We start from the raw sequence: 72,089 nt of genomic DNA on the forward strand, positions 1-72,089 counted from the left end.
AAGGGTTTTTAAACGTTTGTGTAAATTTCGCGCGTAAAGTACTCAAACTTGGTTTTGATGCGAAACCGGGGCTGATTAAGGCCTTGGTTATGCAATGATTAATGTTGTGCGTAAGCTTTGATTAATGACACAGTCAAAAACTACAAATGATCATGAAAAGAACACGAAACAACCACAAACACTTAAACAAAATTCTGATCTAGCAAACTGTCGAGCAGCCCTCCTTCAGCTCAGCTTCTAGGAGTCCACGGGGATTGTTAGAATGGTTTTAGGACCTTGATAGCTAGATCCAAGTACCAAGATTCAATTTCCACTTTAGCCTAGGTCCTGGATGCATAGGTTTGGTCTCCACGTGTCGTGCAAGGTGGTCTGGTCACTAGTTTGCTGCTGTGTCAATTTCGCGCGTAAAGTAGGTCAAACATGGTTTGTTATGAAAGAAACTTGGCAAACAACACTATTTGGCATAAATTATTGTTTTGAAATGGTTAAAATTGAAAATAATAGTCATATGCTATTAATTAGAAGTTAAGTTGCGATTTTAAGGGTTTTTAAGCGTTTTTGTGAATTTCGCGCGTAAAGTAGGTCAAACATGGTTTGTTATGCACGAAACATGGCACACAACACTATTTGACATATATTATTGTGTTGAAATGGTTAGAATCTAAAATAATAGTCATATGCTAGAAATTAGGTGTTAAGTTGTGATATTAAGGGTTTTTAAGCGTTTTTGTCAATTTCGCGCGTAAAGTAGCTCAAACTTTGTTTGTTTTGCACGAAACTTGTCACACAACACTATTTGGTATATATTATTGTGTAGAAGTTGTTAGAATTTAAAATCATATTCATATTCTACAATTTACGTGTTAAGTTGCGATTTTATGCATTTTTAACCGTTTTTGACACAAACATCTATTTTCTCTTAGTGCTTTCAACAACCTTCTTCTTCCGTTGACTGCGGCTACTACGCGCTAAAGTTTATAGACGATATTATTATTTCCGTGAAGGACTTTGGTGTCGAAAATATAGATGCCGTAAGTATTTGTTACGTTCTTAATTAAATATATTATTGGTATAACCTAATGTTAATATTAATCTTTTATTTTAATATTATATATAGGTTTGAAACAACATTCCGAGGGAAACACGCCCTTTGAGAAGTGAAGAGATGCGCGAATTAAAAGACAATATTGCCGTGCATCTTGCTAATATTTGTCCTTGATAAATTGTAATTATAGTAGATTATTTTTTATACTTTAATGTATATATATATATATATATATATATATATATATATATATATATATATATATATATATATATATATATATATATATATATATATATATATATATATATATATATATATATATATATATATATATATATATATATATATATATATATATATATGTACGTAATATTATATTATATACGAGCGAGAGTTTATTATTACTATTGCATTATTATAATGTTGATTAATGTGATTATCATTGGATTAATCACTGTTATTACAATGTATTATTATTGCATTATTATAAAGATAAAACAGAAAAAGAAAAAACAAAAAAAAGAGGTAGTTGATGCGGTTTTTGCCCATGACTGCAGCAAATAAAGAGTGTTATTTGTTGCGGTTTTGGCCCTTGACCGCAGCAAATAACACTCTTTATTTGCTGCGGTTTTTGCCCATGACCGCAGCAATTAAAGTACGACATTTGCCGCTATCACAATTGCTGGGGGCCAAAACCGCAGCAAATAATGGCAAAAAAACCGCAGCAAATGATGTTTTTTCACTAGTGTGTGTGTGTGTGTATATATATATATATATATATATATATATATATATATATATATATATATATATATATGTATATGTATATATATATGTATATGTATATATATATGTATATGTATATGTATATATATATGTATATGTATATGTATATATATATGTATATATATATATATATATATATATATATATATATATATATATATATATATATATATATATATATATATATATATATATATATATATGTATATATATATGTATATATATATGTATATGTATATATATATGTATATGTATATATATATGTATATATATATATATATATATATATATATATATATATATATATATATATATATATATATATATATATATATATATATATATATATATATATATATATATATATATATATATATATATATATATAGTATTTTTATTGGTAAAATCTAATGTTTATTAATTATAATCTTTTAATTTAATATTATGTTCTAGGTATTATACGACATTCCGAGGGAAACGCGCCCTTTGAGAAATGGAGAGATGCGCGAATTAAAAGACAAGATTGCAGCGTATCTTGCTAATTTTTGTCTTTGATAAATTGTAATTATGTATATATTTTTTAGGACTTTAATGTATATTAAATATATGTACGTACATAATATTATATTATATATACGATCGAGAGTTTATTATTACAAAGAGATTATTGATGATTATTTGTGATTATCATTGGATTATTGGATTAATCATTGTTTATTACATTGTGCATTATTATTGGATTATTATTAGTAGTAAACGAAAAAAGAAAAAAAATACCAACTATTTGCTGCGGTCCACCTATAACCGCAGCAAATAAAGAGGAGTATTTGCTGCAGTCAGCCTCAAAATCGTAGCAAATAGTATTAACTATTTGCTGCTGTTTTGAGGTTGACCGCAACAAATACTCCTCTTTATTTGCTGCGCTTATGGGTTGACCGCAACAAATAATGCCCTTTTTTGTTGCGGTTTTAAACCGCAGCATTTAAAATAGGCTGATTTGCTGTTATCACTATTGTTTGGGGCCAAAACCGCAGCAAATATGGCCAAAAAACCGCAGCAAATGAGGTTTTTTCAACTCGTGAAACACAATTATTTTTTCCGAGTTTATATACAATGTGAAACTTTATTTTGGGTTACATTCACCTAAGTTCATCAGGGTTTCAATAATGGGTTTGATGCTATGCCTAATTGAAATCACAATATACATGGAAGCAAAGTCTATGAAAAATCATCTATATTAATTAATAAAATTATTGGAAGATGATAAATGTGATCGTTATTACAATCATACATATTAATAAAGATGTTGGAAATAATGAAAGTCATGCTTAGGGAGCCTTGACAAATGGAATAATTTTAGTAGATGATGCTTAATTCCATTACAATAATTACCTATTTTAAATTTGATATTTTTAAAATTGAAGATTGTTAAAGTAAGTGCCAATAATTTTAATGATGACGTTAACTTTAAGCATATAATTGAACATGCTTTGTCTCTTACTTTAGAGAGGGTCGATAAAGATGTGTCGTATGTGAATGGTTTGAAGTTTGGAACGATTGATGAGAGTTGCTTGATCAAAGCTGCAAGAAAAGAAGCAAACTGTGAGTGGCTCAACCAGTCGCTCGATCGAGCAGTGCTTAGCTCGACCGATCGAGCGGTGTTGGCTCGATCAAGCAAAATGTCCAGAACAATTCAGTTGCTTTACTGGAAGCTCGCTCGAACGAGCGAGGTAGTAGCTCAATGAAGCGATAGTCGAACAAACTACCTTGGATCCATTTTTTGGTCTGAATTTTTAGTGATTATGCAATAATGTGGTGCATTACTCTATTGTTTATTGTCATGTTTATTGACATAATTAATTAAGGTGTTACATTTGGGTTTATGGTGATTTATAAGGGAATACTAAGAGTAATGAATACCATCCTTATAAATAGGATTCATCACTCATAGGAACAACCACCACAAACACACATATTGTTGAGAGGGCTTTTACATTATTAGAAACTTGAGAGTGTTCTTACTTTGCTTTAGTATTTGTAATCTTGAGAGGTTGTTCTCATGATAAGAGGAGGTTTATTACATTGTAATTGTTTAAGTTCAATATAATAAAACTATATTTGAGGAGGAGGTATCCAAGATACTCATAAACACTTGTGTTCATCTTTACATTATATTTTTTTATTTGTTTTTCATTTTTGAACCTCTTAGAGGCTTTCATTACAATTGGTATCAGAGCGGGAGTGCGTCTTGGGCTATTTGGGGTGTGAAAGTGAGGTTAAAAGAACAAGAAAAACACACGGAGTGATGGGGGAAAATCAACTGTATTCAACTGTTTGATGGAAAAATCAACTTTGCTATATGGAAAAGCTCTGTGGAAGATTGTTTGGTGCAACAAGGCATCGATGATGCGCTATTGAAGGAAAGACCAAATAATGTAGAAGACGCAAAACGGACACAAATGAGAAAGAAGGCGGTAAGCACAATCCGACTTGCCATTGCATCCAAAATCAAGTATCACTACTTGAAAGAGACCGATCCCGGTGAGTTGTTGGAACAATTACAAACGATGTATGCTTCCAAATCCCTAACCAATAAAGTTTGCTTGAGGTGGGAGTTGTATCAACTCATGAAAGATGAGGATACAACAATGCAAGACCACATTAACACATTTAACAAGTTGGTGTGCCAATTGTTAAATGCCGATGAAAAGTTGACCGACAAGCTTTACTACTTTTGGCTTCACTTCTCAAGGACTATAGAAATATAGTCCAAACATTGCTCATAGGTAGAGATTCTATCACTCTTGATCAAGCATTGGTGGCGTTGAGAGAGAATGATAGGTTCATGGTGAGAAGAGAGGGGGAAGAAAAGGAGAGTGTTGGGGATGGCTTGTTTAATGAGAGTTCTAATAAGGGAAGAACCAATGACAAGGGATATCAAGGAAGGGGTAAGTCTTATGGGAGGGGTGACCTTAGTGACAAAGTGTTACTATTGTAAGAAAAAAGGAGCATATACAAATGATGTGCAAGGAATTTAAGGAAGACCTTAAGAGAATGAAAAATGAAGACTCAACTCTCTTAAGTGATGATAATTCAAAACACACATTGATTAAACAAATAAATTAAGTAATTACATTTAGTTGTTTAAGTTAGTCCAAAATCATATTGGATATAAACTGAGTATTTGATATATATGTTTAAATTCAAAGATAATGGAATACGTTTAAAGAACTTAAGTTTATCTTAAAGTTGATTTTAAAGTCTTGAAATACGCTTCAAAGTCTTGAAGATAATTACGCTTATAATCAAGTTAATTTCGTAATTATATTTGAAATATTTTAATAGGTCAAGGTTCATTAAAACTAACTTTGATATTATTTGAAATTAAGTTTGAATATTTTATTACGCGTTTTATTATTAAACGTTCAAATGTTTTATATTTAAACTTGAATTTAAATATGTGCTTAAATTAATTTGATGATTAAATATAGCACAAGGTACACATGTTTTGTTAATTATAGTACACGGCTATATTTAATGTTAAATTAGTTGTTACACAAATTATAGAGTTTTCTATAAATAAGATGATATTTGAATTAGCACTAAAAATAGAAAATGACTATTTGAATTAATACTAAAAAATAGGAATTAATTTGAATGATTATTTAAACGTTGATAAATCTGGTTTGTGTTTAGTTTTCAATATCTTGTATGAGTACTAACGTGGCAGCTTAGCATTGGATATTAAAGACAAATTACAACACACAATGACAAAATTATTTTTGCTGTCAATACAAGTCAGTTTGAAGTTAAGCTCAACATCTTGAGGACAGGTGCAGAATGACCAGGTCAACAGAAAATAAGGAAAGGAGCCTTTTGGTTTTTTCAAAATGTGTTGAGGCGTAATACTATATATATGAGGCTTCATTTCAGAATTAAGGATACATCTCTATGCACTTCTTTCTCTCTTGAGTTAAGATTTAGAAATTAGAAATTCTCTAAGTGTTTAAAGAGTTGTAATTCTTAGTTCATCTAACTCTTACATTTTGTAATAGGCTTAAGAGTTTAAAAAGAGTTAGATTAAGTTTAATGCGCCTAACCAAGAATACTTTTCAAAGTGTTCAACTTGTGAATCTCTATTGTGAGATTTGCGATTTGCTTTTATTAAAGGGACTTGTAATACGGTTCTTCAAGGGGAAGAACGTGGTGTGAGGAGATAGTGAGATCTTCTTGTTTGTATTAAAGTCGGATTAATAAAAGGCGTTGAAATCTTACGGGTTGAAAGAGAACCCATAGGCGGGGAGTAGGTTGGTTAGAACCGAACCTCGTTAACATATCGTGTGTTATACTTTAAAGTTTATTTTCCGCACATACATTATTGTTTACGAATTGACTCAAAACTGTTCCAGAAAAAATTTTTGACAGACTCCTCAAACTCTTGAGACAAGTTTTCAGACAAAATTTTAAATAGCCCGAACTCTCTATTCACCCCCCCCCCCCCCCCCCCCTAGAGATTATTCAACCTCCTATTAACTTTCAAAAGACTTAAGGGATAGTGGGAGAAATGAGAATGAGAGTAGCAGGAGTGCTGCTCTAGGCTTTGTTGGAGATGATGACAATGATGGGGCTCTATTAGTTGATTAGAGAGTGGTTCATAGTAAGGGATGGGTAATATACTCTGTTTGCTCACTCCACATTTGTTGTGAAAAAGAAATATTTACTAAGCTTAGTTATGGTGATAATGGCCTTGTTACTTTACCAAATGATGAAAAGGTGAAAGTAGAAGTATTGGTGAGGTTATAATTGAGACACATGAAGATGTCAAAAGAAAATTTGGTGATGTAAGGAATGTACCTAAGTTTGAGAGGAACCTTATATCATCGGGTAGACTTCAGAGCAACGGATGCACTTTCAAAGCAAGTGGAGGGGTTTTGGAAGTCATTAGCATGGTGCTCATGAATGGAGTAAGGAGTAAGAGGAACTTGTATGAGTTACAACTTGTTTGTGGTAGCCTAGGCCACAAAGGTGTTGATGATAGTGTGTTTGGGTCAAAGAGAGTTACTTTTGAGGATGGTAAGAGTATTGGCCTTGAGGGGGAGGTTGTTAAAGCAAGTGTCAATAATCTTAATTGAGACGTTAACTTTAAACATATAATCGAACATGCTTTGTCTTGTACTTTAGAGAGGGTCGATAAAGATGTGTCGTATGTGAATGGTTTGAAGTTTGGAACGATTAATGAGAGTTGCTTGATCAAAGCAACAAGAAAAAAAAGCAAACTGTGAGTGGCTCGACCGGTCACTCGATCGAGCAGTGCTTAGCTCGACCGGTCGAGCGGTGTTGGCTCGGTCGAGCAGAATGTCCAGAACAAGTCAGTAGCTTTACTGCAAGCTCGCTCGACCAAGCGAGGTAGTGGCTCGATCGAACGGTAGTCGAACAGACTACATTGGATCCTGTTTTTGGTCAGAATTTGTAGTGATTATGCAATAATGTGGTGCATTACTTTATTGTTTATTGTCATGTTTATTGACATAGTTAATTGAGGTCTTACATGTGGGTTTATGGTGATTTATGAGGGAATACTAAGAGTGATGAATACCTTTCCTATAAATATGATTCATCACTCATAGTAACAACCACCACAAACACACATATTGTTGAGAGGGCTATTTCATTGTTAGAAACTTGAGAGTGTGCTTACTTTGCTTTAGTATTTGTGATCTTGAGAGGTTGTTCTCAAGATAAGGGGAGGTTTATTACATTGTAATTGTTGAATTTTAATATAATAAAACTATATTTGAGGGGGAGGTATCCAAGATACCTTTTAAACACTTGTGTTTTTTAAATTAAAGTTGGGATAATCATATATTATCCTATAGTAGAGATTATTTTGAAAAACGGTTATAGTTGAGGTAATTCCAATCTATTTAGAGGGTACAAACGCTTAAAATCGAGATAATTAATGATTAATCTATAATTATAACTTTGAAAACATTCATTATTGAAAAAGATATGTCCCATCTTCATAGTATTTTTAGAAAAATGTATGAATGGATCATTACTATTGTTACATTATAGTGCATCAATAGAGTGGTTATTGAAATTATCAAAAAGTTAGAAAAACTTTTTACCTTTTTCTAGAAAACAAAGAAATAGCTAGTATGATAACAAGTTCTCCATATTTCCGATTGAAAAAATGAAGTAGAGCAGCTGGCATTAGATGCACCATCCTATAAGCCAAAGGTATGCCCGGACATATTCTTCTTCCATTGGATATTTTGGCCTTTGATATCGATTTCCTTATCCAAAAATCTTTCAGGCATAAATAAAAGAGGATTTGACCATACATTCGAATCTCGACCAATAGACCATGCATTCACCCATATTTGTGTATCTTTGAGCACAGAATAACCACCTAGCTCAACATTCTTTTCTGCCTTGTCAAGTAAAATTGGTACTGGAGGATGCAATCTCAATGTTTCTTTAATTATTGCTTCAAGGTATGGAATCCTGCAAATTTTGAATTCCATTTAATGAAGTTATTACATAAACTTTTAAGTCTAAACATTAGTCCTATATAACAATTTACATAAATTATAATTTTAATAAATGAAGTTAAGAAATCAAATAGGAGTTGTACATAAAGTAGATTAAGGACTTTTAACTAATAATAGGTGGCCCTATCAAATTATCATTTGCTTGCTCATGGGGTATAAGTCTAAACATTCACTACGAATCACCCCTTTATTGACTTCCTCAAATGTTCGAAAATCAATCGATATTGGCCTATACTTATTAATTTTCAACTTTTTTAAACAGTCAAAATAAATATAGTCGATATTAAGGTTTAGAAATCAATCGAAATTTTCTGACTAATATCTAACAATTAAAAAATTAATTACACGTTCTAACAAACAAATTATTAAGATTTTAGAAGGGAATTTATGACTATTTATTAGGTTAAAATAGCCGAAAAGCATTTTTTCTAAATTTCATTCCAAAATGACAAAAAGCTTTTTGAATTTTTTGATATTTTTATTATCAATTTTCGACTAAAATGTTCGTTTGAAAAAAATATTTATCATGTGACAGAGATTAGATTAAATTGAAACTCTGGCACATACAGCACATCTTGTAGAACAATATCAGTATTGAGTTTAACTTGACCAACATGTGTAATCAAAACTCTTTTGCCATTAGGAATGGTGATAAAATTGTCTTTAGTAGGCAATAATTTGTAAGAGGAAAACATACTCAAATTATAACAAAAGTGATCTGTGGCGCCACTGTCAATAATCCAACTAGTAGTATAGTGAGAAGATAAGCAAAGTTTACCTGCAAAGAAAGCATTATGAGAGGAGCTTTCTGCAGGACCTTGAGTGTCAGGTTCAATCATCTTTGGCTTGTCAAGGAGTTTTAGGATTTGTGTGTACTGTTCTTTGGTGAAGCTGGTATGAACCATATCATCTGTAGGAGCTTGAGTATCTGGTGTGGTGTAGTCTCCTAGTTGAGTGCAGTGAGCAAATTTCTTCTGAGGAGGATATTTTTGATTCTTAGGATAACCGTGAAGTTTGTAACACTTATCTATGGTGTGACCAACATAATGACAGTGATCATAGTGATCACTATGGCTTTCCTCTGAGAGTATTTGTAACTATTTCTATCTTGATTATTTCTTGAATATTGAGAATCATGTAATCATTTTCTATCTGCAATGAAAGCCATAGTCTCGGAGCTACTGGTTTTGACATCACTGATTTGTTTGTGTTTTTGCTCTTGAAGAACAATTTTGTAGGCTTGTGAAATTGGAGGTAAAGGATGCATCATAATGATGTTACTCCTTGTTTGTCTATACTCATCTTTTAGTTTCATGAGGAATTGAATAAGCCTTTGATCTTGTAGAATCTTTAGGAATTTTGCAATAAGGTTACAAGCACACTTGTTACACTTACATATAGGCAAAGGACAGACATCATCGAGTTCATCCCACAGAACCTTTATTTTTGAGTAAAACTCAGCCACATTGTCATCCTCCTGTTGAATGTTGGCTATTTCCTCTTGTGTAGCGAATATTTGAGTAGAGGAAGTTTGTCCATATCTTTCCTCTAAATCTTGCCACATTCCACTTGCAGTCTTGAAAAAGAAAATACTCTTAGCTTGAACTGGTCCCAAGGACTTGAGAATCCAGCCAATAACCATCTCATTGCATCTGACCCATGCCTTATAGGTAGGATCAGTTTCTGCTGGTTTAGGAAGAGAGCCATCGACAAAACACATTTTATTTTTTGTAGCCAAGCCTATTATCATAGATCTCTTCCATGTTATGTAATTTTCTCCTTCAAACTTCTCACTGACAAAAGATTGTGTTGTATTGTCTGATGGATGAATAAAGAAAACGGTACTAGGATCAGAAGTGAACTCTAGAATATGAGTATTAGGAGTATGAGTTGTGTGAGTAGATTCTTCAGTCATTGAGAAGGTGTTGTGAAAAAGAAAGAAAAAGGTAATATTGATATGAGAGGACAAAGAAAAAGAAAAACAGAAGACCAGAAAAAAAATGCAATCAAGAAGAAAGGTAATAAGGTGAAAAACTGGAGAACAAAATGTAATCTAGGTGACAATTATCAGCAAAAGTAATCAATTAGATCAAATACCTGAGCGGAAAACAGATAAAAAAGAAGGAATTGTTGATAGTTTCTGTTTTACCCTAATGTGCGAAATCAGGAGACAGATATGAAGATTTGATGTTTCTTGAAGATTTGAGGATCGAGTACCTTAGCAATCTGATACCATGACAGAATTTGGAGGAAGGTTTCCAGCACATGCAAGATTGATCGCAATACAGAATTCATGTAATGGAGTAATCCATTAAAATAGCTTTGAAAAAGTGATCTTAATCTTCATTAAAAACAGAATAATACAAAAGGAAAGAGAGAAGGAAGAGAGAGAGCCAAGTTGAGAGAGAAAGAAAAAAATAAGACTAAAATTATATGGAAAACAGAAAAATTGAGCCTATTTAAATACATCAAAGAGGAGTTTTTATATCCTCATGAGGTGGACTAAATTATGAAGCACTAATATCTTCAACATCATGAAAGTTCATCATGAAAGTTCCATCAATCCGTATCTAAAATACGTTTTCAGAACTCAAATCCAAAACATCCACACATGAAACTAACAAAGTATAACTATTTACCAAATTAAGAGTTTTTTTTTTTTTTCTTAATTCTATGATCAAACCAATATAGGTAAAATACACAAGCCAACCAAACAAAGAAAAAAAATAATCATGTAGCTTATGAAAGTTGTTATACTTACAAAGAGCAAATGCTTAACGTCATCAAGGCTCAATTCTCCATCCTGAACAAGCTTAAGTAGAGTACTTAAGACATCATCTTTCACAAGCATTGAATTATCTTCCAACCTTGCATCAATAATTTCTTCCAAAATTTCAAAAATCTTTTTAAAGTAGATGTTACTCCTTTTCAGCACTCCTTGAAAATCTGTGTTTCATTATGGGGAAAATATCTGAAAATATTAGGCTTTCCCCCTTCTTCACTTATTTTACCTACAAGATTCTTGAATTCTTGTGAATATAAAGAAGTATTAACTATCCAAATTCTTCGAGAAAAACGTGTTGGACAACAAATTTAGCGATGTATAAATGCAACCTTACTAATATCAACATGTACACGTCTTACAACACTCGTGTACGTATTCAACTAATTCTTTCACCTTATTCTCCCTTAAAATTTGGCTAGTTTTGAGTCGTTGGGCAGTAAATAATTGAATTGTCGCAATTTTTCTAGGGACACACCATTTAGGGCATACGGGGAGCCAAATTATGGAGAATTTGTGATGGTTGCCTGCTTTTCCGGCCTGAGGGACAACTCTACTTGAAATGGCTAAATCATGTGTTAGATACAAATCTTGAGCCACTTTTGAGGATGAAATTACTATTGTTGTTACACTTCCTAATTTAAGCGTCATAATTGGTCTGTAAATTTTTGAAAGCTCGGTAACAGAGCGATGAGGCTTGTTACCGAGCTGATGGATGTTGCGTATGATAGGCCATGGTTTCAGACCCGGTAGAAGTTTGGATTTTGTCGTCCATTTTTTTAAAAAGGATAGTGAAGATAATTGGGATGATAAATAGTAATGAAAGGGTAGTGAAGAGTTCCATAGATATCTTGTAGTATTTCATGACCATATTTTTGCATTGTTGTAGATGAGCAAAAGTTAAACTGAATTTGTTTCATTATTATACAAGTTACATAATATCTTATGCCTTTGCATTGTGTGGTTCTTCTAATTTGAGGAATTTTTGTAACATTTATTTTGGTTAGATTTAGTCCAAGTCACTTGCACCTTACAACTTATATTTATAGGAAAGGGACTTAAGTCACTTTTTATTTTCCATTATTAAAAGGTATTAGACTGATTTTCAACAGTTATTAAATGGGTGGTTCAAGTTAGTGCCGCTATTAGTATTGTGTAGCCTTGGAAAAAAATCAAATAAATAACTTTTTTTTTCGCCAATATACCGTGACTTTTCAAAAAATATAAATAATTTAACCTTTACATATATTTATTGCGGACAAACCTTTGTTGTAAAAACTTATTACAATCGGCCTAATTAATAGAGATGAACCCCTACACCTACAAAGCCCATACCAACAAATTCTTTCTTGTGTGCATCTTTTAGGCAAATCATCTGTACCTACAAACTCCCAACTAAATTGCTCGTTGGGAAATTAATATTTTTTTTTACTGATGAACATGTCATATACTTCTTAAATTGAAAAAAAACTATAAATTACAATTTTTTTTTAAGGTGCGTATTTCATTAATAAGAATTTTTTTTATAATATCATGATAAACAAAATATCATGTAATGTCAAATTAGTCAATGATTTATGCTTAATGTACATGATCACCCTAAAATGAATGCTTATACTATTCTTATTTTAATAATATTTATTTTGTGAATGTCTTATATATTCCTTGCATTGATTTAACAAATATTGTATAGAGTAAAGTATATATAGATATATAGTCACTCAATAATAATATTTTTAATTTACACAATAAAATAAGTAAAATTTAAAAGGTTTGAGGGATATATGTAACCTAAACTTTTTGAGGAGTAGTAAGTAAATTTTAAATTGTAATTTCGGAAATTTTAATGATAATTTTTGAACAAATTTGAAGGTGGTGATAGGCCCATATGAAGGGTGACCTTGAAAGTTAATTAACAAAATAGAAGGGAAAAAAAGGGTCACCTTGTCTGAGACCTCGTTTAGGTTCAAAAACCTCTAATGGGCATCCATAGATCAATAAAGAGTACTTGATTGAATAGATGCAGACCTTAATAATCATGATGAAATGAGGGAGAAAATTCAGTGCTATCAATATGTCATGGATAAAATTCCAATCCATAATATCATAGGCCTTTTTTAAGTCAATCTTGATGTATATCTCCCTCAACAAAAGCCCCTTGTATTTGATTAACCAATCTCTCAAGAACACATTTTAGCATAGAACATATAAGTTTGGAGATACATTTGTACAAATAGGGCAGCGAGAAATAGGCCTAAAATTCCCAGGCTGAGAGGGACAGGGGACTTTAGGGACAAGGGTGATCGTTGCTATGTTTTATGATGGTAAAAGTTTCCCATTTTGGAAGAAAGATTGGATGACAGTTATCACATCAGAACCAACTACACACTGCTTTATAGAATTTACTTAAAGCCATCAAGCCCTGAAGCTTTGGATTATAGGCATAATAATTCGCCTTCTATTCTCCAGTTTGCTACACAAAAAATCTGATTCTTTCGTCGCTGCTTGATGTTGTTGTAAGCTTGGTTATTATTATTATTATTATTATTATTATTATTATCATTATTATTATTATTTGATTATCTCATGAAGTTTTTAGTATATATTTCAAATTTTGTAACATTTTTTAAAATACGCATTTTACTTATTTTGGTAAAATGAGCAGACAATTTTAAAAAAACTAATGATCAAGATAAATTTTTAAAGTCACATCATATTATATTGTGAATTACTTAAACATCTTATTCAATTAGTTTTTTTTAATAAAAAAATTTAATGTTTTTATAACAATATTACAATATGAATGGAACAAATATAAGATAAAATTAAAAAAATTATTTTTTAAAAAAGTACACAATAAAGCAAATAAACAACTAAACAATTGAGTTATAATTTCTAATAAAATAAAGTATATATGTATGCATAATATTATCTGTTAAACATTAACATAAAATAAAAATACAAATGTCAATAATAATTCATTTGATATACCAAACAATCAATGGCGGATTTAGAAAAAAAATCAATTTTTATCAGCAATTTATATAAAAATAAAAATTTAATTTAACGTTTTATTAAAATAATTATCATGTTTGAGTTTTTATATTTAAAAGTGGCACACAATGTTATATTTACAAATGTTTAAATAAATCACTTTTAAAATAACACATTCAAAATAAGTTAAAAACTATTGAGTACTACTTAGAGTAATTTGTGAATTTTCAAATTTAGAAATAGATGTAAAAAGTTATTTAAAAACTACTTTTTTTTAAATAGTAATTAATTTTAAACCGTAAAAATAAATAATAATCGTTAATCCACTATGAATTTCAACCTAATATACTCTTGAACCCATAAATTTCAACCTATAAACTCATAAACCCATAAATTTTAACTTAATTTCAAAAACTCGTCTTATTTCGATCCAAATTCAAAAACTACCAAATAGAACCATGAAATATGTAATTCACATAATTTTAAAAAATAACAATCACCTAACAAATGAAGTCACAGAACCATAAATTTAAACCTAATTTCAAAATGAACAAAAAAGATACAAAATAAAAAAAAAATTTATATATATAAAAAATGTGCAAAATCATCACCAAAAAAATAATTAATTTATTAAAATATTAAAAATTATCACAAAACATTAAACCTAATTTCAATCCTAAAAAACTAAAAAAAAATTAATTATACACATTTACTTGTACAGTCAAAACAAAAAAATATATTTTAATAAAAGTGTTTCATCTGTTTGTTGCATATCTTACAATGTTTAGTTTGTACTATTTCAAAAATATTTTGTTAGAATTTGAATATGTATATAGTTGAATTTAAATAGAATTTTATAACAATTTTTTAATCTACGTAACAGATATATATGATTAAACAATAATAATAGTGACTATTTGAAATTTGATTTAGAATATCTCTAAAACATTTTGATATTTATTATTTTAGATTATATCTTCTATTAATTTCAAAATATTTTTTTTTTTGATTTAGCTAATTATAAAAAATTTGAATCGGATTATTGGTAAAATCAAGTCAAAGAAAGAAAGAGTTCTTATTTGTTAAGGAATAGTGTTTTAATTAGTTAATATTGTAAAAGTTCGTTGCAAACTCATTTATTATATTTATTGTGTACAAGTTTTAAATTTTGGCAAAATGTTAAAAAACACCTAGTATATACCCCATTTTGCAAAAAACTACCTTAAATAAAATTTTTTGCAAAAAACTACCTTATATAATACAATTGTTTGCAAAACACTACCTTATAACGGATTGTGGCCTTTGACCGCTATCTTTAACCGTTGACCCGCATGTGAGACGCACGTGATGCATTACTGTATTTAATTTTTATTATTTTTTTTTTAATTTTTGTTTTTATTATTATTATTATTTTTTTTTTTTTTTTTTTTTTAATTTTTATTTTTATTTTTATTTTTATTTTTTTTAAAAAAATAATAATACTCCCTCCGTTCCTTTTTGATCTTCCACATTACTATAACGGGTAGTTTCAAAAGTTCTTCCACTCTAGAATACTTTCTATTTTTAGAAAGTTTTTATCTCACTTTTACCCCTTAAAATCCCCCTTTTCTTTTAATGTACCCATTTTCTTTTATTTATAATTATTTTCTCTCTCATACTTCCAATACAATCATTACTTCACACTACTATTTAATTAAAATAATACCCACTACAACCTTATACTTCCAATATAATCATTACTTCCCACTATTATATAATTAAAATAATACCCACTACCACCAAAGATTCTCTTTTTCTTAATCTTTGTGAAATACCCAAATAGGAAGAACAAATAGGAACGGAGGGAGTAATAAAAATTTAAAATAAAATAAAAATAAAAACAAAGTAAAAAAATTAATAATAATAATAATAATAATAATAATAATAATAATAATAATAAAAATAAAAAAATTTAAAAAAATTAATAATAAAAATTAAATACAGTAATGCATCACGTGCGTCTCACATGCGGGTCAACGGTTAAAGATAGCGGTCAAAGGCCACAATCTGTTATAAGGTAGTGTTTTGCAAACAATTGTATTATATAAGGTAGTTTTTTGCAAAATTTTTTATTTAAGGTAGTTGTTTGTAAAATGGGGTATATACTAGGTAGTTTTTTAACATTTTGCCTTAAATTTTATCCTTTTTGTTTGCTACCCACCTAATTACATTTTCTAAGACTCTAACTAATTAACATTTGTAAAATTAATTTGGTACACACTAATATATGTAGAGTAAATTTAAATAAAACCTACATATAATTATTAAGAATGTCGTTATTTTTTTTTTCTTTATTAGAAAATACTTTGACAATAACATTAGATTTTCACTTATATAAATACTATTATCATATCAATATTTATTAATCATCCATCAATCTATACACAATATAATATTTATTATTCTCAATTATATTTTTCAATTAAAATTTTTCTACTATTATTCTTCCCTAACATAAGTAGGCGGAAGAATAGGGCAACGCAAAAGAATAATACTAAAAAGAAAAGAATAAAAAGGAAAATAATAAGCGGAATAGTAAATAATTAATATTAATTACGGTATAAAGATTTCTAACAAACAATTTTTTTGTTATAATTAAATTTGTTTTTTTTGAATTATGTTTATTGTTTTTATTTTTTAATTTTTATTTTACCGAAAATAAAAAATTAATTTGCGAAATAAACAAAACTATTTCACAATATATTTTTAGAAATTTTTGATTAACCTAATTTTTCAATTTTTTTAAAAAATTTATTTTATAAGTAAGATGCGCTTTTATTTTATTTTTAAACTTTTTATTTTTTTATTTTTTTAATTATATAACACTATTTTCATTAACTTTTTCTACTTAGTTACATTTCCAACCAAAATTATTTATTTTTACATTAAATTGTTACTTATATTTGTTTTGGAATCGTTTTCTCATTTAACTTAAATTAAAAATAAATATTTTTATACTAAATTTCATAAATATTTTTTGGTTTATTATGAATTTTTTTTTTAATATTTTTGAGTTAATTTAAATCATTACTAGAATCGAAATTAGTTACAATCGTAAATATAATCGTTAGGATCATATACATTCATGTATTAGCAACTAAATTTGATCGGGACTTTACGTCCTTCAATAGTAATACCGCTAGTGCACGATGTAGCGTAGTACGTTGGCAAGTACGGGTCGAATCCACAAGGAGTGGGGGTAAGTTAATAGTTTCTCGATCAATTAGTGTGTTCAAAAACGTATAATATGATGTTTAGAGATAGAAATAATTAAAACAAGAAATTAAAAGTACTGAATGAAAATAAAGTATAAAAGTAAATAAGGATACAATGAACTAAAAGTAAGGATAGAATGATTAATAAGCTAAGAGGCATAGACTAGGCTTTCTCACCCAAGTAGTATTTACTAAACATCAACCTAAAGTTATGGATATTTTATTATGGGGAAGAATGTATCATAAGTACTAATGTTCTCTTTTGAGCAAAAAAAGCTTCTTAAACATACTCAACTACCTATTCTCATGGAGTTAAGCATAATTTAAGACATGAAGCACACATTCAACATTTCCAATCAAAACATTTACCTATACTCATGGAGATGTCTTAACTTTTAAGCATAGATTATCGTTAAAAATTGACTCTCACCCTCAATTCAACGATACTACAACATGATAACTAAATCCATCTTAAACCATAAACAACACAACCAAGCCAAAGGTAAAGAAACCATTTCAAACTACATACATGGTGATGATGCCTAGCCGAAGCCAAAACAAACTACTCACTCATACTCATATTGAAATTGTAGAGTGCAAACAAGCCAAGAATCATAGATGAATAAATTAAACTAGAGTATCGTAAAGAGATGAGTGCAATATAAGTTGAAGAACTACAAGCATGAATATATGAAACTAAGGCAAATAATCAAAGATGACTAAATGACATGAATTGAAAACAATATAAGCAAAGATAGAATTTTGCTCTTTTAGGTTCAATCTAAGGATGAACAACATGATTTGATGATTTAAAGTAATACCTTCCAAAGCATCAATAATAATACATCGATGGTTGAAGAATCCAAGTTGCAGAATATTACAATAAAGGATGAAGTTAAGATTGTATTTGGAAATTAAAAGAACTTGATTGCATTGAAAAGGGAATTATGCTAAACACTAATTCCTAATTGAAATGAAAGCAAAGCTATGAAGAATACATAGAGATTACTCAAAAGGAAAGGTGAAAACTGAGATGATAGCTCCCTCTTTCTCTTCTCTATTTATAGACTTCAAAAACAAGTGGCGGGTGGTGGTTTCATGATTGCTCCACCACCCCTAAGTTGTAGGAGGGGGGGTGCCACCCCTAATAGATAGGGAAGGGTGGCTGGCAGTCTTGGCAACAACAATTAAAAGAAAAAAATGTAATTGGACCTCGAATGATGCTTAAAAAGATTGCATATGCTGCTGCCGCCCATTTCGCTTGACCCGAGTGAATCCCGCTCGACCAGTCGAGCCACCATCAGGTCCAACATCAGAAACTTCAAAAATTGGACAGAATGTGAAATTTCGCTCAGCTCGACCAGTCGAACGGATGTATTGTACACCTGGATTGAATATTGCTGATTATGAGAAGCTCTGGAAGTTTGAATGCACTTCGCTTGACCTGAGCCAACTTTGCTCGACCGGTCGAGTGAGCTTCAGATATGTAATAATCAGCTTCTCGCTCGAGCCTATTCTGGTCGAGTGGATCTATTTTAACTTCTTTTTGGCTTGTTCTTGTGGCTTAGCTCATGATGTTTCACTTCTTTGACCCCTCGGTGTTTAGGTGAGCAATGTATGCAACCAAAGGGGCTAATTTGTGCTCGGTGTTGATGATTATATATCCTGAAATGAAATAAAATACCAAAGCAACAAAACAAGCGTAAAATCCAATAAACCAATGCGATAACATGTAGTTTCCTCACGCTAAACAAGCCACTTATAGGGGTAAAAAATAAAGATAAAATGTAGCTAACAAACTCCCCCAAGCCAGACCCTTACTATCCTAAAATAGAATGAGGTTTCCCCAAAGTCATCTTGTGTTATGGTTAAGGAACTTAAAAAATCGAGGACTAACTCAGGGTATGTTTCTCTATGCATATTGAACATAAAACCCATGCCTATTCCTCTAAAAAAATGCATAGCATACTCAAACAATCCTAGGTTTCTAAGCACATTAGCACAAATAAACCTAGTAGGAATGATGGGCCTTTCTTTGAGATTTTGAAACTTATCTCATTGATGTTCATTCCTAAAAATTATGTTGGGGTAGTCCTCGTCGGGTTCAACTCTTTGTGTTGATGGAGTCCTTTCTCTCCTCCTTTGCCTCCTTGATGCTATAGCTTGTCTTGGTTGATGAATTTCTTAAAACAAAGATTAAATAAGCAAAGAACACAAAACCTCTACTAAAAAGCAAAGATTAATTAGTAGAAAGCAAATAAAAACTCAAATCTTGAATAATTTAACAACTTTTACCTCAATCCTACAAACCCTAATTTGGATGGATGTTGATGAGAATGGACCAATGTGGATGTAATTGATGAATTTGAAGAGTGAAATGCTGTTGTTGATGAGTGAATGTAGAAGGATTGAAGGATTTTAGGGCTTAAGGTTTGAGTTTTTAGTGAGATAAAGGAAGAGGAAATGATATTGCTCGAGTGAGAAATGAGGATTTAGTCGAGCAAATCTGGTTTTAAATGTGAATTCTGTTAGAATCTGCATCTCGCTCGACCGAGCGAGGTCGCTCAATCTTTCGAGCGAAGTACATGTTTCATTCCTTGCATTCTGTTTTGCTCCTGATGCTACTGGAAAAAATTAAGTTATTTGCTCGAGTGGTCGAGCGAGCTAATGAAGCGCTGCTCGACATGTCGAGCAAATCCCCTGTTTCACTGTAGTTGTCTGCTCATCGCTCGACCCGAGCCAATGTTGCTCAACTGATCGAGCGGATTGTTATTTCAACTGATAATCAATTAGAATACCTACAGTGCAATGTTATATTTGAAATACCCCTTTGCAGATTTCTCAACCCAACAGTCAAATCCTGCATCCATCAACTTAGTACAAGCATGCTATATAAAATATGTTACATAATGAAAACAAAAACAAGAAATAAAAGTGAATATACACAAAAACATACCAGAGTTGGGTTGCCTCCCAACAAGCGCTCGTTTAAGGTCGTTAGCTTAACCGTTGCGCATTATTCATTGAGAACACGTGGGGGCTCAAGCGGCATTACCACTGGCCCCGCTAAAGGCTCAATTGCACGATAGTGTTTGACACGTTAACCATTCACCTTGAATGTTTCCCCTTTCGCATTTAACAACTCGATGGAACCATAGAAGAATACCCTCGTGCTCTTGAATGGACCCGTCCAACGTGACTTCAGTTTCCCTGGAAATAACTTCAAACGGGAGTTGAATAGTAACACCAATTGTCGAACTTCAAAGCTCCTTCTGATAAAATCCTTGTCATGCCATCGCTCGATCTTTTCCTTGTATAGCCTTGAATTCTCATACGCATCCAAGCGTATTTCATCAAGTTTGTTTATATCTAACAACCTCTTCTCACCAGCACGCAGTAGATCATAATTAAAGGCTTTGATTACCCAAAATGCTATATGTTCAAGCTCTACTGGTAAATGGAACAGCTTCCCATGGACTAACTTGTATGGTGTGGTTCCAATAGGGGTTTTGAATGTTGTTCTGTTGGCCCAAAGAGAGTCATCCAACTTATTCGCCCAATCTTTTCTTAACCTTGCAACCGTTTTCTCCAAAATGCTCTTGATCTCTCGGTTGTTGATTTCAGCTTGGCCACTAGTTTGCGGATGATAGCCCAGACCAATCTTATGATAAACCCCATATTTCTTTAATACACCTTCGAATCTCTTTTCCAAAATATGTTGCCCTTCATCACTAATCAATACTCTCGGTGTGCCAAATCGCGGAAAAATCTTTTTCTTGAAGAGCTTGGTAACCACGCGCGCATCATTGGTAGGAGATGCAATAGCCTCTACCCATTTTGACACATAATCAACTGCCAGCAAGGTATATTTATTCCCATAGGAGGATGGGAATGGTCCCATGAAATCCACCGTCTATACATCAAAAACTTTGATTTCTAGGATATTGTTGAGTGGCATTTCATTTCTTCTTGAAATATTCCCTGTTCTTTGACATCTGTCGCAGGATTGACATAGGCATGTGTATCCTTTAAAAGAGAAGGCCAATAAAAACCACAATGAAGAATTTTTGCAGCAGTCTTGGAGGTACTAGCATGTCCTCCGCAGGGCAGATCGTGACAATGTGAGATAATCGAAGGTACTTCTTCTTGTGGAACACACCGTCTAATTATATCATCAACACAAAGCCTATACAGGAACGAGTCCTCCAAAACCAAAACCGTAAAGGACAGGAGGAAATTCGGGTGTTACATAAAAGAATAAGGAAGAGAATTTAGATAAACGTTAAATATTAACTTTAAAAAGCTGAGTGCAAATTTCGGTAGCATCTGCCTTAAAACTGTGCGCTTTTGTAGAAAAACAAAAGTTATTTAGAAGCTAATAAAGTAAAGGCACCAATGGCCTATCAAAACTATGTCACAGCGGAATGATTCGTCGCCGGCTTCTCAAATCAACATGCCAAGCATGGATCGTGGTTCTAGTGTCGACGTTTGCGTTTTAAAAAGACTTAACTCCTTAAAACCATACAGAGTTATAAACTACGCAGCGGAAATACAAATATACTAGGGAGGACACAAGGCCTCATAACAAAACTTATACAACCAAAATTTACAAAAGATAACAAGAGCTACAAAATCGAGAGATAGCGGTATGACACAGGTTATGCTTCGCCCTCATCACTCTCCCCAAATGCAATGTAATGCAAAAGAAGCTCCAGTACCTGCTACGCCTGTCTATGATCCTCCTGCTGCTCGACATTAGACCAAAGGCCAATGTGTCATAGCAGGACAATCATAGAAAGTCATCAACAATCAACATAAACACAAACACGTACACGTCAGTAACTAGAATCAAATATAATAAGGCCAACTACTAGATAGCATTATATCATAAAACAACATAAGATGATTTCATAAAACGCAAGCACAGATAGTAACCGTTTATCGGCCACTTATACCTCTTAATTCCATTACGTACTTTCCAACCCGAACCATGTGTTCTTGGGTAGAATGCAGGTCTTCACGCTCCTCTTTTCAAACATAAACTGTTGCAAAACACGTATAGTATCAACTCGACCAAGGCATTAACAGAATACCTAACACATGACCTTATAGAGCTTGTCTAACTTAAGGTAAGTGTGATCATAGTCTGTAATAACCTTGAGGTAACATAACTTAGGCACACTTCTCATTAGCATAAACTACTCTATCAATAAGTAGATGTTCTATCAATGAGTAAATATTTTATCAAAAGTAAACTTTCTATCAATGTATAAGCTTTCTATCAAAGAATGAACCTTCTATCATTAAATAACTTTCGATCAATGAATAAATTTTCTATCATTGAACAACTTTCTATCAGTGGATCTTTCTCTACATCCTGGCATAGTGACACGGCCAAGGGCGTTATCGGCCATCCGACGCCCATGGCAAAGTACGAGCTTATGCCCCCTCCAGCTGACCCTCTCGGGTCCTACCTTCGGGAAAAACTAACACACTGGGGTTCTAAACCAGTGAAGAGGCCACCATATTGGGGTTTGCAAGGCCCGCATGGTAACACCTCGGTCAAGGGGCGGTATCGGCCATCCGGCGCCCAGTGACCCAAGCATGCTCATACCCCCCTTACGGTGGTCCCGTCGAACCTCACCTAGGAGACTAATAAATCAACCGGACATAATCCAGTTGAGTCACGCCAGCTAATCATAATCTAATACTTTATTAGATGGAATAACTTCCACTTTCGACTAATAATGAGCGCCCTGGGATAGCAGCACGCCAAAACCCACTAAGCCACTCATCAAAATATGAAATTCACCTCTAAAGGAGTCATTCTAACTCCAAGTAAGGCATAATCCAATTCTTAAATAGATAAGGGGTAGTTCTCACCTTCTATTAACACTCTCATTCTCTAAACTATTCTAAGCACAAGGATTTCATAGTCGATAGCTCTTCATGTAAAGTGTACTCACTAGTATCTCATAGTTTCAATGCAATGTATATTATCACAATAAACAATAATGTCTTCAAGCAAATTGCATATAAGGGTTAGTTACTGCATGTACGTACCTGTAAGCGTCACTGCACGATCAAAAGTCAAAAAATCACCCAACTAAGGCTCTACTTTCCTCTTACGAAATGGGCACCTATATAACTTATGAGTAGAACTAATAAGTTCCCTTAACTACTTTGCCATACCAAACTAAATATCAAAGTAACAGCTATCACCCATTCAACATGAGTTTCCAATTACTCTAGCACGCACACAACTCACTCAATACAAGTCAAAATCATTAATCAACACAACATAAGTCTTCCCATCAATATAAAGTAGAAGTATGCGTGAATCGTTTCTTTACATTAACTAATTTTGAGCATATCGGCTCGCGTTACCCAAAAATAACTAATCACAACTAAATCTTACAATTTTAATATAACATTAATATAACGATAAGGCAAATCTTAGAGTTATCGTATCGGGATATCATTTGTTACATTCTCCAAAGCTATCAAGAACTATAGTCAAAAGAACACGAGAATTAACTTTAGCAACCATCGACGATAAGTTGACATAATGCTTTTGGCTTACAAATATCATGTATCTATAACTTCAATAACAACCTAATAAGAGTATTTATAATTTACAACAATCAAACCACAACAATTAGTAACTATTATTCCCAATTTAATCAATCAAAATCACTTTCATAGTCAACTAACATCATCACCATTACTAATTATTCACAACAATAACCAATCGACCAAATCTTAAAACAACTTTTAAAGTAATTTAATCAATCATCACCAAAACATAGTATAACACACACATCATTGGTAATTTCATCTCTAAATCCAAGCCCTAATCATTTCGCGTTCAAAGATAACATATTTAATTACTACCTATGCTAAGATTCAAAGAAACTAATACAAAATCAACACACAACCCATAATTTCAAATCAACCTTGTAACCCTAAGTCATGAACATGTTTAATTCATCAAAAACTCTTACATACCCACAAAAAGATTCAATGAAAATAATACAAGTTCAACACTTTTCATTCATATTTCAAAAACCTAATTCATAAGTACATTCAAGTCATCAATCCAATTCTCACTCATTACAAGATTCAATAACAATCATACAAAGTTCAACCCTTTTCTCATAAACTTTATAAATTTTAATTGGAAATAAGATTAAATCAAATAAGAGGAAGGAGATGGCTCACAAAATAAAACTAGCAAGAGGGTGAAGAAGTGAGAGGAGGTCACAGAGGTGGTTGTTGTGGTGGTGTGGACCACGAAAATGGTGGAGGAAGGTTGCGGCTATTGACGTCACAACAGCCTGCTGCTGTCGTTGGGCAGCAAAAGCGGCAGTTGCTACTGCTTGGAGGAGACGGTGGTGCTGTCGGTTCTGGGGAGAAGAGAGCAATCGGCTGTGGTTTTTGCTGTGCACCGTGAGTGTGCCAGTGTGTCTTCACAAGGAGAAGAGAAAGAACGGGAAGAAGAGAGGGAAGAAGGAGGGAGTGATGGCTTGATTCTTTGTGAGTGAGGGAGGGAGTACTCATAACCCTAACCCACCCTTATATATTTTATCTATATATATATATATATTTATTTATCTAGATTCATCTTCTTGCGAGGCTCAATTAAGAACTCACCTCCGTATGCTCACACATTTTAATAAAAATAATTATTTTGATTCGAACCTCATTATTTAGAAATCGTGATTGTATTTTTAATATAAATATATGTTAATATTTAAATTTGTATATGAAAGGAATTTATTAAAACTACTTCAAAATTAATTTAATATAATTATAAAATACCAAAAATTCATTAAAATATTAATTAATGACATCAGGAAATCTTGGGGTGTTACAGTATCCATTAGGAATGATTCTACTTGCTAGATAATTAGCCAAATCAGCATACCATGGAACACTTGTCATGCTTACAGCTAAGAGACACTCATCTGGAAATGAATTATCAATTGGAGCTTCTATATTTGCTCCACCAGCAAGAATCAGCCGGGATAAGTGGTCGGCAACAACATTCTCTACACCCTTCTTATCCCTCACTTCTAAATCAAACTCTTGCAGTAGGAGAATCCACCGAATCAGGCGAGGCTTAGAATATTTCTTTGCCATCAAGTACCTCAAAGCTGCATGATTGGTGTGGACGAGAACCTAACAGGTAAGGCCTAAATTTGTCAATGGCAAATACAACTGCCAAAAGCTCTTTCTCTGTTGTTGCATAATTCATGTGAGCTGGATCCAATGTCTTACTCGCATAATAGATGGCATGCAACTTGCCATCCTTCCATTGACCCAAGACAACCCCTACAACATAGTTACTTGCATCGCAAATGATTTCAAAGGGGATGTTCCAATCTGGCGGTTGGATAATAGAAGCAGAGATAAGAGCCTGTTTCAATCTGTTAAAAGCTTCAAGACAATCGTTAATAAACAAGAACGGGGCATCTTTGGCGAGGAACTCAGTTAGAGTGTAACACCCCGATATTTTCCGATATATTAAATGGTTTGCTAGTAATATTATTATTATTATTCTTTTTAGAAAAATATATTATTTATTAAATTATATTAAATTATTTATTTTGTTAGTAGGTTAGATCATGAGACTTCAACTTTTTAGGCAATTTAAACGATTTTAAGTCCAAACCTTTTTCCTAACCTATCTTAATTTCAAAAAAAAAAATAAAATAAAAAAAAATAAATGGGAAGTTGAATGGATGGCCGGCCATATGGAGTAAGGATGGGAGATTAGTAACTTCTTAGGAATATTGAAAGATTTAGAAGTTATTGCCTTCCATAAGTATTGCCTTAATTTTCCTTAATTGCCTTATTCCCTCCATCTCCTAAATTTCCTTACATCCTTTCATTCCAAGCCATTGCAAGTAAGAAAACACTCCTAAAACCCTCAAAAACCTCACGCCTAATCCTCCATTGATTCATCAATTTTGGTGTTTTATTCTTGAGCAATTGTGAGTAATTCTTAATCTAGTTTTTATTTTTAAGTTTAATTTAAATTTCTATGATTTTTTTTATGTGTGTTATTTTGTAGTTATGATTTGTTCATGATTTAAAAATATATGTGTGAAAGTATGATGTATTTTCTATCAAAATTAATGTATGTTTTTTTTAGGGTTTTGGATATGTTTACATATGTGTGAAGAAATTGTTTGATGGATGATTGAAAATATATATATATATATATATATATATATATATATATATATATATATATATATATATATATATATATATATATATATATATATATATATATATATATATATATATATATATATATATATATATATATATATATATATATATATATATATATATATATATATATGGATGTTCATAGAAAAAACAATGTATGTGGTGTTAGGAATTTATTTATTTATTTTTATTGATTAGTAGAAGGGATTTATAATGTTGGTAGAAAAAATAATATACATGTAAATATGTGATGTGTATGTGTGTATACAATTGTGTAAAAAGAATTATAAAAAATAATAATAATTCATTAAAATTTATTTTTATGTAAATTTTGTTGTTTAGATTTAATAGGAAATAAAGCATTGATGTTTATATTTTTGTGATAAAAAAAAACGGGATGACAAAATCCCGTAGGTTTTGAAAATGGTGAAAAAAATGTGTTTTTGGAACATTTTTGGCTTTGAAATTAAGTTAAAAATACTTATACTATGTTATAAATTATGAAAATTGGTACCCGGGGGTTTTGACGCCTTCCGGACGCAACAGTGAAGTCGGATTTTTAATTTGACAGTTTTAAGTTGAGTTTCTGGACAGATTGTATAGGCTGTCCTGTTTTGTGTATTTACCATGTTATAGTATGTGATGGATGTTCATGTTGTGTGTAGTATTCTAGGTATGGATGTGATTGTAAATGTGTGTTATGGATGATTTGAGGAAAATGTGTATGTGTGCTTATTTCCCGAATACAATTGAACCTTGTAGGAAGTCGATTCGTGACCCGGAATACCTTGTAGGAAGTCGATTCGTGATCGGGAATTGATTAAGACGCTTGTGAGTTGGTTATCTTGCTTAAGGTATGTACACGCAGCGAAGTTCGCATTAGTCCGATGTATCATATAATAATGGTATACAAAAGTAAATCATGGATATATAGTACGAATAATGTTATCCTTCGAATAAATAATTTTTATACATTGTTTTGATAAGCAGAGGTAGTATGACCTCACTAACCTTAAAGTGGACGTAGTATGACGTCAATTGGTGGAAATGAATTACTCGCGGTATATGGGGGCATTATGAGCCACCGCGGGGGTATGCATACTTAACCATAGGCACCAAAGTAAGGCGAGTGTCTATGGTAGAGACTTGCTTAGGGGTTAGCTCCCCCTAATGTATTGTCTCACTTATGGAGTTTGGAGTGTACCGGCAATATGGCTGGATAGTACAACAGTATGGCTGACTAACCTTTACATGAAAATAATTATTCTTAATAAGCATGATCGAAGCGTACGGTTCTGTGAATTGTCAGCTAATAAATTAAAACTTTCTCTTGTGTTATTATTTATTTGGTATGCGACGTTTGCTGACGTGTACTTTTGGTCTTAACGACCCTGCGATGATGTTGTTTCCTATCTGGGCAATGACTAGCAGTAAGTTAAGTTGCAGGTCTGGGAGTGAGGATTGACCCTCGAAGAAATAAATCTTTAGAATATAGAAGTTTGATAAGAAATAAATCATTAGAAAATCTAGTTAAGTTTGAAGAACATTTGGTTTTTATGAGGCGATTTTCGTTCTCAAGTTGTAATAAGTAGATTTAACTTTTCGTTCTTATCCGCTGCTAAGAATTTCTTATTATCTAGTAGTTCTTAATAACGCTAATAGAACTCGATCCGCACGTTTTCCTTAACTTCAAAACCGTTTTAAACTGTTTTCTAACATCCCGGTTTGACTCGGATTATAGTTGCCTCGTTTTTAAAAGGTCATCTTCTCTTTCCGTACGACACGGGAAATGGAAATCAAAACGGTGTTTGTTTTGGTAGAAACCCTGGGGGTATCTCAAACCTTAGGTTTTAAAGAAATCATTCTGGAATTCAGCAACCTCAAGGGAATGCTAGGAATGAGAACTTTCCTGGACAAGAGGTAGTCAAGAAGGCGCTACCCCAGTCTTTCAAAATAATGGCAGACTATCAGCAGTTAACGCTAGGGAAGAAGAAGCACAAGCGTCCGATGTGGTCACAGGTACTTTTTGCATCAATTCAAAGTCTGTTAAAGTTCTTTTTGATTCTGGTGCATCGTACTCGTTTATTTCTAAGTCTTGAATTAAAGACTTAGGATTGGAAAATCTCGAGAAAACATCTTTCTCAGTCGCTATCCCTTCCGGAGAGACCTTTCATTGTAGTATATTATTTCGTGGGGGTGTCGGTCAATATAGGAAAGACAAAATTCTCGAGTGATTTGTTTCTTTGGAAATGGAAGGTCTAGATGTAATCCTTGGGATGGATTGGTTGGGTAGATATAAGGCAGTAATAGATTGTGAGGGGCAATCTATAACGCTAAGCGGACCCCGAGGAGAGAAAGTTAATATAGAAATCTTCTCAAGGACCCAAGGTAAAAATCGTATCGTCATTGAAGGTCAGGAAGTTAATCAAGCAAGGGCAACCGTGGTTTCTGTGTAGTATAAGTAAGGTGAAGGAGCGGGAGGTGCGACTTTAGAACATTCCGGTGGTCTGTGATTTTATGGATGTTTTTCCAGAAGAACTTCCTGGTATGCCGCCAAGAAGGGACGTGGACTTTTCGATTGACTTAATCCCTGGGACAGGGCCAATTTCAAAAGCTCCTTACCGAATGGCCCAAAGGGAGATGGAAGAATTGAAAGTCCAATTGGAGGATGTAACATCTCGGAATAACTCGGATCGTACGAAAAGAGAAGATGACCTTTTAAAAACAAGTGTATATCGTCCGAGTCAAACCAGGATGTTAGAAGGCAGTTAAAAACGGATTTGAAATTAAGAGAAGCTTGCGGATCGAGTTTTATTAGTGTTATTATGAACTACTAGATATAAGAAATTCTTAGCAGCGGATAAGAACGAAAAATTAAATCAACTTATTACAACTTGAGAACAAAATCGCCTCATAAAACCAAATATTCTTTAAACTTTATTAGAAGTTCTTATCAAGACTTCTGTATCCTAACGGTTTTTTTCTCCAAGGGACAATCCTCACTCCCCAGACCTGCAACTTAACTTACTGCTAGTCATTGCCCAGATAGGAAACAACATCATCGCAGGGTCGTTAAGACCAAAAGTACACGTCAGCTAACGTCGCATAACAAATGATTAATTACAACAACAGAAAGACTTAATTCAATAGCTGTCAATTCGCAGAAAAGTACGCTTCGATCATGCTAATAAAGAATAATTATTTTCATATAAAGGTTAGTCAGCCATACTGCTGTACTATCCAGCCATACTGCCGGTACACTCCAATCTCCATAAGTGAGACAATACATTAGGGGGAGCTAACCCCTAAGCAAGTCTCTACCATAGACACTCGCCTTACTTCGGTGCCTATGGTTAAGTATGCATACCCCCGCGGTGGCTCATAATGCCCCCATATACCGCGAGTAATTCATTTCCACCAATTGACGTCATACTACGTCCACTTTAAGGTTAATGAGGTCATACTACCTCTGCTTATCAAAACAATGTATAAAAATTATTTATTCGAAAGATTTATCCGTACTATATATCCATGCCTTACTTTTGTATACCATTATTATATGATACATCGGACTAATGCGAACCACGCTGCGTGTACATACCTTAAGCAAGATAACCAATTCACAAGCGTCTTAATCAATTCCCGGTCACGAATCGACTTCCTACAAGGTTCAATCGTATTCGGAAAATAAGCACACATACACATTTTCCTCAAATCATCCATAACACACATATACAATTACACCCACACCTAGAATACCACACACACATCATGAACATCCATCACATACTATAACATGGTAAACACACAAAACAGGACAGCATACATAATCTGTCCAGAAACACAACTTAAAACTATCAAACTGAAAATCCGACTTCACCGTTGCGTCTGGAAGGCGTCAAAACCCCCGGGTACCAATTTCCATAATTTATAACATAGTATAAGTATTTTTAACCTAATTTCAAAGCCAAAAATGTTCCAAAAACACCTTTTTTCACCATTTTCCAAACCTACGGGATTTTGTCATTTCATTTTTTTTTATCACAAAAATATAAATTTCAATGCTTTATTTCCTATTAAATCTAAACGACTATTTACATAATTTTCATGACCATCTATGAAATTAATTTTTATTCCTCAAAAATAATTCTTTTTACACAATGTACACACACACACACATCACATATATATTTATATATATTTCTCTAACAACATTATAAATTCCTCCTATTAATCAATAAAATAAATTTCTAACACCACATACATTTTTCTATTAGCATCCATTTTTTTTATATATATATATATACTTTACAATCATCCATCAAACAAATCCTTCACATACATATAAACATATCTAAAACCCTAAAAAGAAACATTCTTCATCAATTTAGATAGAAAAATAGATCCCAAAATCATACATGAAATTTTAAATTCATAAAGTAAACATGAATTATAAGATAAAACATATAATAATCATAGAATTTTAAATTAAAACTTAAGATTCAACATAGATTAAGAATTACACTTACAATTGTAAAGGAAAACACCAAATGATGAAGTGTGATGGAGTTAGGAATGTGAATTAGGAGGAATTTTGAAAGGATGTCAATATGAAAATAATTTAGGAATTAAGAAGGGTTAATTATATGGGATTAATGCCTTGATCCTTCATTACCCTAAGGGAGTTACAAGCTCCACCAAGAGTCCCTCCTATTTTCTTTCTTTTTTTTTTGAAAAGAAAAGATGGGTTAAGGAAAAGTTTGGGCCCAAATAATTCTAATTGCCAAAAAGGATTGCAAATCTCATGACCAAGCCCAATAATAAATAAAATATATATATAGAAATAATATTACTAGTGAATTATTAAATATATCGGGAAGAAAATATCGGGAAAATATCGGGGTGTTACAGACTACCCCCCTTAAAAAGGTTTTGACCCCAAAACCACACTTATCATAACACATAACCACAAAACAAGTAAAACGAACTAAATCACTATACACACATACACAAATCAACCCAAAACATAAATCGCGCGAAAATCCTATCGCCTTCTACCCCCCTTAACGAAGTTACGTCCCCGTAACTTACTAACCCGAGAGAAAAGGTGAGGATACTGCTCTCGCATGGAGTCTTCCGTCTCCCAGGTTGCCTCTTGTGAGCGGTGATTGGACCGTAATACTTTAACTATGGTGATATCCCTCCGACGAGTACTACGGACCTTCTTATCCAATATCCGGACAGGCTGTTCCTCATAGGTTAGGCTATCATCAAGTTCTAACGGCTCTGGATCTAATACATGAGAAGAAGATGCAACGTAACGTTTCTACTGAGAAATGTGAAAAACGTCGTGCACTTTACCCAGAGCATTAGGCAATGTTAACCGATAGGCTAACTTCCCTACTTTCTCCACAATGTCATAAGGACCTATGAAACGTTGGCTTAACTTTCCACGAGCACCAAAGCAAACTACTCCTTTCATTGGAGACACACAAAGTAGAACCTTGTCACCCACTTCAAATTCACCAGGCCAACGTCGGAGATCGGCGTACGATTCTTTGTCTATCTTGGGTTGCTTTCATTTTCTCGCGAATTAACTTTACTTATTCAGTCATTTGAACAAGCATATCAGGTCCTAAGGTGACAGATTTAGTAAAATCATCCCAGCATATAGGACTACGGCACTTACAACCATAAAGTGCTTCAAACGGAGCCATTTGAATCGTAGCTTGGTGACTGTTATTATAAGAGAACTCTACCAGATCCAAATGTTCATCCCATGAACCTTGCCATTCCATGGCTATCGCTCTCAACATGTCCTCCAGTATTTGATTGACGCGTTCCGTCTGACCATCGGTCATTGGGTGGAAGGACGTACTCTGAAGAAGAGTGGTTCCCAAAGCCTGCTGTAATGATTTCCAAAAATGTGACAAGTATCGAGTATCACGATCGAAGACAATAGTACGAGGTATTCCATGATAGCGAATCACGTACTTAATATAAGCACAAGCAAGTTGTTCCATATCCCACTTACAATTCATTGGAATAAACCTTGCCGACTTAGTAAGCCTATTCACAATAACCCAAAGAGTATCATTACCAGCCTTATTTCGTGGCAAACCTAACATGAAATCCATAGATATGTCATCCCACTTCCATACCGGGACTTCTAGAGGTTGTAGTAACCCAGCTGGTCTTCGATGTTCACTTTTAACCTTTTGACACATTAAACACTTGGAAACAAAATCTGCAATATTCTTTTTCATACCTGACCACCAAAACATGCATTTTAAATCTTGATACATCTTATCTCCACCAGAATGAACCGAGTATCTAGAATAATGGGCTTCGTTCAATAATTTTTCCTTCAAAGAGTCACACCCATCCGGTACACACCACCGTCCTTTAAAACGAAGACTACCGTCCTCATGAATTGTAAAACCTTCAGCTCTCCCTTCACTCATCTGCTCCCGAAGTTTAATGAACTTGGGGTCTTCTAGTTGCTTATACATAATCTCTTCGAAAAATGTAAGTTGAATGGACAATGCACTCAACTTGGCTTCCAACTCCCCTTCTTGGATTATCTCTAAGCTCATTCTCTCAAACTCCTTACACAATTCCTCAGAGGTTATTAATGCTGAGACTGAGTGCCTCGATTTTCTGCTCAAAGCATCAGCGACCACATTCGCACGGCCATCATGATAAGCAATCTCCAAGTCATAATCACTGATAAGTTCTAACCAACGTCGTTGGCGCAAATTCAACTCGGATTGAGTGAACAAAAATTGCAAACTTTTATGGTCCGTGAAGATCTTGCATTTGACACCATAGAGATAATAACGCCAGATTTTTAATGCGAAAACCACAACCACTAATTCCAAGTCATGTGTTAGATAATTCACCTCATGAGTCTTCAGCTGATGCGAAGCATACGCCACTACTTTCCTATCTTGCATTAAAACACAACCTAATCCATGTTTGGAAACATCACTGTAAACGGAATATTCCAAAGATGGATCAGGTAAGGTCAACACTGGAGCTGTAGTTAATTTCTCCTTCAACAACTGAAATGCCTTCTCACACTCCTCGGTCCATTCAAACTTCTTCTCCTTCTTCATCAAGGATGTTAGCAGACGAGCGACACGAAAATAAAAATCCTTCACAAAATGACGATAGTACCTTGTCAAACCCAAGAAACTTCGAATATCCGTAACATTTCGGGGTGTAGACCAGTCCCGAACAGCTGCTACTTTTGCTGGATCAACGGAAATTCCTTCCTTAGAAACAATGTGACCTAGAAAAGCCACTTGCTCTAACCAAAATTCACACTTCGAAAACTTAGCATACAACTGATTCTTTCGCAAAATCTGCAAGACTATCCTTAAATGTTCTCGATGTTCTTCTGGGCTCTTAGAATACACCAAGATATCATCAATGAACACCACCACACATTTATCGAGATACGCGTTGAAAACTCGATTCATCAATCCCATAAACGCCGCCGGTGCGTTGGTCAACCCAAAAGGCATCACGGTGAATTCGAAGTGTCCATATCTGGTTCTAAAAGTTGATTTACTAATATCCTCCTCCTTAATACGTAACTGATGATACCCTGACCGCAGATCAATCTTGGAAAAGACTCCTGCTCCTTGTAACTAATCAAAAAGATCATCGATCCGTGGTAATGGGTACTTATTCTTAACAGTGACCTTATTAAGTTCTCTGTAATCAATGCAGAGACGCATCGTTCCGTCCTTTTTCCTTACAAACAACACCGGGGCTCCTTAGGGCGACACACTGGGTCTTATATAACCCTTCTCCAACAACTCCTCCAATTGGACTTTCAATTCTTCCATCTCCGTTTGGGCCATTCGGTAAAGAGCTTTTGAAATTGGCCCTGTCCCAGGGATTAAGTCAATCGAAAAGTCCACGTCCCTTCTTAGCGGCATACCAAGAAGTTCTTCTGGAAAAACATCCTTAAAATCACAGACCACCGGAATGTTCTCAAGTCGCACCTCCCGCTCCTTCACCTTACTTATACTACACAGAAACCACGGTTGCCCTTGCTTGATTAACTTCTTGACCTTCAATGACGATATGATTTTTACCTTGGGTCCTTGGGAAGCTTTCTATATTTAACTTTCTCTCCTCGGGGTCCGCTTAGTGTTATAGATTGCCCCTCACAATATATTAATGCCTTATATCTACCCAACCAATCCATCCCAAGGATTACATCTAGACCTTCCATTTCCAAAGAAACAAATCACTCGAGATTTTGTCTTTCCTATATTGACCGACACCCCACGAAATAATATACTACAATGAAAGGTCTCTCCGGAAGGAATAGTGACTGAGAAAGATGTTTTCTCGGGATTTTCCAATCCTAAGTCTTTAATTCTAGACTTAGAAATAAACGAGTACCTCTGTGATTTCCATTTCCATTTCCCGTGTCATTGCCACTCCGACCATTACCGAAGCGTTGTTGTGGAATACCTCTGTGATTCCCCCCTTGAGGTTCTTGTTGTCCCAATCGAGCATAACACTCATACATTCTATGACACGATTTACCACAGTATGAACAGTCCACTAATGCTCCCCGACAATCTCTCCCTGGATGATTTTTCTGGCATCTCTTACAGTTATAAATTCTTTCCTTTCCATTGCGGTCATTAAGTGGTTTCTGTACCCTGGCCGCAGATATCGAACCTCTCCCACCTTTACTTGACTGTCCTGGCTAGTACACTTTTTCTTGATAACCCCATAGGTTTTGTGTTTCTTAAAGTGGTTTTGTGCATGATTACTCCTGCTCTCTGCATTCTAGAACATAGGTTCCCTCCTTTTGTCCCCACTATGGGCCAACTTCTCCTGCTCCTTCCTAATAACATTTCCTATCTGGGCTGCCCTCTTATATAACTGGTCTTAAGTATCGTACCTATCGATCTCAATGTGTTTTTGAATCTCGTACGATAAACCCAATTCGAAGCGTTGCATTTTCTTTGTTTCAGTCGGGACGTCCTCAGGGCAAAACTTCAGAAATTCCGTAAATTTCTGATAATACGCATGCACTGTTAAATTCCCCATTTCAAACCTAGAAAACTCGTTTGACTTATCTGTCCTCACGTGAGGGGGGTAGAATTGATCCTTAACGCTCCCTTAAAACGTTCCCAGCTTAATTCACCATCATTCTCCTTTATCAGCCTCGCTTTACTATGTGTCCACCGGTAGTCATCATCTTCGACCAGATAAAATGCAGCCTAGTCGACCATAAATTCCGCGGGACATCGAACTACACTAAAGAGTTTGTCAAACTCTCGAAGCCAGTTTTCCAGCGCAGAAGGTTGTCCTTTCCCATCATAAGTAAAGGGCTTACTCTGGGCTATTCTCTTACTAATCGATGAAGTCCTCTCTTCCAAGGATTTCTGTCTGGGGTTTCTTGTACCAACTAGGGCTTTCACTAGGTTCCGAAGTACACGGCCAGAGTGACCTCTATTTCCGTTCTTTCTCAAGAATGGAGGCATGATGGAAGGTATACGGCATTTTAATAAACAAGGTATATATATAAATATTCTATTTCCATCATCGAGGTTAAACAAAACTTAGGCTAATATAACTTCTTAGAGATAAGGAAGTCTATCCTAATAGTTGGTAGAATTAAAAAGTTGAGCCTGTTAATCGGCTCCTAAGCTTCCGCCAAATAAAAAAATATTTTAATTAATTATACTAATGCTCAATATTCACAAAATTTTAATATCATAATATATCAAACTTCGCAAATTTAGCTAATGAGAAGAGGTTATAAATAATTAAACAAAAAATTAAGATGATATTATAATTCAACCCGCATACTCTGCCATAACATATTATTAAATTCCAAAATACTTGGGTACAAAATCCCAAATAATCACCGTTCTTCGTAACCATATTGTCAAAACAAAACAGAAGAAACTTCTCGACAGAATATCCATACATCATTATTAGCGTGAAAATACTCATATAAAATCATAAGCATAAATACTACAATCAAAAGCAAGATCATATAGTAAAAGGCGATGCATCCATACGATCCCGATCTTCCTCATATAAGTCAGGGTCAAAATCAGCATCCCCGGAGTCGTCATTGGATGTGCTATCAGAATCAGTGGGTGTCTCTATGGGTAGGGAGTCACTCATATCTAGTTGTTCCTCAGAATCTAAAAGCTCAACAATTTCTGGTTCGGGTAATATTTCTTCCCACATTGTAATATCACTATCACTCTCGCTCATGTTATCTTCCCTATCAGTTGCTTCTACCTCCGTATAAGCATTATATCCCCCTTCCGCACTATCCTCAGAAAACTCTTCAGCCTCCTCCTCGGAATTTCCCCAAGTATTTTCCTCCAGACCTTCTTCGGGGACTTCCTCGGGATCTTCTCCTAGATCCTCCTCAGGATCCTCCTTATCAAAATCTATCTGCAGAACTGAGTTAGGGTCGACCATTGGAACATCCTCCTCAACAATCTCAGCTCTTGCCCCACTAGCCTCAGCATTCTTACATCTCTCATTGTCTACAACATCCATTCCTCTATCCCATCTATCAAACTCTCTCTCCAATTGAGCAATTCTCTCAATCAACTCAGCAATTCCCTCAGCTATTATTCCCTCATAAACTTGTTGAGACTTTTTATAGATCATCTCCATCCTGCGCTTATAATCTAGCTCACTCCCTCCTTCTTTCTTGTCCCAAATTTTTAATGTTTCTATCTCTGCGCAGAACGGTACATTTACTAAGGCTCTCCATGGTTCTTCTAGGGTACTACTTTCCCCTTCAGCAGGTCTTTTTCCTTTATCCATGACAGATAAAAAAAATGCTCGTAATCCATGACTCACGAATGAAAGAAAGAGCAAAGGAACAATCAATTTCCAAGCTCAAATAATATCATAATTCATCAACAAAATATCTAACAAGCACACAACAAAATTATCCATAACATCATGCTTAAAGACACCAAGTAGAACACATCATATCCCCTTAATGTCTACCCTTTTACTCTCGTCATCATTTTTTTTTTTTTGCGTTAGTCTATCAATTTAGATAAATAACACTAAATAAAACTCCCGCTCTGATACCAATTGTAACATCTCGGAATAACTCGGATCGTACGAAAAGAGAAGATGACCTTTTAAAAACAAGTGTATATCGTCCGAGTCAAACCAGGATGTTAGAAGGCAGTTAAAAACGGATTTGAAATTAAGGGAAGCTTGCGGATCGAGTTTTATTAGTGTTATTATGAACTACTAGATATAAGAAAATCTTAGCAGCGGATAAGAACGAAAAATTAAATCAACTTATTACAACTTGAGAACAAAATCGCCTCATAAAACCAAATATTCTTTAAACTTTATTAGAAGTTCTTATCAAGACTTCTGTATCCTAACGGTTTTTTTCTCCAAGGGACAATCCTCACTCCCCAGACCTGCAACTTAACTTACTGCTAGTCATTGCCCAAATAGGAAACAACATCATCGCAGGGTCGTTAAGACCAAAAGTACACGTCAGCTAACGTCGCATAACAAATAATTAATTACAACAAGAGAAAGACTTAATTCAATAGCTGTCAATTCGCAGAAAAGTACGCTTCGATCATGCTAATAAAGAATAATTATTTTCATATAAAGGTTAGTCAGCCATACTGCTGTACTATCCAGCCATACTGCCGGTACACTCCAATCTCCATAAGTGAGACAATACATTAGGGGGAGCTAACCCCTAAGCAAGTCTCTACCATAGACACTCGCCTTACTTCGGTGCCTATGGTTAAGTATGCATACCCCCGCGGTGGCTCATAATGCCCCCATATACCGCGAGTAATTCATTTCCACCAATTGACGTCATACTACGTCCACTTTAAGGTTAATGAGGTCATACTACCTCTGCTTATCAAAACAATGTATAAAAATTATTTATTCGAAAGATTTATCCGTACTATATATCCATGCCTTACTTTTGTATACCATTATTATATGATACATCGGACTAATGCGAACCACGCTGCGTGTACATACCTTAAGCAAGATAACCAATTCACAAGCGTCTTAATCAATTCCCGGTCACGAATCGACTTCCTAAAAGGTTCAATCGTATTCGGAAAATAAGCACACATACACATTTTCCTCAAATCATCCATAACACACATATACAATTACACCCATACCTAGAATACCACACACATCATGAACCTCCATCACATACTGTAACATGGTAAACACACAAAACAGGACAGCATACATAATCTGTCCAGAAACACAACTTAAAACTGTCAAACTGAAAATCCGACTTCACCGTTGCGTCCGGAAGGCGTCAAAACCCCCGGGTACCAATTTCCATAATTTATAACATAGTATAAGTATTTTTAACCTAATTTCAAAGCCAAAAATGTTCCAAAAACACCTTTTTTCACCATTTTCCAAACCTACGGGATTTTGTCATTTCATTTTTTTTTATCACAAAAATATAAATTTCAATGCTTTATTTCCAATTAAATCTAAACGACTATTTACATAATTTTCATGACCATCTATGAAATTAATTTTTATTCCTCAAAAATAATTCTTTTTACACAATGTACACACACACACACATCACATATATATTTATATATATTTCTCTAACAACATTATAAATTCCTCCTATTAATCAATAAAATAAATTTCTAACACCACATACATTTTTCTATTAGCATCCATTTTTTTTATATATATATATATACTTTACAATCATCCATCAAACAAATCCTTCACACACATATAAACATATCTAAAACCCTAAAAAGAAACATTCTTCATCAATTTAGATAGAAAAATAGATCCCAAAATCATACATGAAATTTTAAATTCATAAAGTAAACATGAATTATAAGATAAAACATATAATAATCATAGAATTTTAAATTAAAACTTAAGATTCAACATAGATTAAGAATTACACTTACAATTGTAAAGGAAAACACCAAATGATGAAGTGTGATGGAGTTAGGAATGTGAATTAGGAGGAATTTTGAAAGGATGTCAATATGAAAATAATTTAGGAATTAAGAAGGGTTAATTATATGGGATTAATGCCTTGATCCTTCATTACCCTAAGGGAGTTACAAGCTCCACCAAGAGTCCCTCCTATTTTCTTTCTTTTTTTTTTTTGAAAAGAAAAGATGGGTTAAGGAAAAGTTTGGGCCCAAATAATTCTAATTGCCAAAAAGGATTGCAAATCTCATGACCAAGCCCAATAATAAATAAAATATATATATAGAAATAATATTACTAGTGAATTATTAAATATATCGGGAAGAAAATATCGGGAAAATATCGGGGTGTTACAGAGGAGTTGTTGGAGAAGGGTTATATAAGACCCAGTGTGTCGCCCTAGGGAGCCCCGGTGTTGTTTGTAAGGAAAAAAGACGGAACGATGCGTCTCTGCATTGATTACAGAGAACTTAATAAGGTCACTATTAAGAATAAGTAGGGCTGGCAAAAGCTGACCCGACCTGCTAACCTGATCTGAAACCGACCCGAAATTAGCGGGTTTGGGTTTAGATTTTTGACCCAATTAATTAAATGGGTCAACCCGACCTGATCTATTTATTAAATGGGTTAGGTTCAGGTTGAATATTTAAACCCGAAAAAAACCTGTTTAACCCATTTATTAAATGGGTCAATCAGGTCAGGTCGACCCATATTTAACCCATTTAACCCATTATACTAGATGAGTGATGACACATTTATTAAATGGAATCACAGCCGTTGGATTTTGTTTGGCCTTGATCTAACCGTTGATTAATTTCCTATATAAACTAACCCTACCCACTCCTAACCCTAATCTCTTTCTTTACCCGTTCATTGCCCTTTCCCCCCTCTCTCTCATTCTCTCTTTCTCTAACCAATCTCAGAAAACTCAAACTCTTTGGCTTTGTTTGTGATTTCAATTCTTTGGCTTTGAATCTGATTTCATTTCTTTGGTTTTCTTTCACTATATTTGACGAAAAGAGGGATTAGATCTGGTTTCGTTTCTGATCTTTGGTTTTGTATTTGGTTAAAGCTTTACATCTGGGTTTTCCGAAATTTCTCTAGTTTATTTTAATTTGATTATGATTTTGATTATGTTATTTTTTTGATTTTGTTTTTGGTTTGTTTTAAATTCCGAAAAGGAGGATCTGGTTCTAGTAGTTGATGAGATCTGTTTTGATTAATGATTCTCTTGCATGTTCTTATTTTGATATTTTTCGAATTTGTTGGGGTTTCATTTTTACTAAACTGGTAATTTTCATCTTGTTTTTTATTTCATTTTTTTGTTTCATTTTTATCGATTTTTTCGATTTTTCTGTTTGTGTTATGTTTACTCCATTTTTCTTTATGTTTTGCAAGATTCATATTTTCTGTTTCATTTTCTGGGCTTGTTGCTTCATCGATTTTTATTTTACTGTAATCTTTGTGTAATCTGTGTTAATACTGTGTTGATTTTGATTTTGTTTTACTAAACTGGTAATATTTTCTGTTTTGATTTTGATTTTACTCCATTTTTCTTTATTTACTCTATTTTTTGGTTTTCTGAGTGCTGCTTGCTGCTTCTCTGTGCTTGCTGCTTGCTGCTTATGTGCGACTTTTTTTTCTATTTACTCTATTTTTTTCTGATTTGGATTGTGTTCGATTTTTCTGATTTTTCAGATTTTTCAGTTCAATCTTCCTGATCTTCAATTCAAGCTTGTACTGTGTTCGATTTTCAACTCCATTAATGGATGAAAGTATGTTTACTGTGTTCCATTAATGGATGAAGCTTGTAATGTTTTACAGTGTTAGCCATGAATTAGTTTTTACGTTTTAATTTTGTAATTTTGTAATTTTGTAATATTGTAATTTTTATGTTGTAATTTTGTAATATTGTAATTTTGTAATATTGTAATTTTTGGGTCAAATGGGTCAAATGACCTGAATTATATGGGTTCAATGACCTGAAAAAAAAAAAGCAGGTTAAATGGGTCATTAGCAGGTTGACCCGACCTGTAACAGATCAGGTCGGGGTTTCAATTTTTGACCCATTTAATTAAATGGGTCAGGTTCAGGTCAAGGGTCTGTTGACCCATTTATATATGACCCGAACCTGAAAACGACCCAACCCGACCTGTTTGACACCCCTAAGAATAAGTACCCATTACCACGGATCGATGATCTTTTTGATCAATTACAAGGGGCAGGAGTCTTTTCCAAGATTGATCTGCGGTCAGGGTATCATCAGTTACGTATTAAGGAGGAGGATATTAGTAAATCAACTTTTAGAACCAGATATGGATACTTCGAATTCACCGTGATGCCTTTTGGGTTGACCAACGCACCGGCGGGCGTTTATGGGATTGATGAATCGAGTTTTCAACGCGTATCTCGATAAATGTGTGGTGGTGTTCATTGATGATATCTTGGTGTATTCTAAGAGCCCAGAAGAACGTCGAGAACATTTAAATCAGTTGTATGCTAAGTTTTCGAAGTGTGAATTTTGGTTAAAGCAAGTGGCTTTTCTAGGTCACATTGTTTCTAAGGAAGGAATTTCCGTTGATCCAGCAAAAGTAGCAGCTGTTCGGGACTGTCTACACCCCGAAATGTTACGGATATTCGAAGTTTCTTGGGTTTGGCAGGGTACTATCGTCGTTTTGTGAAGGATTTTTCTCGTGTCGCTCGTCCGCTAACATCCTTGATGAAGAAGGAGAAGAGGTTCGAATGGACTGAGGAGTGTGAGAAGGCATTTCAGTTATTGAAGGAGAAGTTAACTACAGCCCCTGTGTTGACCTTACCTGATCCATCTTTGGAATACTCCGTCTACAGTGACGCTTCCAAACATGAATTAGGTTGTGTTTTAATGCAAGATAGGAAAGTGGTGGCGTATGCTTCACGTCAACTAAGGACTCATGAGGTGAATTATCCAAAGCATGACTTGGAGTTAGCGGCTATGGTTTTCACATTGAAAATCTGGCGACATTACCTTTATGGTGTCAAATGCAAGGTCTTTACAGATCATAAAAGCTTGCAATTTTTGTTCACTCAATCCAAGTTGAATTTGCGCCAATGACGTTGGTTAGAACTTATCAGTGATTATGATTTGGAGATTTCATATCACGAAGGCCGTGCGAATGTAGTCGCTGATGCTTTGAGCAGAAAATCGAGGCATTCAGTCTCAGCGTTAATAACCTCTGAGGAGTTGTGTAAGGAGTTTGGGAGAATGAACTTGGAGATAATCCAAGAAGGGGAATTGGAAGCCAAGTTGAGTGCCTTGTCTATTCAACCTACCTTTTTCGAAGAGATTATGGCTAAGCAACTGGAAGACCCAAATTCATTAAACTTCGGGAGCAGATCAGTGAAGGGAAAGCTGAAGGTTTTACAATTCATGAGGACGGTAGTCTTCGTTTTAAAGGACGGTGGTGTGTGCCGGATGGGTGTGACTCCTTGAAGGAAAAATTATTAAACGAAGCTCATTATTCTAGATACTCGGTTCATCCTGGTGGGGATAAGATGTATCAAGATTTAAAATGAATGTTTTAGTGGTCTGGTATGAAAAAGAATATTGCTGATTTTGTTTCCAAGTGTTTAACGTGTCAAAAGGTTAAGAGTGAACATCGAAGACCAGCTGGGTTACTGCAACCTCTAGAAGTCACGGTATGGAAGTGGGATGACATATCTATGGATTTCGTGTTAGGGTTGCCACGAACTAAGGCTGGTAATGATACTCTTTGGGTTATTGTGGATAGGCTTACTAAGTCTGCAAGGTTTATTCCGATGAACTGTAAGTGGGATATGGAACAACTTGCTCGTGCCTATATTAGATACGTTGTTCGATATCACGGAATACCTCGTACTATTGTCTCCGATCGTGATACTCGATACTTGTCACATTTTTGGAAATCATTACAGCAGGCTTTGGGAACCACTCTTCTTCATAGCACGTCTTTTCACCCTATGACGGATGGTCAGACTGAACGTGTCAATCAGATACTAGAAGACATGTTGAGAGCAATAGCCATGGAATGGCAAGGTTCATGGGATGAACATTTGGATTTAGTGGAATTCTCTTATAATAATAGTTATCAGGCAACAATTCAAATGGCTCCGTTTGAAGCACTTTATGGTCGTAAGTGCCGTAGTCCTGTATGTTGGGATGATTTTACTAAATCTGTCACCTTAGGACCTGATATGCTTGTGCAAATGACTGAGAAAGTAAAGTTAATTCGCGATAAAATGAAGGCAGCCCAAGATAGACAAAAATCGTACGCCGATCTCCGACGTCGGCCTGATAAGTACGAAGTGGGCAACAAAGTTCTACTCTGTGTGTCTCCGATGAGAGGTGTGGTTCGTTTTGGTGCTCGTGGGAAGTTAAGCCCGCGTTTCATGGCCCCTATGATATTGTGGAGCGGATTGGAAGATTAGCTTACCGGTTAGCGTTACCTAATGCACTGGGTAAGGTTCATGACGTTTTGCATATCTCCCAGTTAAAACGTTATGTTGCGGCTTCTTCGCATGTCTTAGACCCGGAACTGTTAGAACTTGATGAAAGCCTCACCTATGAAGAGCAACCTGTTCAGATTTTAGGTAGAAAGGTTCGCAGTACTCGGCGAAAAGATGTTGCAATGGTTAAGGTTGTATGGTCCAATCATCGGTCACAAGAGGCAACTTGGGAAACAGAAGCTTCAATGCGAGAGAAGTATCCGTATCTTTTTCCTCAGGTTAGTAAGTTACGGGGACGTAACTTTTTAAGGGGGGTAGGAAGCGGTAGAATTTTGCGCGCTTTGAGTTGTTTTGATCTATTTCTTTTGTTGTGTGCTTGTTTTGTCGTTTTTATGTGTGTGATTTTTGTGTGTTTTGTGTTTGTACGTTGAGGTTTTGGGGTCAAAACCTTTTTAAGGGGGGTAGTCTGTAACACCCCGATATTTTCCGATATATTAAATGGTTCGCTAGTAATATTATTATTATTATTCTTTTTAGAAAAATATATTATTTATTAAATTATATTAAATTATTTATTTTGTTAGTAGGTTAGATCATGAGACTTCAACTTTTTAGGCAATTTAAACCATTTTAAGTCCAAACCTTTTTCCTAACCTATCTTAATTTCAAAAAAAAAAAATAAAATAAAAAAAAAATAAATGGGAAGTTGAATGGATGGCCGGCCATATGGAGTAAGGATGGGAGATTAGTAACTTCTTAGGAATATTGAAAGATTTAGAAGTTATTGCCTTCCATAAGTATTGCCTTAATTTTCCTTAATTGCCTTATTCCCTCTATCTCCTAATTTTCCTTACATCCTTTCATTCCAAGCCATTGCAAGTAAGAAAACACTCCTAAAACCCTCAAAAACCTCACGCCTAATCCTCCATTGATTCATCAATTTTGGTGTTTTATTCTTGAGCAATTGTGAGTAATTCTTAATCTAGTTTTTATTTTTAAGTTTAATTTAAATTTCTATGATTTTTTTTATGTGTGTTATTTTGTAGTTATGATTTGTTCATGATTTAAAAATATATGTGTGAAAGTATGATGTATTTTCTATCAAAATTAATGTATGCTTTTTTTAGGGTTTTGGATATGTTTACATATGTGTGAAGAAATTGTTTGATGGATGATTGAAATATATATATATATATATATATATATATATATATATATATATATATATATATATATATATATATATATATATATATATATATATATATATGGATGTTCATAGAAAAAAAAATGTATGTGGTGTTAGGAATTTATTTATTTATTTTTATTGATTAGTAGAAGGGATTTATAATGTTGGTAGAAAAAAAAAATATACATGTAAATATGTGATGTGTATGTGTGTATACAATTGTGTAAAAAGAATTATAAAAAATAATAATAATTCACTAAAATTTATTTTTATGTAAATTTTGTTGTTTAGATTTAATAGGAAATAAAGCATTGATATTTATATTTTTGTGATAAAAAAAATGGGATGACAAAATCCCGTAGGTTTTGAAAATGGTGAAAAAAATGTGTTTTTGGAACATTTTTGGCTTTGAAATTAAGTTAAAAATACTTATACTATGTTATAAATTATGAAAATTGATACCCGGGGGTTTTGACGCCTTCCGGACGCAACAGTGAAGTCGGATTTTTAATTTGACAGTTTTAAGTTGAGTTTCTGGACAGATTGTATAGGCTGTCCTGTTTTGTGTATTTACCATGTTATAGTATGTGATGGATGTTCATGTTGTGTGTAGTATTCTAGGTATGGATGTGATTGTAAATGTGTGTTATGGATGATTTGAGGAAAATGTGTATGTGTGCTTATTTCCCGAATACAATTGAACCTTGTAGGAAGTCGATTCGTGACCCGGAATACCTTGTAGGAAGTCGATTTGTGATCGGGAATTGATTAAGACGCTTGTGAGTTGGTTATCTTGCTTAAGGTATGTACACGCAGCGAAGTTCGCATTAGTCCGATGTATCATATAATAATGGTATACAAAAGTAAATCATGGATATATAGTACGAATAATGTTATCCTTCGAATAAATAATTTTTATACATTGTTTTGATAAGCAGAGGTAGTATGACCTCACTAACCTTAAAGTGGACGTAGTATGACGTCAATTGGTGGAAATGGATTACTCGCGGTATATGGGGGCATTATGAGCCACCGCGGGGGTATGCATACTTAACCATAGGCACCAAAGTAAGGCGAGTGTCTATGGTAGAGACTTGCTTAGGGGTTAGCTCCCCCTAATGTATTGTCTCACTTATGGAGTTTGGAGTGTACCGGCAGTATGGCTGGATAGTACAACAGTATGGCTGACTAACCTTTCCATGAAAATAATTATTCTTAATAAGCATGATCGAAGCGTACGGTTCTGTGAATTGTCAGCTAATAAATTAAAACTTTCTCTTGTGTTATTATTTATTTGGTATGCGACGTTTGCTGACGTGTACTTTTGGTCTTAACGACCCTGCGATGATGTTGTTTCCTATTTGGGCAATGACTAGCAGTAAGTTAAGTTGCAGGTCTGGGAGTGAGGATTGACCCTCGAAGAAATAAATCTTTAGAATATAGAAGTTTGATAAGAAATAAATCATTAGAAAATCTAGTTAAGTTTGAAGAACATTTGGTTTTTATGAGGCGATTTTCGTTCTCAAGTTGTAATAAGTAGATTTAACTTTTCGTTCTCATCCGCTGCTAAGAATTTCTTATTATCTAGTAGTTCTTAATAACGCTAATAGAACTCGATCCGCACGTTTTCCTTAACTTCAAAACCGTTTTAAACTGTTTTCTAACATCCCGGTTTGACTCGGATTATAGTTGCCTCGTTTTTAAAAGGTCATCTTCTCTTTCCGTACGACACGGGAAATGGAAATCAAAACGGTGTTTGTTTTGGTAGAAACCCTGGGGGTATTTCAAACCTTAGGTTTTAAAGAAATCATTCTGGAATTCAGCAACCTCAAGGGAATGCTAGGAATGAGAACTTTCCTGGACAAGAGGTAGTCAAGAAGTCGCTACCCCAGTCTTTCAAAATAATGGCAGACTATCAGCCGTTAACGCTAGGGAAGAAGAAGCACAAGCGTCCGATGTGGTCACAGGTACTTTTTGCATCAATTCAAAGTCTGTTAAAGTTCTTTTTGATTCTGGTGCATCGTACTCGTTTATTTCTAAGTCTTGAATTAAAGACTTAGGATTGGAAAATCCCGAGAAAACATCTTTCTCAGTCGCTATCCCTTCCGGAGAGACCTTTCATTGTAGTATATTATTTCGTGGGGGTGTCGGTCAATATAGGAAAGACAAAATTCTCGAGTGATTTGTTTCTTTGGAAATGGAAGGTCTAGATGTAATCCTTGGGATGGATTGGTTGGGTAGATATAAGGCAGTAATAGATTGTGAGGGGCAATCTATAACGCTAAGCGGACCCCGAGGAGAGAAAGTTAATATAGAAATCTTCTCAAGGACCCAAGGTAAAAACCGTATCGTCATTGAAGGTCAGGAAGTTAATCAAGCAAGGGCAACCGTGGTTTCTGTGTAGTATAAGTAAGGTGAAGGAGCGGGAGGTGCGACTTTAGAACATTCCGGTGGTCTGTGATTTTATGGATGTTTTTCTAGAAGAACTTCCTGGTATGCCGCCAAGAAGGGACGTGGACTTTTCGATTGACTTAATCCCTGGGACAGGGCCAATTTCAAAAGCTCCTTACCGAATGGCCCAAAGGGAGATGGAAGAATTGAAAGTCCAATTGGAGGAGTTGTTGGAGAAGGGTTATATAAGACCCAGTGTGTCGCTAGGGAGCCCCGGTGTTGTTTGTAAGGAAAAAGGACGGAACGATGCGTCTCTGCATTGATTACAGAGAACTTAATAAGGTCACTATTAAGAATAAGTAGGGCTGGCAAAAGCTGACCCGACCTGCTAACCTGATCTGAAACCGACCCGAAATTAGCGGGTTTGGGTTTAGATTTTTGACCCAATTAATTAAATGGGTCAACCCGACCTGATCTGTTTATTAAATGGGTTAGGTTCAGGTTGAATATTTAAACCCGAAAAAAACCTAATTTAACCCATTTATTAAATGGGTCAATCAGGTCAGGTCGACCCATATTTAACCCATTTAACCCATTATACTAGATGAGTGATGACACATTTATTAAATGGAATCACAGCCGTTGGATTTTGTTTGGCCTTGATCTAACCGTTGATTAATTTCCTATATAAACTAACCCTACCCACTCCTAACCCTAATCTCTTTCTTTACCCGTTCATTGCCCTTTCCCCCCTCTCTCTCATTCTCTCTTTCTCTAACCAATCTCAGAAAACTCAAACTCTTTTGCTTTGTTTGTGATTTCAATTCTTTGGCTTTGAATCTGATTTCATTTCTTTGGTTTTCTTTCACTATATTTGACGAAAAGAGGGATTAGATCTGGTTTCGTTTCTGATCTTTGGTTTTGTATTTGGTTAAAGCTTTACATCTGGGTTTTCCGAAATTTCTCTAGTTTATTTTAATTTGATTATGATTTTGATTATGTTATTTTTTTGATTTTGTTTTTGGTTTGTTTTAAATTCCGAAAAGGAGGATCTGGTTCTAGTAGTTGATGAGATCTGTTTTGATTAATGATTCTCTTGCATGTTCTTATTTTGATATTTTTCGAATTTGTTGGGGTTTCATTTTTACTAAACTGGTAATTTGCATCTTGTTTTTTATTTCATTTTTCTGTTTCATTTTTATCGATTTTTTCGATTTTTTCGATTTTTCTGTTTGTGTTATGTTTACTCCATTTTTCTTTATGTTTTGCAAGATGCATATTTTCTGTTTCATTTTCTGGGCTTGTTGCTTCATCGAATTTTATTTTACTGTAATCTGTGTTAATACTGTGTTGATTTTGATTTTGTTTTACTAAACTGGTAATATTTTCTGTTTTGATTTTGATTTTACTCCATTTTTCTTTATTTACTCTATTTTTTGGTTTTCTGAGTGCTGCTTGCTGCTTCTCTGTGCTTGCTGCTTGCTGCTTATGTGCAACTTTTTTTTCTATTTACTCTATTTTTTTCTGATTTGGATTGTGTTCGATTTTTCTGATTTTCCAGATTTTTCAGTTCAATCTTCCTGATCTTCAATTCAAGCTTGTACTGTGTTCGATTTTCAACTCCATTAATGGATGAAAGTATGTTTACTGTGTTCCATTAATGGATGAAGCTTGTAATGTTTTACAGTGTTAGCCATAAATTAGTTTTTACGTTGTAATTTTGTAATTTTGTAATTTTGTAATATTGTAATTTTTATGTTGTAATTTTGTAATATTGTAATTTTGTAATATTGTAATTTTTGGGTCAAATGACCTGAATTATATGGGTTCAATGACCTGAAAAAAAAAAAAAAAGCAGGTTAAATGGGTCATTAGCAGGTTGACCCGACCTGTAACAGATTAGGTCGGGGTTTCAATTTTTGACCCATTTAATTAAATGGGTCAGGTTCAGGTTAAGGGTCTGTTGACCCATTTATATATGACCCGAACCTGAAAACGACCCAACCCGACCTGTTTGACACCCCTAAGAATAAGTACCCATTACCACGGATCGATGATCTTTTTGATCAATTACAAGGGGCAGGAGTCTTTTCCAAGATTGATCTGCGGTCAGGGTATCATCAGTTACGTATTAAGGAGGAGGATATTAGTAAATCAGCTTTTAGAACCAGATATGGATACTTCGAATTCACCGTGATGCCTTTTGGGTTGACCAACGCACCGGCGGGCGTTTATGGGATTGATGAATCGGGTTTTCAACGCGTATCTCGATAAATGTGTGGTGGTGTTCATTGATGATATCTTGGTGTATTCTAAGAGCCCAGAAGAACATCGAGAACATTTAAATCAGTTGTATGCTAAGTTTTCGAAGTGTGAATTTTGGTAAGACCTCACTAACCTTGAAGTGGACGTAGTATGACGTCAATTGGTGGAAATGAATTACTCGCGGTATATGAGGGCATTATGAGCCACCGCGGGGGTATGCATACTTAACCATAGGCACCAAAGTAAGGCGAGTGTCTATGGTAGAGACTTGCTTAGGGGTTAGCTCCCCCTAATGTATTGTCTCACTTATGGAGTTTGGAGTGTACCAGCAGTATGGCTGGATAGTACAACAGTATGGCTGACTAACCTTTACATGAAAATAATTATTCTTAATAAGCATGATCGAAGCGTACGGTTCTGTGAATTGTCAGCTAATAAATTAAAACTTTCTCTTGTGTTATTATTTATTTGGTATGCGACGTTTGCTGACGTGTACTTTTGGTCTTAACGACCCTGCGATGATGTTGTTTCCTATCTGGGCAATGACTAGCAGTAAGTTAAGTTGCAGGTCTGGGAGTGAGGATTGACCCTCGAAGAAATAAATCTTTAGAATATAGAAGTTTGATAAGAAATAAATCATTAGAAAATCTAGTTAAGTTTGAAGAACATTTGGTTTTTATGAGGCGATTTTCGTTCTCAAGTTGTAATAAGTAGATTTAACTTTTCGTTCTTATCCGCTGCTAAGAATTTCTTATCATCTAGTAGTTCTTAATAACGCTAATAGAACTCGATCCGCACGTTTTCCTTAACTTCAAAACCGTTTTAAACTGTTTTCTAACATCCCGGTTTGACTCGGATTATAGTTGCCTCGTTTTTAAAAGGTCATCTTCTCTTTCCGTACGACCCGAGTTATTCTGAGATGTTACATAGAGGCCTAGAGATCTTAGAGAAATCCTTGATAAACCTCCGGTAAAAACAAACATGACCAAGGAAACTCCTTATTCCCTTAACATCATAGGGAGGAGGTAAACGCTCTATGACCTCTACTTTCGCTTTATCTACCTCAATGCCCCTGTTGGAGATAACATGACCTAACACTACCCCCTGCTGTACCATAAAATGACATTTTTCCCAGTTTAGGGTGAGGTTGGTCTTCTTACACCTACGGAGCACCTTTTCGAGGTTGCTTAAGCATGCATCGAAAGATGTTCCGTACAGAGAAAAATCATAAATAAATACTTCCATAAAATCCTCAATAAAATTAGAGAAAAGTGGCGGGGGCATTGCAAAGACCGAAGGGTATCATGGGGATAAGTAAAATTGGTCTTTTCCTGATCATTTGGATGGATAGGGATCTGGAAAAATCCAGAGTATCCATCTAAATAGTAAAAATATGAATGGTTTGCCAAACGTTCCAACATCTGATCTATAAAAGGCAAAGGGAAATAATGTTTACGAGTTGCTTTATTCAATTTCCTGTAATCTATGCAAATTCTCTAACCCGTAACTGTTCTAGTGGATACTAACTCACCCTTATCATTCTTGATAATGTTCATGCCACCTTTTTTAAGCACTGCCAGTACGGGGCTAACCCATCTGCTATTAGAGATAGGTTAGATTATGCCTGCGTCAAGTAATTTCTGAACCTCTTTACTCATAACATATTTCATATTAGGATTCAATCTCCTTTGAGTAACTATAGATATGGCATGATCACCATCAAGAAATATTCTATGCATGCAAAAAGATGGACTTATACCAGTGATATCATCTATTGAATACCCTATGACACTTTTAATCAATGCAATAAATTGGTCAAGTTGGCTTTTATTTAATTCGGCATTAACAATTACTAGATAAGTTTCATTTTCTCCCAAATAAGCATATTTTAATGAAGAGGGAAGGGGTTTAAGATCTACCTGAAGAGGCGTGGATCTCTCATGTTTAACAGTCACAGAAGCCTCCAAAACTATCTCCATCACTGGTTCCATATAGAAATCTGATTCATCTAACAGCTTATTCAAATTTGCGGCCTCTGAGTACCTTCCATCCTCAACTCCTTCTAAGATTGACCTAAAAGGGTCATCATACTGTGGATGCATAATCTCAACCCTTGTTACTTCTGCTCTGCATAGTGATTCATCAGCGGGTCCTTTCATCATTGATGGAAGATGAAAATCAACGTCCTCCCCCGAGATGTTCAATGTAAGCTTGCCATTGAACACATCAAAAACAGCCCATGCAGTCTTCAAAAAATCTCTCCCAAGAATGATAGGTATGACATGATCTTCAACAATATCCATAATCAAAACATCACAAGGGACATAGAACTTCCCTATTTGAACTGGCAAATCTTCAACAACTCCAACCGAAAACCTTACTGATCTATCAGCTAGCTAAAAAGACATCCTTGTTGGCCTGATCTCCGCATTGATCCTCTCACATAAAGATAGCGACATGATACTCACACTAGCTCCCAAATCAGCAAGTGCTTTATTAACCAAAACTTCACTAAATTTTACTGGAATGGTGAAACTCTAAGATAGAGCTGCATTCTCCTCTTAGTGTTTCTACGCCTATTTCCGGCAACTTTCTTTTGTTAGATAATACCTCCTTAAGAAATTTTGCATAAGAAGGCATCTCCTTGATAGCATCTATGAAGGGAATGTTTACTTCAAGCTTACTTAGAACTTCTAAAAACTTCCCATATTTTTCTTTAAGCTTGCGACGCGCTAATCTTTGTGGGAAAGGAATAGGAGGTACATATACATCAGTGGTGGGCTCCTTTCTCTTCTCTGGGGCTGGGGCTGGTGCTGGATGTTCCTCCTTTTCCCCCTCATCAGGTGCTTCTTTCTCTATTACCACCTCTTTTTCTTCATTCTCAACAACAACCATGGGTGGAATATTATAAGTGGTGCCGCTTCTTAGTGTGACTGCATTGACATGCCCGGAGGGGTTTTTCTCGATGTTGCTTGGCAGTTGTCCACTGGGTTTGGAAAGATTGCTTAATTACTGCACCATCTGTGTCATCTGATTATCAATGATTTTGTTGTGTGCTTGAATCTGCTGGATGGCACTAGAAGTATCAGCATTAATCTTGGACTGAGTGGCCATGAAGTTCTCCATCATGGACTCCAAATTTGATTTTTGCGGTGAGTTTAGTGGTGGAGGTCTTTGAAACCCTGGGGGTCGTTGGTTATGTGTTGGTGGAGGTTGGTGATATGATGGTGGGTTCAATGATGCATTGGGATTTTTATATGTAAAGTTGGGATGAAACCTCCAACCTTCATTATAAGTGTTGGAGTATGGATTGGACGGTGGCTTCCCTTGGTTGTAGACTGCATTGACTTGTTGGCTTGGTGACGATTCTACTGCTGCACACTCTGATAGGGAATGACCTTGGATTCCACACACTTCACAAGCCTTTAGTGTGTTCCCTACACTCAACTGGTCTATCCTCCTTGACAATGCGTGGATAGAGCTTTGAATGGCAAGTAATGTATCCACTTTATATTTTCCACCTTTCTTGGTATTCCTTTTATCTCTCCAATGGAAGTTCCAAGACATTTCCTCGATTATCTGCTTGGCTACCTCGAGGTTTTTGGCCATCAATGTTCCTCCAGCTGCAACATCTAGTGAAATTCGTATCTCGTCCCTAAGACCATTGTAAAAATTCTGAATTAAGAGCCAGTCTGGGATTCCATAGTGCGGGCACTTCCTTTGTAACCCTTTATATCTTTCCCAAGCCTCATATAATGCTTCACCATCTTATTGACGGAATGAGGTGATATCATTACGTAGTTTAGAAATTTTGGCTGGTGCAAAGAATCGAGCAAGGAAAGCCTTAGATAATGCCTCCTAAGTGCGATACTTGTTTGGCCCTTCAGATCTTAACCAATCTTTTGCCTCACCACGGAGTGAGTAGGGGAAACAAAGCTTCATTTGTTCATCAAAAATCCCCTAATATTTCATAGTGCCATACTTGTTCACGAACTCAGCTAGGTGGTCGTTTGGATTCTCCATCTCAGTATCGGCAAATTGATTCTAAGCAATGAATTGAAAGAAAGCTGGTTTGATCTCATAGTTTGCGGTCGTGATGGTTGGCTGAACAATACTCGACCCTAGACTCCCATCAGGCACAACATATTTCCGAAGGAATTTTGGGTGTTCTAACGACATTTTTCGTTGTTTCCTTCTCCTTCTTCTTCTCCCAATTTCAGGATTTATAGGTACAAGATTTTCTTGTCCTTGAGACCTAGTTTGCATACACTACACTCAAAAATTGAGGTTAAGTGCAAAGTGAAGAGAAAAATGAAAACAACTCATAATGATAAACAATGAACTAACTAATCAACAAAAACAATTAACAAAGTCGCCACTCCCCGGCAACGGCGCTAAAAACTTGATCGGGACTTTACGTTTTTCAATAGTAATACCGCTAGTGCACGGTGTAGCGTAGTACGTCGGCAAGTACGGGTCGAATCCACAAGGAGTGGGGGTTAAGTTAATAGTTTCTCGATTGATTAGTGTGTTCGAAAACATATAATATGTTGTTTGGAGATAGAAATAATTAAAACAAGAAATTAAAAGTACTGAATGAAAATAAAGTATAAAAGTAAATAAGGATACAATGAACTAAAAGCAAGGATAGAATGATCAACAAGCTAAGAGGCATAGGCTAGGCTTTCTCACCAAAGTAGTATTTACTAAACATTAACCTAAGGTCATGGATATTTTGTTATGGGGAAGAACGTATCATAAGTACTAATGTTCTCTCTCGAGCAACAAAAGCTTCTTAAACATACTCAACTACATATTCTCATGGAGTTAAGCATAATTTAAGACATGAAGCACACATTCAACATTTCCAATCAAAACATTTACCTATTCTCATGGAGATGTCTTAACTTTTAAGCATAGATTATTGTTAAAAATCGACTCTCACCCTCAATTCAACGACACTACAACATGATAGCAAAATACATCTTAAACCATAAACAACACAACCAAGCCAAAGATAAAGAAAGCATTTCAAACTACATACATGGTGATGATGCCTAGCCTAAGCCAAAACAATCTACTCACTCATACTCATTGAAATTGTAGATTACAAATAAGCCAAGAATCATAGATGAATAAATTAAACTAGAGTATCCTAAAGAGATAAGTGCAATATAAGTTGAAGAACTACAAGCATGAATATATGAAACTAAGGCAAACAATCAAAGATGACTAAGTGACATGAATTGAAAACAATATATGCAAAGATAGAAATTTACTCTTTTAGGTTCAGTCTAAGGATGAACAAGATGATTTGATGATTCAAAGTAACACCTTCCAAAAGCTTCAATAATAATACATCAATGGTTGAAAAATCCAAGTTGCAAAATATTACAATAAAGGATGAAGTTAAGATTGTATTTGGAAATTAAAGGACTTGATTGAATTGAAAAGGGAATTATGCTAAACACTAATTCCTAATAGAAATGAAAGTAAAGCTATGAAGAATACATAGAGATTACTCAAAAAGAAAGGTGAAAACTGAGATGATAGCTCCCTCTTCCTCTTCTCTATTTATAGGCTTCAAAAACAAGTGGAGGGTGGTGGTTTCATGATTGCTCCACCACCCCTAGGTTGTAGGAGGAGGGGTGCCACCCCTAGTGGATAGGGTAGGGTGGCTGGCAGTCTTGGCAGCAGCAATTAGAAGCAACAAATGTAATTGGACCTCGAATGATGCTTAAAAAGATCGCACATGCTGCTGCCGCCCATTTCGCTTGACCCGAGCGAATCCTGCTCGACCAGTCGAGCCACCATCAGATCCAACATCAGAAACTTCAAAAATTGGACATAATGTGAAATTTAGCTTCGCTCGACCAGTAGAGCGGATGTACTGTACACATGGATGGAATCTTGCTGATGATGAGAAGCTTTGGAAGTTTGAATACACTTCGCTTGACCCGAACCAACTTTGCTCGACCGGTCGAGTGAGCTTCAGATATTTGAATACTCAGCTTCTGGCTCGAGCAATACTGCTCGAGCCACCTTGGCTCGAGCCTATTCTAGTCGAGTGGATCTATTTTGGCTTCTTTTTGGTTTGTTCTTGTGGCTTGGTTCATGATGTTGCACTTCTTTGACCCCTCGGTGTTTAGGTGAGCAATGTATGCAACCAAAGGGGCTAGTCTGTGCTCAGTGTTGATGGTTAGATCCTGAAATAAAATAAAATACCAAAACAACAAAACAAGCGTAAAATCCAATAAACCAATGTGATAACATGTAGTTTCCTCACGCTAAACAAGCCACTTATAGGGGTAAAAATAAAGATAAAATTTAGCTAACAAAATTCCACCGATTTTATATGATTCTAAAATACTCCACAAAAATGTTAGATACTCTTGATATTGATATGATTGTTTTATAAACAATATACATGTTAATGAGAATTATAAACATTTTAATAAAAATTCTTATTATATGATCAATTTACTTAATTTCTTTAATTTACCGAGTGGTTGATGAAGGGATCATGGGCATTATGTCGAGTAGTGGGCAGTTATTTTAGGAAGATCATGAATGACATGGAGTATAGTGGGGTATAAAGGGTCATGGATGAAAATTCACATAAGCCCCTTGATCGTAAGTCAAGATCAGCAAAGGGCCAAGGTCAACGCATATTGGTATTACTAGGACACTGTAAGCCAATTTTCACCGTGACTTACTCTATCAGACGGAAATCATATACTTTCTCCGTTCCAATTTAATTGCAACACTTACTATTTTCAAATATTTCATATTACTTGCAATATTACTTTTTTTTGACAAAAAATAACTATACAATTTTCTATTTTATTCATACTTTATTCTTTTCTCCCACATATTATTATCAACCTCACCTTTTTGCTTTAATTATTTTAATTCACCACCACACTTCTTGCTTTTAAATACTCTTGACAGATTTTTTTCATAAATAACAGTAATTAAATATTACTTCTAAGTAACCTCCATAAATAAAACAACAAAACCCCTAACCCCCTAATTTACTTGTTCTAGAACCTTCTCATTTATTTAATCCCCAATTCCCCACCGTTTCTCTTTCCCACTAACACCTCTCTTTATCTCCCAAAAACAAAACACCTACCCCTTATTTACTTATCCTATGCATATCAGTTTCTTCATCTCCGAACAACTAAACGTCTCTCTTCATTTTCTTTGAGTAGTATTCATCTTCCTTGGGTAATCTTCATTTTTATCTTCATTATAAACCCTAGATCTGAAATAATGGACACTCCTCATAGTTTTTTTTTTTTTTTTTTTTTTTTTTTTTTTTTTTTTGGCGATTTTCGGTTGATATGATGATTTGAATTTGGATTGTCGTTTTTGTTGGTTTTTCGGCTGTATCATCTTGATTATATTTTCGGCTGTATCATTTTCATTTCTCTTGGGTAATCTTTCTCTTCATCTTCACTACAACCCTAGATCTGAAAATAATGGATAATCCTCACAGTTTTTTGGTTTTTTTTGGTTGATATCATAATCTGAATTTGGATTATTGTTTTTGTGGGTTTTTGGTTGTAACGTGTTCATTTTCGTCTGATATATCTTATCATTTTTTAGGGATTTTTTCGATTGAAATGGGGGATTTGAAGAAGAAATAACAAAGTGAAAAAAGTGGGGGATTTTTGTCTGTTGCAATACTGTTTTTTATTGCTTGCAACCCATTTGAAATGTGGATAAAATGGTAAATTATCACCCAAAAAAGATGTTTCTTAATATCCGTGCAAAATTGCGAAATTATTTTTGACATTTGCTTGCCATAAAATGAGTCCGACTTTTCTACTACCCAGATTTAATGATGCGATATATATATATATATATATATATATATATATATATATATATATATATATATATATATATATATATATATATATATATATATAAAAGTTCAACTTAAAACCATTCTTATATCCATTCTTATATTTTTTATATAAAAACGAGTTACATTGCATTTATATTTTTTTCTGACAGTTATTGTTTTTTGGTAAAAAAATACCAGATTTTTTAAAAAACAAAAGTAACACGGTTTTTGTGCAAAAGTAACACTTTTTCTGGAAAAAGGTAACACGTATTTTGGTTTTCACGGTTCGCATATAACCGTAGTTTGCACCTGAACGCGACCATATATATATATATATATTTAAATTTTTTTATGATATCTTAGATTTATTTACTAGATGACCATAGAAGACTTAAATTGATTACTCCCAAAATGAGGTCCGACATTTAGATTTCCCTGACGCGTATACAACGACACGGATGAATACTACACTATAATACAGATTCATCGATGACACGACTTAAATAGAGGAGAGAGAGAAAGATAAGTGAGAAGGATGGGTTTTTACATAATCTTTTGGTTATTAAAAACACCATTGAAGAAGTTTCAAGCAAGGTTTCGTGATAGACATGAAAAATGATGAGGAAGAAGACACAGGAAGAAACTGATTTTTGATCAAATGCGTTGTATTGTAGAGGAGAGCACTTGTCTGTGGGCTTTTGGTAGTCCCATGTAGCTCAGAAGGAATCCGAGAGATTTGCGTTGAATAAGTACCCATTAAGGAATCTGACTTTTGGTATAAAGCAGATTACCTTTGATAATTCGGTGGCCAGTCGTGTCATTCTAAATCACTTGAGTTATAGATTAATTAGACCCAAAAATGGGTTCGACTTGTTTGACATTGTGAGCCCTATATTATAATTCGATTCATGGATGACGCGGATTACACATGTCCCGACCTAATATACTTGAAATAATTTCTTGAGTTTTTTTATATCGATCTTTAAACATCGTTACCTTTTTATTTTATCGTCATCCCCATTGAAATTATGGAGACCCAGTCGATAGCCTACTACATGGCTATTATCGGCTCTAACTTGCTGGCGGATAAGACCAGAACCGACATGCGTCTTCACCCGATACTTACCGTCAACGTCGATCAAGATGAGATCGCCTGGGGTGCGGTGACGCTGGCCTACATGTATCGCCAACTAGGAATGGCATTTAGGGCTGGTTACAAGACCATTGCTGGTTGCCTCACATTGCTCCAGACATTGATTTACGAGTACTTTCTGCCTTCCGCCTTCATCCTCGCCAAGTAGATGTGCCTAATAAGACTAGGGCGAAGATGTGGTCCACGCCCAAGCCAGGTCGTGAGATCAACAGGCTGAGGTCCTGCAGGTGTATACTAGACTGCATGGCGGAGACTCAGGTATTGTACATCACATCACACTTTGTTATTCATGTTATTTTAATTTTAGATTAGTCTTATATGTTAACTTGGCTTGTATGCAGGTGGAATGGATTCCGTATATGACTTCTCCAAGGGCATTGCTAAATGAGCACCCACGCACCACCTACATCGGGGGTATTACTTGCTTTGATATCATCGAGGTGTATTTGCCGGAGAGGACAGTGCGACAGGTCGGCTTTGTGCATGCTGTACGACCGGCACACGGTACTTATTCTGTAACCTTTGCTTCTCCGCCTATGAACACGGAGGCATGGAGTAAGTTCCCCTATAGTGCCCGCCTAGGTGATCAGGCACTTCATCGGGCATCTGTTCCATCAGAGGTTGATCCTAGTTACGTTGACTAGTTCAGAGTGTGCTCCCACCCATACATCCTCCCCGGCGAAGGACCGAGTGCCGCTTTTGGTCCAGCTGAAAGTAGATCGGAATACGTAAGTTTTTTGAATTTATTTGTTTTCTATTATGTATTTGTGTTATTTAGATGCTGTTTAATATCTTATTCACACCCTTTTTCCCTTTTTTTTAAAGTTTCTAAATGAATAGCCGAGTCGAGTCGCTCCATTGTTGAGATTGCCTTCTATTGCGGAAATGAGGAAATACATGGTTTAGATGTATACTTTAGTGATGTAAAAGATTTATTTGCCGAATGGCAAGCTTTTAAGGGGCATGGCCCTTTATAGGCTGTAGTTAAACTAATTTATATTAATGCATTTATTTATTTACGTCAATACCTTTTACATTATATTTAATTCATGTTTACATCAATGCTTTTATTAATTTACATCATTACTATACATATTGAATTCCATCTACAAACTGAATCACATCTACATGTGTAGTTAAATTAAATAATGATGCACAAAATAGTATAACTATGGACTATCTACAAATTGAATCCCATCTACATTTTTACAGTTAAACTAAATAATGATTTACACATTGTGTTACACTATGGACTATCTAAATTTACAGCATCTTCAGCGGTGTTATTACGTTGTGGTGGTTGTGGCCCGTATAGTTTATTCCAAAGCAAAATCCTGCTACTAAAATGTGTTTTTATATGTCTAGAGAAATTGTCAACTACTTCTCTCCATGATTGATGGATTGGCGGCAATGGAGATGAATCATCGTTCATTAATAGTTGAACAAAATGATTTCTATTCACCCAACATATATGTATAACTTTATCTACACTATGCACGCCCGCTGCTTTCCTTAACGGAAGAACCAAACAGTTTTAAATCAGATTACCGTCAGCAAAACCATAATAAGCAATGCCAATGTTAAGAAACGTTGTTGTAGAGTACAATGTCATCGGTGCTTCCATCTAGTGAATAAACGGTGCAGGTTCATTGCTATGTGAACCAATTCTGAATATAGCATTGTCTAACGCTTCCTCCAATAGGTACACATTTACGTATTGCTCTCTTCATTTGCATTTTCATGCACATTGCACATCTTAAAAGAGGCTATGCCTCCTGGCTGCCCAGCTCTGTGGCTGCAATAGCTCTAAAACCACAATTACCATCACGTATAACATCAATCCAATTAAACAAATAAGGAGAGAGAATGTGCGGGATGTGATTGGGCCATGGAAACAGTGAAAAAATACGACCTCCTAGATAGAGGTAGGATTTGCAACTAATAATCTGCTCAATCCCCCTTCACTATTCAAGTCTGTCCATACCACGTAATTAAGCTCTGTGGCCATATAAAGATAGTGTTGAAGGGGAATCCTACCCTCCATCTTTTTTCTCTTTATTGATTGCCTAGCATTGTATATCTGATTCATACTAGTAAAAAAAACCATAAAAATTTTCCCTAATTGAAGTCATGATAAAAGCAGGTTGCATGCCGGTTGCACTAAGCTGTCGTATGTGCTCCCGAATATCTACATTCATCATATTTGCCTTTACAAGACCATCTCTGTGCACTAAAAACGGGTGGCTATGTATACCTTTTTCCCCAGGACAAACCCTCACCGTCCAAGGTCTTTCTCCTGGTTTACGACTACTTGCTACAATCATAAATTTACACTGACACGTTCTACTTTTAGAACCAGGTCGGGCAGCATTATCTAGGTTATGCAAATTACCCCTAATATTACCTCAACGGTGACATCTTAAATACAAACTAACTTTAGAACATCCTTCTTTTTGTTTATAAGAAGCACGTGTAAATTGAAAACCAATTATTATTGCTATTTCATCTGCCCAACTATGTAATTCATCCATAGAATCAAATTCCCTATCCGTAACAAATCTACCGGAGTAATCTACTTTGTCTCTTAAGTTTTCAAAGTCCTGCAAATTTAAAATATTAAATAAACCATACATTAGGTTATTAAAAAATTAGACATACAAACATTAATAATAAAAATAATCAATAATAAATAATCAATAATAATATTTTGTGCGACTGAATTGCGGTCCACTCGCACGTTTTGTGCGACTCCACCGTGGTTTACTCGCACGTTTTTTGCGACTGCAATTTTTTTTTTCAAAAGAATATACCGATTCAAATCGATTAAAGTACGTACCCAATACGATTCATAGTCGCTTTCGTTAGCCATGGTAAATCGATTACAACTATCAGCTTTTTTAAAATCAAAGAACGTTTTTAGAGAGATTTTAAAGAGATAGTGCCGTGTTTGAATTCGTATATCATGCTAGGGCGTTACTGAAAATTCAATACATATAAGGTCGCGATAAAAATGTTCGAGATTACGTTTAAACTTTAAATTTAATGTTTTTAAAGTGATAATAGTGTTATTAAGTGCAATTTACGTTTGTTAAACAAATTTTAAGTCCAGGGGCAAATTTGTAATTTCATTGGGGGGTGGCGATAAAATGAAAAGGGTGGCGATTTATAATAATACCCTTTTTAATTGAGGGACCCAAAAGGAAGTCTAACTTTTTGATGTCACGGAATTACCATGTATGTTACGGAAATTTCATGGTACTTCAAATAATTTCCATGACGCAGATTGAATGCAATTGGTCCACATCTTCAATAATATGGATAATTAGGACTAAAATTAGTAAATCTCAACATGGACAATTTTCTTGTGGTGCGGCATTCATATGTCTTGATTGTTCCTCATACTTAAACAAGTTAAGCTTTACTCTAATCCTTAGCTTAGAGTTAGGGTCCGACTTATTGATGAGGCGGACAAGCTTTCGAAGTTTCTTCTATACTTAGACTATTTTGCAAAATTATTGGAACCACAAGGGAGTCCGACTTTGCACCAGACAAGGAAATTTAATTATTCAATGACACAGATCACCTCATCACATCCGAATCCCTAATGTCACAGCAACCAATTAACAGTTAGCTCGAATCTTGTAAAATACTTAACCATATTTTATGACATTCAAATTGGCCAACCCCTTTAAGGGTCCGATTTTTCGATGTCCGAGTCAAGAGATGACACAACAAGCCCAATACTTAGAATAACTTTTGAGATTTTCAAACTAAATCTTCAAAGAAGAGTCTGACTTTTCAACATTGCGGACATGATGATGACTCAGACATTGCTCTATACTTAAAAAATATTTCGTATTTCTCATCTTGAATGCCAAAAATAGGGTCCGACTTTTATAGGGCTTCAAAAAGGATGTACGATGACACTAAAAATACTCAACACTTAGACAAATTAGCCCTAAATTGCATTCTAGGCTGAAGAGGGTGAGACTTAAATACATAACTAGAGGGTCATACATTTATATAGTGCAAATCACCTCCTATAATTCAGAGGTTGGCTGAGTTGTGAGTTTTGATGCTTTTGGAAACTTGATATTACCGAACTCTAATTGGGTCCAACTTATAAGGCTTTGATGACACATTCGAATCTCAAATAACATGGGTCATTAACGCTCGAATCGAGTCTTCTATGACACGGGTGAATCAACACTTAACCAAACTAAGCCCATTTTTCCTTTAAGGCTAAAACAAAGAGTCCGACTTACATATGACACGAACCAATGAAGTAACGGAAGAGTGATGACTTTCCGACTTTTCACAATAGAGACTAAAAATGGGGTCTGAATTTTTGATAACCCCACTACAATGGGTGATGACTATAAGGGTTGAGTTTATTTGACCTCATAAAATTAGTGCCAAACATGAAGAATGACAGAGGAGGGCATTCAATATAGCGAGAGCATCAATTTTTATGCGTAAAACAATCATACCTTGGTAGGCCCATACTTAGTGGAAACCCCATGAATTATAAGTATTTTTCCTTTAAGCCACTTTTGATGATACGGCCTTAGAGCCATATAAGATGATCCAACATTTGAACTTGAATGATGATTTGGCCCAGCATTCAATCACCTAGGACTTCTTGATAAGGAATCATACTAGGTGAATCCTTCGAAAGAATTGACGAATATTCGGATTGGATATACGTCCGCTTTGCCCAGCCGTCAATCATCTGGGACTTATAATAAGGATTTGAATTTCCTTTGAAAATCAGATTTAACAAAATTTGCAACCCAGAATGTGAAGTGTCGTGATGATATGAACATTTGAAGACATAGATCATTCAGAAAGCTAATGAATTCAATACTTAGTAAATAAAAAAACACTAATCGAAAATCGAAGCATCATGATGATGCGGATATTTGAATGAATCATAAAGAAATCCGAAAATCATAATGATCCTTGATAACTGATGATTGAATGAAGACGTGGAACTAGGTCCGCCTAATGATGATTCTGATGGTCATGATGATCATGATGATTACTTGTATGGCCCCTTCCATGATTGTTGGAAATTTCAATTTTTAATCTTTTGAGATACTCCGGGAGCACCGTCATGCTTTTAATGTATTGATAGGGCATTGACGAGTTGCATTCTAATCTCCCTTCAGGATTCCCACCTTTCCATCATCCTGCTCAAATTGTAGCAAGAGTTGATGTGGAGAGATAACCGTCTTTAACTTATTGATGAGAGAAATTTTATGATGGCATTATAAGAAAAATTAAGGCAGACCACAGTAAAGCAAATCGACATTGTTTTGCAACTACCATTTTCCTCAACACGAACTAGAAGTATGATTGTTCCCAGGGATAAAACTCGGTTACCTCCAAAGCCAATAAGGGGTTTGTCAATAATAAGTAGATTTTTTTCCTCAAACTTCATTTGTTTAAGGCAATTCATAGTGATGAGATTAGTTGTGCTTCCAGTATCAACGAGCACTCACCTAACTTTCATTTAGCCTATCTTGATAGTTACTACCAACGAATCAACACGCGATTGATGTAAAGGCTGGGAGATAGTAGCATCAAACTTCATCATGGGGCCTCATATAGTTGATTTTGGGGGCCCTTTGAGCAAAGTATAGACACTATCTTTCGCAGCTTTGAGAGTTGGATAGTCTTCATAGAAACCACCTATTATCATATTGATGATGCCGTGGGTATCATTAGAGTTATCCTTTCTTTCTTCATCTCTGGGAGATTTATGCCTCGGATAGTATGACCTTCTCTCATTGTCACTGCGAGAGCCAAACTCCTTCCGACTCAAGAACCTTTCTAGTTTTCCTTCCTCGCCAAGTGGATGCAAAATGTGTTTAAGTTCTCTGCATTGTGACAGAGTATACCCATGTTCCTTGTGATAGTCACACCACAAGTTGTAATTATGACGATCGAAAGGGGTTGTAATAGGCAGTGGTACTGGAAGCTCATCTCTGACAGCATAGAAGATATCTCTTTGGTTTCTGTTAAATCGAGGATCATTTCCCTCATCCAGTAAGTTCCTTGTCTGGGGTTTTTCTTCCGTGATATAAACATGTCTTGATCTCAAATGTCCCATCTCGGAAGGAGGACCTTGATGATGAGGTGGATAAGCCTTTTGTTTTCTTGACGAATACTCGTCTCTGTGGGCTTTGTTTGAATGATTCAGCCCCTGATCCCTTTTATCATGCTTTCGCTTCGTGGTATCTTGTGCCTGACATACTTCAAAGGCAGTTACAAAGCTTTGGCATTGTCTCATCGCCTCCACATACGTCTTCACTTGACTCTTAAATAGTTGGAAATTTAATTTGGGAGTTCGCATTTTGTTTATCAAGGCATTTAGAGCAACTGACTCTTCTAAGTTTGTCACTTCCAAAACAACCTCTTTTTGAAGGTAAGTGGAGACGGATTCCCCTTCCTGCTGTGTGATACTTAGAAGATGGAAGTTGGACTTTTCTTGTCTTTTGGATGCCATAAAATCGCTTACGAACTTAGCCTTCAGTTTGCCAAATGTGTGAATGTTCCCGACTGGAAGCATAGTGTACTAAATTAAAGCAATACCAGTAAGTGTGGTAAGGAATAACTTACAAAATAAGGCTTAATTTGTAGTGTATAGCAGCATGAGGTTCTTATAAGCCACTATATGATCTTTCGAGCATTTTTTTCCATCAAAGGCAATCATATTAGGAATTTTGATATTGGCCAAATTGGAAGCAACTAGTATCTCAGCGTATAGCGGGGAATTCAGCAACATGGGGGCCTCACTTGGGCCTCCTCAACTGAAATTATCCCGCGAAGTCTTGATGGGGCTCACTGGACGGCTAGATCCAGTAAGTCGCATTATCTTCCTCTTATCTCGCTTCTTGTCCATGAATGATTGGACACGTTCTGATTGTTTTAATTTTTTGTCCTTTAGATGTTTTCTTGCATCTAGAGTCTCGAACTTAGACTCACCCTGTTCTTCCCATTTACTTTTACTCAGACTTTTGCGTAGTTTTGATATTTCTCTCTTGTTTCTCTTGCTGGAATGAGAAATTTTTATGTCCCCATCATCACATTTTTTGGGAGTGGAGACATCTTCATTTGGCTTAATCCGTTCTTTGCGATTTTTGATTTGATTCGCTATGTCGGCCAATACCTGCTGCTAGGGGCAACGTTATTGGCGCTTACAATGGAGCAGATTCGCTCAGTGAAGGCATTAGTGAGATTTTGTGTTAGCATGTCCTGATCTTGGGGAATCACGACTTGAATGTTTGCCTGACTTTTCAAAGTCTCTGTATTGTACACGGTGGTGGTTTGTGTAGGATTCTTCTTGGGAGCCATGAACTTTTTGTTCTAGTTAAGTATTTATAACACTTCCCCACAGACGACGCCAAGCTGTTTAGGTAATGAAACAAGGAAGTGCAAGAGATACTTAGAGTACCTGAAGATGAAGCATTATGGAAGTTACATAGATAGAAATCAGTTGCAGAGATAGAAATCAAAGAATGATAGAATGATGAATGCAATATAAATGATTATCTAGAGGTTTGGAGATGGTAGGAATATGTAATTGGGTAAGTTACATGTGAATAATTGCATAGTAATGGAAGGTAAATGAAAGCTTCGAGGTAAATGAACTTTGTAGGAAGTATTTATAATGGTTGATGAAGGGATCATGGACTTTATGTCAAGTATTGGGTAGTTATTTTAAAAAAATTATGGATGACATGGAGTATAGTGGGGGAGAGTGGAAATTGACCAATAGTTAGGATTTATTAAAGGAGTTACTTGGTGGACAAATATGGGCTGAAAATTTATATTAGCCCTTTGACCGTAAGTCAAGGTCAGCAAAGGGCCAAGGTCAACGAAGATGAAAGTCAATGGAGTATAAAGGTAATTTCACAATAATAATTAAATAATTAAATGAATAAATAAATGTAACTATAATAGGTTTCAAACATGGAAAATCTTCAAGACGAACGAAGATTCACTATAATTTCACAAGATTGTTTCATAATTCATAATAATATCACAGTTTCACAAATTATTTCATAGTTCACATGATTATTAAACAACTTCACGTAATTTTATGTGCAAAATATGAAATAGGATAATTAAACAAAATGTAAGAATTTAGAGATTCGTAGGAATATATATTTAGGGAATACTATTTATGACCTTTTAATTATGATTTATGTTAGTTATGACGGAATGAAATCTAATAGGACATTCTGAAACGCTAGCATGCCTAGACATATTGCGGCCAGGGTTATATGCACTCGAATAGAAATCATAAAGCTCTCCTAAAAACCTTCTACAGTTTTCATCATAATTAAACACATCACTTTGTGAACGTTTTAGCGAATAGTAGTAAAAGCCTATCAATTTTGTAAGATTTAATGTTTTAAGACATGAGTCTAAATTGCAGAAATTCCATAAATATAAGGAAAACCATTAAAATACATCTTCTATTTATCCATCATATCTACAAGAATCAACTTTAAGAATTCATTAGTATCATTATTTCTGTGGTTAAAAAGTTTGTAAAAATGGTAATGCATTCACTTCCTTCTAGGTGGATGTTTGGTTTGTATACATAAGAAAAAATCTTAGTTGCGTGGTCATACGCTTCTAATATTTTGTGTACACTATAGCTAGTTCTCAAGTTTCATTGCTTATACCTTTATCTACACACTCATTATATAGTTATGTTATAACAACACGATATTTAATAGCCCTTTTTAAAAATATCATGGGTCGAGCCTCAATGTGTTGGAGTCTCTAATGACCAATATTCCTTTATAAGTCCATAGTGGTCACATAATTGTTTACATCTCCTCTTTACTTTTCGTAATCTGAGCCACTTAATCACGTCTCTAATCGGCTCTAATAAATCAGTTAATTCTTTATACCTACTTGGAAAGATAAGTTAATTACATGAGCGCAACATCATATATGTAATGATCTATCTCCTATGAAGATCTAAAGCAGGTTCGTCATACAAAAGATCCTATCATTCAGTGTTTGCGGTCGCGTTATTTACTGAACAAGAGAATATCTTATTTAACAAGTTTCATTCTCTACATATATCTATTAATCTGTATTTTATGTTATGACGAGAATGTTTTTCGGATATTAACTCAAAGGTGATAATTCTTTTTAAAATAAACTAGTTATGGTCTATCCAACGTGCTGTTACACACATATATGGTTCTAAATATGGGGAAGCATACCAAATATCGATTGTTAAGCTAAATCTACCTTTGAAAGCTTTAAACATTTCCATTGATTCATTACGATTTTGTTCATATAATTTAATTGTGTGGCATTTAAGAGTGTTCTTTCAGACCGCTGTAAATTGTGGTTGCAATGCTTTTCCTATTGACATACTCATAAGCTTGACTTTCATCATGGTTGAATGGCATATCTTGAGTAATTAAATATCTAAAAAATTCATCAATCATTTCATTACGATTATAATTAAAAGTCATACCTCCGCCGGGCATTTGCATTGTCCACCCACCTAATTGTGTTTGTCAACTTCCACTTGTAGTCTCGCTAGCACTAGCTGAATAAGTTTCCTTTGTGAATCCATGTTTCATTGCTTATTGTTCGTTGAAATATCCCGTACTCCTTGTGATCTCGTTGATGATAATCGAGATCTAATTACCACAATATGGGTCGATGGTTCCTCTTCTTCTTATTATTCTTCTTCTACTTCATCTTCAATTTTTAGTGCTTTTTCCACTTCCCGTGCATAATTGTCTAATTTTTTTAGATTACTCTCTTTGATAATTTGGATCATTTTTATAATTACTTGTCGAAGTTGTTGATTCCGTCGGAGTAAAAGTGGCCCTTCTTTTGGAGCTAGAGTCTCGTAATGATTTTACTACTTTAGTAATTTTTTTCTAGACCTTTTTCAAAAATAAAGACATGATGATAAAATTGATAATAATGAAATAATGGTAAAAAAAATAATTAAAATAAATTAAAAAGCTAATTATATAATTAAGAGAATAATTGCGTAATTAAGTATTTTAGTAGAGAGAGTAGTAGATGAGAAAAATTGTGAATTGAAATAAATCCAATTGCCCAGTATTTATAAGGACTATATTTTTGAAAAAAATGGTACTTTTGACCAGTTTCAAAGAACCGTTGGGCCAGGGAAATCGCACAATTCTGGTTCGCGATATTGGTCCGGTTCCATATAATCGCTAAGCCCATTTAATCTTGCAGTATGAATAAATGTATTTATACGAAATGCAAGCCCCATTTATTCTTGGCATAATGGAAAAAAGAAAATTAAGATTTCTCCAGCTCAAGCTCACGATGTTACAACAATAAGCTTTAGTATTCTATTGATAATACAATGTGGGAAGTTTCCATCTGGCATCATTCCAATTAATGTATTCCAAACAACCTTGGCCACATCATTAGCTCAGATGATGTATGTGATGTATTGGGTTTTCCATTTAATGTAACCAAACAAATAAAAACTAGGAAAAAAAAAGGAGTGACAATGAATTTAATCAATGGCTAAATAAGTTTGAATTTGCCAATAGTAAAGCTGTGAAAACAAAAGATTAACTGGGGTCTTTAGTAATCATCTCGATGTAGGGGTTGATTTTATGAAGCTATAAGTGATATATGTTGTTTCTCTTATTCTTATTCCTCTTTCGGATTTTTGTTTGAAGAGGTCTACCTATTTCGTGATTGTTGATTCAACAATTTCATCATTTGATTGGTGTTCATTTATTTTGGACACTTTATGTAAAGCACTTAATCACGTTAAGAGTGAGGGTCTGTAAAGTTTGTCAATATTGACGGTCTTTCCATTATTGCTTTATTAGCTACTATTATTGCTTTCCATGCCTAGGTAATCCATATTCACAGTCTTTCCATACCATTGTTAAATAATATTTTCAAGAATATATTAAAGCTATGTTTCTGATGGAGCGGAATAAAGGTTTTGGTAAAAGTGTAACATTTGAGAAATTAATTTGAGAATAATAAATAAAATAATATTTGGGTGACATTTGTATGGAATTGAGAATAGGTGTTTGGACTTCAAACCAATTAGGAAACCCTTCCATGAGTCAAGTAAGTTTAAAATTTTATAATTATTACAAATATATATATATATATATATATATATATATATATATGTGTGTGTGTGTGTGTGTGTGTGTGTGTGTGTGTGTGTATATATATATATACATATACATTTTTCCTTCTCTTTTTTTCGATTAACCCAGCAATACTCAAACATTTCTCCTTCCCCTTTTTGTTCAATTAACTCAGCAAGGCAACCAAGAACCTTCATCATCTTCTTCCTTGACTCAAAACTAGTTCTTTCCCTTTCATCCTTCTCTGAGCAGCAGAATCGGGGCAACAAACCCAACATTCATTGAGGCCACGAACACCAGTTCACACGGTGGTTCCGCAACCCTAACCGGCGTCCCCTCCCTTGATTCTAGCATTGGAGTCTCTGAAATCTGGTAAGGAAACAATCTCCATGTTCAATTCTTGTCTAATTCTTCAAATAAGAACAATAGGCATTTCACAAATTCCTAATGATTTACTCAATGAAACCAAAACAGCTGCAGCCTCAAACAACATTCGCAATTTCGTACCACAATCGCAACTTTCAATTTTATGATTTTATCGCTTATCAAGATTGGTAAATTCTATTTATCAGACTTCCTATGTAATTCTAAGAGTTTTAGATCATTATTTCTGTTTTCATTGCATTTCTTTTCTGAGCAAAGAGACTTGTCAAAAAGGGACCAAGTTATTCATTCATGATTTCTTAATTATAACTGATTTAGCCTTTTGATTGAACAAACGAGATCTAGTAGCAAATTATTGAATGTTGTGTTAAGTTTGTCGAGTCTTGAAGGTTAATAAGAAGTTATGAAATAAGGAAATTATGGTTTTTGTTGAAGAGATGTTAGATACTGGTGAAAAAAAAAATTAAATAATTGGTGTCCGTAATTGAAGTATGAGATTCTTTGGAAATCATTGATATTGGGAAGAATATTGGTTGTTTTAGTAATTGAACAAGGTGATATTCGTAAAGGATCATTAGATTCTTTTGTGGTTTATTGATTTTGGATATTAATGAACAAATTGTGTTTAATTAATAAAAAGGGTGATGATTGTTGAGAAATGTTTAGCAGAGTGTGAACAGTCCTAGATTCTTGGATCATAAAGTCTTTGTGGTATATGATTGGACTAAGTGATGAACATTGTCGGTTTTCCTAGATTCTTTAATATATGTATAAACGAACTTATGACATGAGATGTTGCAACGCTAGAATAGACTCATAGCTAAACATTGGTGGTAGAAGGAGATGTAATAAGATATATAGTAGTACAGTAGCATCGAACGCCTTTTGTGATATTGTGATTGTTATGCTTCAGGAGGCGACATCATCGAAGAACCCTTCTAGTTGGTAGCTGTGATCAGGATTCGACTCTATGAAGAGACATTGTAGGTGAATAGTAGCAGTTTCTTAAAGGGTCTGGCCAAACTAAATTCTTGAACATAAACTGTTTACTTTTAAAATTGGAAATTGTTGAGACAAATGTTTTTGTGAATGCTTATGTTGATATTATGATATGGTCAATGGATTGGGCTTGCGAGCTGGTCATTGACATAGCCTTAGAGCTACGAGGCACCTCTCAAACTAGACTCCCTGTTCGCACATAGATCTAGGAAAATGATGTTGCTTTTAAATCTTTGTTTGGAATTACTGTGTTTTGTTGTTTTGTATTGTTTCTTCTCATTTAGTTTAAGCTGACCATCTGTTTTTTCCAACTTTTAGTTTAATTATGGATCGGAACCGGTCGGGAACGATGGGTTAGCAGTGTTGATTATAGTTCCAAGGATGTCATATTGAGCTGAGCATATTGGAATTTTGTAGTTTTGCATTAGGTTTTTCATAATTGTATATTAGACTTGGTTGTGTTGGTTATATTGAACTTAAAGCGATTTGTATATTATCTTGTGAACCAATTTGGGATGGTTCAATGATGACTCATACAAGAAGCAAGGATGAAGAACAAAGCAATGAGACATATGAACCATATTCACCCTGCTC

At 34.7% G+C, this 72,089-nt stretch overlaps 3 protein-coding genes and 1 non-coding gene across 6 annotated transcripts; 2 read left to right on the top strand and 2 right to left on the bottom strand.

The window, feature by feature from the left end:
- Window positions 1–3,145: 3,145 nt before the first annotated feature.
- LOC130811183 (sugiol synthase-like) lies at window positions 3,146–12,111 on the bottom strand. Its single transcript, XM_057677374.1, is given in 4 exon segments — window positions 3,146–3,415; window positions 7,963–8,106; window positions 8,108–8,341; window positions 11,150–12,111. Coding segments are annotated over 4 exon segments (480 nt in total). The 5' UTR covers window positions 11,173–12,111; the 3' UTR covers window positions 3,146–3,336.
- A 7,411-nt stretch (window positions 12,112–19,522) lies between these two features.
- On the bottom strand, window positions 19,523–21,319 carry LOC130810733 (uncharacterized). Its single transcript, XM_057676867.1, has 4 exons — window positions 20,531–21,319; window positions 20,221–20,306; window positions 19,714–19,842; window positions 19,523–19,601 (listed from the first exon to the last, which is right to left on the bottom strand). Exons 1-4 carry the CDS (start codon window positions 21,317–21,319, stop codon window positions 19,523–19,525), a joined length of 1,083 nt encoding a protein of 360 aa, XP_057532850.1.
- A 32,338-nt stretch (window positions 21,320–53,657) lies between these two features.
- Window positions 53,658–53,764, top strand: LOC130811973 (small nucleolar RNA R71). The gene has a single exon (XR_009041583.1). It is a non-coding gene; the product is annotated as a small nucleolar RNA R71 (small nucleolar RNA).
- Window positions 53,765–57,912: 4,148 nt separating this feature from the next.
- LOC130811126 (uncharacterized) lies at window positions 57,913–61,522 on the top strand. Of its 3 annotated transcripts, none has more exons than XR_009041120.1 (3): window positions 57,913–59,226; window positions 59,310–59,696; window positions 61,112–61,522. XR_009041120.1 is itself a non-coding variant. In XM_057677305.1 (2 exons), the coding sequence occupies exons 1-2, from the start codon at window positions 59,143–59,145 to the stop codon at window positions 59,610–59,612; spliced, it is 387 nt and encodes a 128-aa protein (XP_057533288.1). In that variant the 5' UTR covers window positions 57,913–59,142; the 3' UTR covers window positions 59,613–59,993. The 3 variants fall into 3 exon arrangements, 1 of the variants encoding a protein (XP_057533288.1); XR_009041119.1 differs by lacking the exon at window positions 61,112–61,522 and adding an exon at window positions 59,794–59,993; XM_057677305.1 differs by lacking the exon at window positions 61,112–61,522 and having other exon boundaries at window positions 59,310–59,993.
- Window positions 61,523–72,089: the final 10,567 nt, after the last annotated feature.

Source organism: Amaranthus tricolor, chromosome 4 (genome assembly GCF_026212465.1).
Source record: "Amaranthus tricolor cultivar Red isolate AtriRed21 chromosome 4, ASM2621246v1, whole genome shotgun sequence".
Lineage (NCBI taxonomy): Eukaryota > Viridiplantae > Streptophyta > Magnoliopsida > Caryophyllales > Amaranthaceae > Amaranthus > Amaranthus tricolor.

Excerpts from the sequence above, each read along its gene's own strand:
- LOC130810733 (XM_057676867.1), bottom strand. The coding sequence starts at position 21,319 with ATGGGACCATTCCCATCCTCCTATGGGAATAAATATACCTTGCTGGCA. Across the intron at positions 20,307-20,530 it reads CGAAAGGGGAAACATTCAAG|CATGCTTGTACTAAGTTGAT; the intron begins GTGAATGGTTAA and ends TATTTTATATAG. Across the intron at positions 19,602-19,713 it reads TTAGGGTTTGTAGGATTGAG|AAATTCATCAACCAAGACAA; the intron begins GTAAAAGTTGTT and ends CTTTGTTTTAAG.
- LOC130811126 (XM_057677305.1), top strand. The coding sequence starts at position 59,143 with ATGTGGTCCACGCCCAAGCCAGGTCGTGAGATCAACAGGCTGAGGTCC. Across the intron at positions 59,227-59,309 it reads ACTGCATGGCGGAGACTCAG|GTGGAATGGATTCCGTATAT; the intron begins GTATTGTACATC and ends GCTTGTATGCAG.